Raw genomic sequence first — 72,089 nt, 5'->3', positions numbered from 1 at the left:
AGTCATTATTATCTCTCTGGAATTTCTTGGTTTTAATAGAGCAGATTTCATCTTCCCATTTTTTAAAATCTAGTTCCAGATCACTATTTAATTTTTCCAGGGCCTCAACAGAGAGATCTCGTTTCATAATCACATTTATGTCATCTATTTCTTTCTCTATTGACTTCAGTGATATGTTGTTAGATTGGATCAAAAGATCCATATAGCCCCGTGAGCAGGTGGTAGACAATTGTTCCCATTTGTCTCTAAAGGTTTCTTCCTCATTAGAGAGGGTGGGGAAAACTTGAATCCTCAAGCCTCTCGGGATAAATCCTTTGATCAGATATCTTTCGAGGAAAGCTTTGTTCCACCATATCTTAGTATTTTGTTTAAAAAGACTCTTCAGCCTAAATGTTAATTCCCTCGTATCTTTCCCTTTACTGTCTAAAAACAAATTCGAATCCTCTTTGAAAACAACGTTGAGTTGTGAGATCCAAGACTGATCTCGCATTCGAAAGTCCATGTTAGGCCCAGAGCCCACTGCTGTGAAAAGACACAGAGAAACAACAATTTAAGTACAAAGACTCACCAGGTTCAGTAAGGAGTTAGGCACCAATGACAAATGTCCGAGTGCCTCATTGTATATAAGTAATATAGCAGACTTCATTACATGATAGAAGACTTAGAGAAACAAGAAGTCATTACCCCACAGATATAATAAAAAATTAGCAAATTTTATTAGGGACATACAATACAAAATACAAACATATAAAATTCAAAGAAGGATCCAAATAAAAGAAGGAACGCAGTGTAAGGGCTTCAAGAGAAAATAGGAGTTAGGGTATGGAGCCCACCACAACAAAAGTTCTCTGGCACAAATTCGCTATCAAATATAGATCACATGTGGTATGGTCTAGATAGTATAATACATAACTATAGGTTAGTAGTAATAGCAAAGTGTACATAGGGAGGAAAGTCACTCTGAAGCCATATGTATCCAAAGTAGCTGTAGTGTAAAGAATTAATTACTGTAGTTAGTTATACATGTAGGTATAGACCAAAAGCCGAAGGTATCGTAATAGGACTAAAGTTGCCAGGAAAAAAACATCAAATATCCATTGCCTGTATAGATCAAGAAGAACCTACACAGGACATGAGAAGTAAATGAAGGGAGGCTTACCCATGAAAATGACTGTTGTAAAACGCCCCACGCTGCAGCCTGAAAAGGTTGCGCCCCGACGCGCGTTTCGCCAATCTGGCTTCCTCAGGGGGTAGTGTTTTAGATGCTGTCCATGTCATGCTTTAAATACGACTAAGTTAATTATAGAATGTAGGACACCGGTGTCTATCCTCCGGTTCCTGGTCTAACGGCGCATGCGCGGGAACCTGACTTGAGCCGCGAGATCCCTGTCCTCCGTCGTCATGCCCGTAGTGCGCCTGCGTGCCCCCAAGGACGCGTGTCCATGGAGACCAAGCAGGCACAGTGCGAGCGTAGAGACGACGGAGAACCAGGGCGAGGCTCCCAGGTTCACTCGCAACATGCGCAACCCCAGGACAGGGAGAGGTGTTTGGATCAGTATAAAACTATGTTCTATATTTGCGAGGTAGACATGATTAGAAGTATGAAGATTATATTGATATGGTGTTAATTCCCACAACGAAAAATTATGTATATATATAAAAATGAAGGAGATGAAAAGAAGTGAAGGGGAAGATGGTATCACGAAAACGTGAAAAAGCCAACATAAGTGCAAAAATATATGAACAACAATTATTATAAAAATTTAATAAAATTACATACTATGGTGCACAAATGTGTAAGAGTATGTACATACAGTACAATATAATAGTTTACAGAAAATCTTGTATTATAAAAAGTATAAAGGTGTTAATATAGTGTTATTTCCCAAAAAGGGTAAAAGAAAGAAAAATAGAATAGAAGAAGGAAAGAAAAAAGAGAAATACAAAGGAATAGAAGAAAAAAACAAAAAAAGAAGATGAAGAAGAGAAGGAAAAAAGGAGAAAAGCAGAAAGAGAAAGAGAAGATCACAACGTACAAGGGGAACGTATGTACGGAAATATATAACCGACATTAAATTGTGACAGTTTAATAAAAGTACAATTCATAATATACAATTTGTGTGAAATATATCAACAATTGAAAAATAAATAATCGGTAATAAATAAAAAAACTGGAAAATACCAGTATCATAAGAAATAACAAAAATTACTAAGTTATTATAAAACACATCAATAACAAGTGAAATAGAAAGATCATGAATAACATGAATATAAGACGCATAAACAATATATATTTATAGAAGCAGGAATCTTAGGGACATCCTCATACAGAGCCATTATGTCCCTAAAAAAGCGAACCCTTTCTCGGCCAGAGGCCCGGCTCAAGGCTGTTTCCCCTGTGGTGACTGCATAGCGTGTCCAAATGTTTTGAGGACCACAACCTTTGACTCTGTAAAGACGGACAGACGTTTTAAAATATTGCAGTACATCTCGTGTAGTACCACTCACGTGATATACTACGCCACATGCGACTGCCCCAAAGTTTATGGTAGTTCACCTCTTGAACCCCATTCAAGTTGCCTGACCGGTTCTCAGGGGACCGGAAGACTTTTCTCTCCTTTCAGGAGAGTTGTAGGCTCTATTTTTGTTTAAAGCCCCACTCCTCAGGTTCTGAGAGCCAGCGGGTGGGTATAATTATGTCCCGGCTCCAGAAAGGGCCCCAAGATTGGGCCTTCTCCTTGGCTCCTGACGCCCCTGAACTTTCCTCCGTTGATCTTTTCTTTTCTGCTCTCGGACTCATTTATGACGAGACTGACAGGACTGCCTTTGCCGAGAGTCAGCTGGTGACCTTACGTCAGGGTAAGAGACCTGTTGAGGAGTATTGCTCTGACTTTAGGAAGTGGTGCGTAGCTTCTCGGTGGAATGACCCTGCCTTAAGGTGCCAGTTTAGGTTGGGTCTGTCGAACGCCCTGAAAGACCTGCTAGTTAGCTATCCCTCTTCTGACTCCCTAGACCAGGTTATGGCTTTAGCGGTACGACTTGACCGACGTCTCAGGGAACGACAACGTGAACGTTTATGTGTTTTCTCCTCTGACTCCCCCATGATGCCTTCCGAGGTTCCGTTGCTTCGTTCTTCCACGGAAGACTCGGAGGTACCTATGCAACTCGGGGCCTCTGTGTCCCCCCAACAACGTAGAGAGTTCCGCAGGAAGAATGGTCTCTGCTTCTATTGTGGGGATGACAAGCATCAAGTGAACACCTGTCCTAGGTGTAAGAATAAGCAGCCGGAAAACTTCCGCGCCTAAGTGATCATCGGCGAGGTCACTTGGGCGCACAGGTATTTCCCGTAAATATGAAACCTAATAAGATCTTGCTTCCCTTTCAGGTCTTTTTTGGTGGTAGGTCTGCTACCGGGCAGTGCCTTCGTGGATTCAGGGTCGTCTGCTAATATCATGTCTGTGGAATTTGCTATGTCTCTAGCTATGCCTTTGATTGATTTGCCTAAACCTGTCCCGGTAGTGGGTATCGACTCCACTCCTCTTGCTAATGGTTATTTTACACAGCATACCCCTGTTTTTGAACTCCTTGTTGGCTCCATGCATTTGGAGCAGTGCTCTGTACTGTTGATGCAGGGATTATCGTCCGATTTGGTTTTAGGCCGTCCCTGGTTGCAGTTGCATAATCCCACGTTTGACTGGAATACTGGAGATCTTACCAAATGGGGTAATGAATGCTTGACGTCATGTTTTTCTGTTAATTCTTTTTCTCCCCCTGAGGAGGTGAACATGCTACGTGAGTTTGTTCAGGACTTCGCTGATGTTTTCTCTAAGGAGGCCTCCGAAGTGTTACCTCCTCATAGAGAATACGATTGCGCTATCGATTTGGTACCAGGAGCTAAGCTCCCTAAGGGTAGGATATTTAATCTCTCTTGTCCCGAACGTGAAGCCATGAGAGAGTATATCCAGGAATGCCTGGCCAAGGTTTACATTCGCCCCTCTACTTCTCCGGTAGGTGCTGGCTTATTCTTCGTAGGGAAGAAGGATGGTGGTCTTAGGCCATGCATTGACTACCGTAATTTGAATAAGGTCACTGTAAGGAACCAGTATCCCCTTCCTTTGATTCCTGATCTTTTTAATCAGGTTCAGGGGGCTCAATGGTTCTCTAAATTTGATCTACGGGGGGCGTATAACCTTATCCGCATCAAAGAGGGGGATGAGTGGAAGACTGCGTTTAACACGCCAGAAGGTCATTTCGAATACCTCGTCATGCCCTTTGGGTTGTGTAATGCTCCCGCGGTCTTCCAGAATTTCATAAATGAGATTTTAAGAGATTACCTGGGGGTATTTCTTGTAGTGTACCTTGATGACATACTTGTGTTTTCCAAGGACTGGTCCTCCCACATTGAGCATATCGGGAAGGTGCTCCAGGTCCTTCGGGAAAACAAACTGTTTGCGAAGACCGAAAAATGTGTGTTTGGGGTGCAGGAGATACCATTTTTGGGTCAAATCCTCACTCCTCATGAATTCCGCATGGACCCCACCAAGGTCCAGGCTGTGGCGGAATGGGTCCAACCTGCCTCCCTGAAGGCGTTACAGTGCTTCTTGGGGTTCGCTAATTATTACAGGAGATTTATTCCTAACTTCTCGGTCATCGCTAAGCCTCTTCCGGACCTCACTCGCAAGGGTGCTGATCTCCTCCACTGGCCTCCTGAGGCTGTCCAGGCTTTTGAGGCCCTTAAGAAGTGCTTTATCTCAGCCCCAGTGTTGGTTCAGCCCAACCAAATGGAGCCATTTATCGTGGAGGTTGACGCGTCCGAGGTGGAAGTGGGGGCTGTCTTGTCCCAGGGTACCAGGTCCCTCACCCATCTCCGTCCCTGTGCCTACTTCTCCAGGAAGTTTTCGCCCACTGAGAGTAACTATGATATTGGCAACCGCAAACTCTTAGCCATTAAATGGGCATTTGAAGAGTGGCGCCACTTCCTGGAGGGGGCTAGGCACCAGGTAACGGTCCTTACCGACCACAAGAATCTGGTTTTCCTAGAATCGGCCCGGAGGCTAAACCCGAGACAGGCTCGATGGGCGTTATTTTTTACCAGATTACATTTTTTGGTTACCTATAGGGCTGGGTCTAAAAAATATTAAGGCTGATGCACTGTCGCGTAGCTTCATGGCCAGCCCTCCTTCGGAGGAAGATCCTTCTTGTATTTTGCCTCTATGTATAATCATTTCCTCTATTGATTCTGATTTAGTCTCTGAAATTGCTGCTGATCAAGGTTCAGCTCCCGGGAACATTCCTGAGAACAAGCTGTTTGTTCCCCTGCAATTCCGGCTAAGGGTACTTAGGGAAAATCATGACTCCGCACTATCTGGTCATCCAGGCATCCTGGCTACCAAGCACCTCATTGCCAGAAACTATTGGTGGCCTGGGTTGCCTAAAGACGTTAAGGCCTACGTCGCCGCTTGTGAGGTTTGTGCTAGGTCCAAGACTCCCAGGTGCCGACCAGCGGGCTTACTACGTGCTTTGCCCATTCCCCAGAGACCTTAGACCCATATCTCCATGGATTTTATCACCGATTTGCCTCCATCTCAAGGCAAGGCAAGTCGGTGGTGTGGGTTGTAGTAGACCGCTTCAGTAAGATGTGCCACTTTGTGCCCCTCAAAAAACTACCCAATGCCAAGACGTTAGCTACCTTGTTTGTCAAACACATCCTGCGTCTCCATGGGGACCCTGTCAATATTGTTTCTGACAGAGGGGTACAATTTGTTTCTTTGTTTTGGAGAGCCTTCTGTAAAAAGTTGGAGATTGATCTGTCCTTCTCCTCTGCCTTCCATCCTGAAACTAATGGCCAAACCGAGAGGACTAATCAGTCTCTAGGACAATATTTAAGGTGTTTTATCTCTGATTGTCAATATGATTGGGTCTCATTCATTCCCCTCGCCGAATTTTCCCTTAATAACCGGGTCAGTAACTCGTCATGGGTCTCCCCCTTTTTCTGTAATTTTGGGTTTAATCCACGGTTCTCCTCCGTTTCACCTGGTAGTTCCAACAATCCCGAGGTAGAGGTCGTTCATCGGGAACTGTGCACAGGCTGGGCCCAGGTTCAGAAGAACCTAGAGGCGTCCCAGAGCATACAAAAATCTCAGGCAGAGAGAAGACGTTCTGCTAACCCCTTGTTTATGGTCGGGGATCTGGTGTGGCTATCGTCAAAGAACTTGCGCCTTAAAGTCCCGTCCAAGAAGTTTGCTCCCCGGTTTATAGGGCCGTACAAGGTCATTGAAGTCCTCAATCCTGTCTCCTTCCGACTGGAGTTGCCCCCATCTTTTCGAGTACACGACGTGTTTCATGCCTCCCTCCTTAAACACTGCTCCCCGTCCTTGGCTCCCTCGAGGAAACCTCCTGTCCCCGTTCTCACCCCTGTGGGGGTAGAATTCGAGGTGGCCAAGATTGTGGACAGCAAGATGGTCAAAGGCTCCCTCCAGTACCTGGTCCATTGGAGAGGATACGGGCCTGAGGAGAGGACTTGGGTACCGGGATGTTCTCGCTGGGGTATTGGTCAGGAGGTTCCACCTTCGTTTCCCCAATAAACCAGGTCCATCTAGAAAGGGTCCGGTGGCCCCTCATAAAAGGGGGGGGTACTGTTAAGGATCTGCCAGGCACAGCTTCTGTATCCACGCCCATAGGTAATCAGTCTGCATCTGCTTCTATGTCTGTGAGACTGACTCCATCTTCCACCACTCAGGATGGCAGGCTTAGGAGTGGGAAAGCCTATCACAGCCTGGCCAGACGGAGCTAGCTCCCGCCCTCTGTCTATTTATACCTGCCTTTCCTGTTCCTCCTTGCTTGTGATTCTTCTCTGTTGGTTTCCTGGCCCTGCTGCAGCTTCTTGAACTACTTGTTCCTGCTTCGTATTGACCCTGGCTTACTGACTACTCTTCTGCTCTGCGTTTGGTACCTCGTACACTCCTGGTTTGACTCGGCTTGTTCACTACTCTCCTGCTCTGCGTTTGGCACCTCGTACTCTCCTGGTTTGACTCGGCTCGTTTACTACTCTTGTTGCTCACTGTGTTGCCGTGGGCAACTGCCCCGTTTCCCTTTGTTCTGTGTTTCCTTGTCTGGTTGTCTGTCGTGCACTTATTGAGTGTAGGGACCGTTGCCCAGTTGTACCCCGTCGCCTAGGGCGGGTCGTTGCAAGTAGGCAGGGACTGAGTGGCGGGTAGATTAGGGCTCACTTGTCTGTTTCCCTATCCCTGTCATTACATAGAATCTGAATCTTCAAATTCTTGCTGCCAGCAACTGTGACCATTGAATTTGCTCAAAAATTCAAGCCAAATTCCCAGATCGTCTTTCAAGTATCTCGATAATCTGATATGAGCCCTAGGCGACTTCAAACCCCGCGTAGCAAAATAAAGTCTCTTAGAAAAAACGCGTCCCATTGGAATAACTCTGGTAGCAAAATTTAATAAACCAAGTAAAGATTGTAGTTCCTATAGCGTAGTTTTCTTTTTTGCTAACAGCTCAACCAAGAAAACTCTGATTTTTAACAACTTATCCACTGGTAATCTAAATTCCATATTAACCGAGTCTATAACAATACCTAAAAACTCTAAACAATAACAGGGCAAAACCGTTTTCTTTAGCAAGTAGAACTCCAAAATAACTAGCAACTTCAATAAATTTATCTAATAACTCTAAGCATGAAAACTAATCAGCGTAACCAACAAACAAGAAATCATCCAAATAATGTAATATACCTCCATTAGGCATCTGTTCCTGAACTACCCAATGCAAAAAAGTAGAAAAAGCTTCAAAATAATGACAGGATAATGAGAATCCCATCGGGAGGCATTTGTCAAAATAAAATGCATCATCAAACTGGAAACCTAAAGAGTTAAAGCCACTAGGCTTAATTGGTAATAATCTAAAAGCTGATTTTATGTCAGCCTTGGCTAATAGAGCTTTGTGGCCAAACTGTCTTAATAAAGCCACTGACTGATCAAAGGAAGCGTATGTAACTGACGCTCTTCCTTTATCTATCTCGTCATTTAAAGACGTCTTTTCCGGGTAAGAAAGGTGATGAATTAGTCTAAAAGACCCAGCCTCCTTTTTAGGAACTATACCTAAAGGTGATAACCTGAAATTACTAAATGGAGGAGTACTAAATGGGCCAGCGATCCTGCCTGACTCAAATTCTTTACACAACTTTTCCCTAACAATAGCTTTATGCATATCTACTGATTTCAAAGTTTCCACCCAGCAGCAGCCATGACCAATAAACATTGGGATTTCAAAACCTTCATTGAAACCCTTAAAAATGAGCTCAGCTTTCTCCCTGTCTGGGTAACGCTCGAGCCATGGGCGCATTCTTATTAGCATCACTGGCGTCCATGCTTTTTGATAACAACTCCTTGTACTTGGCTGTTGCTGACTTGATTGACCTGCTTTTTTGAAACATCTACACATGGGGTGAGCGCCCCCACAAAAGGAACACTCGTGTTTATACCTACAATTACTAAACCATTTGCAAGTTGCTTCATTAAAAGCGAAACATACACCTTTCCTAAGGTTACCTTGAGCAGCATTTTGCTGTTTAACCGGCGCAGCTCTTTGTGGTAACATTAGATTGAGCCAAAGACCCACATCTTTAACCCCCCAATTAATGGACGGGTAAACTGCCAACTTCTGTCTAAACATTTCATCATAGTTGTACCATGCCATACCGCCAAAATTGCGATAAGCCTCAAGAATAATGTCAATATGTTGAAATAACCGGATATTTCTCACCTAAAACTGCAGAATAAATACAAAACGCCTGCAACCAATTATTAAAAGATCTTGGCATACTACGCTTCCTATCATCCTCGTACTTTTCATCTTTCTTATCACTACGAACAATATGTTCCTTAGCTGAGGGCAATAGTGTTAAGACTTCAATAAATTCATTACGCCAAATGCGCTCTTTAATATTCTTCAACAAATGAAAACCTAAAGGTGACACTTCACACGAAATTGCCTCCTTAACACAAGTCTCTACAACTCCTGCACCTCTGTCTAATAAAGGAACAACACTAACAGACTCAGCAACCTGTGGCAAAATGACAGAAATATTAGAGTTTATCATTTGAGCTGTTCTGTTCACTCCATACTCCAGCTACTGTACTAGGAGCTGCAGCTTTAACAATAAAATCTGATAAAACCTTCATAAAATTAAAAAGATAGACATTTTGGTTAGCATTTATCTCACCACTCGCTGGGGCCATTGCAGGCTGATTCTCTCCCGACCTTGAACCGGCAGGCGGAGCTAAGCCCTGCTGGTCCTGACGAAATCCCTCTCTAGGCTGTGCAGCTCGTCCTGAGGAAGCTGTACTGCGCTGCTGCTGTGAGGCGCTTTCCCGCCCTTCTGACTCCACAGGACCCTGGAAACTCTGCCTCGTCACTGTCCCACGCCGTTCTGACGACACCGACCGCTGACGCTGTCTCCCCTCCGCTGACGCTGTCTCCCCTCCGCTGACAGGCAAAACTCTGCCCTTTGGCCGACTGAACGACCACTGCTTCTGCTCCTGCTGCCATGAGGAGGCGGTGAATAAATTACCTGGCTCCTCCTTGTCCTTTTGGTCGGCCTCCTGTCAGTCTCTGGAAGGCCCGGCTCCTCCTCCTCCGCTCCGTCACATCCTGTGGTAGTTTTCCTCCTTGTTCCGGCGGCAGCTCTGCTACATTAAGGCATCTTCTTAGCCATTCCTCACCGCCCACTGACTCCGCTCTCTGTAGTAGCTGTTGCATAAGGTCCTCCATGGCTTGTCTTGAATCCTCTTCAAACGGCCCGGAACACTGCCGAACACCAGAATTTAAACAGGAAATCTTCCCGCCGTTGCTGCTCATTATCCAATCAGTAGAAAGCGCGGGCTTCACGAGCGCAAGGTGGAAAATTCCAGAACCTGCTCGTACATTCCTGTACAGCTGACCTCAACCTGACCCATGCAGGTAAGTACCAACTGTGATAATAAAAGAGGGGTGGGGAGGAAGAAACCAAACCAGAAACCACAAACCTTTTGAATCATAAAAATTATGTGGGGCTGTGATACCATGTGTCCCCCAAGCGATTGCTATGGGGGGCCCTGGCATTAGACGTCCATGAGTGACAGCGTCAAATGCCTTTGCAAAGTTCAAAAATACTATATCTACATATATATTTACACTATATCTTCATAAAAACAAATCAGGTTGGTTTACAACTTCTGTTCTCAGTTAATCCGTGCTGTCCGTCACCTATAATACTATTTTGTCTCGTACTCCTGTATGTAGTCCCTCAATATTTCATTCTGCTAGCATATTTCCTTTCCTGTTCATCTTTCTTCTCCCGCTCATTTAAACACACCCCCAATGATTTTGATATGCTTGAAATTGTGAGAACTATAAAAAGAGTGTTAAATACTATGTTTTTTTTCTATAGAACTTTCAATAAACTAGTGCACAATTTATTCACTACTGCCCCTCCCTCTCTTAAGTCTAAATAAATGTCATTATTTTCATTTTTTCTATGATGTTTCACTCAAACATATTGGAGAAGATTTATCAAAATAGGTGCAAAGGGAAAGTGTAGTTGGTGCCTAAAGCAACCAATCAGAATAAACCTTATGTTCCTGAAAGGCCCTTTGAAAAATTAAAGCAGTAATCTAATTGGTTGCCATGAGCAACTTCTCCACTTTTTCTTTGCACCAGTTTTGATAAATCTCACCTAATGTTTTTACTGCAAATGAAAATTAGTTCCATTCATCTTAAGGGTATGTTCGCATGGCTTGTTTTCGGCCGTTTTTCGAAACGGCCGAAAAATCGGAGAAGCAGAATATATTTCATATATTTCAATGGGAATATATTTCAAAGGGAAAAACGGCGTTCTGTTACGACGGGCCGTTTTTTTACGTGGCCATTTAAAAAAAAAGAAGTGCATGTCACTTCTTGAGCATTTTTTGGAGCAGTTTTTCATTGACTATAGAAAAACAGCTTTAGAAACGCCAGTTGCTAAAAAAAAACGGCTCAAAATGAGGAGCTGTTTTCCCTTGAAAACAGCTTCGTATTTTCAGAAGTTTTTTAGTAAGCGTGTGACCATACCCCAATGGAACTTGCAGAAAGCCATGCACCTGCTGCAGAAGCAAGCCCTTTCAGATAAATTAAACAGATTTTTAGTCGCAGAAATTTCTGCATCAAAATCTGCAGCGTGTGAATCCACCCCAAGGCACAATTAGCGGATTTGTTGCTGATTTTCCATCCGGATTTGTGGGCGGAAAATCCGCAGCGGGAGACTGTTGCAGGCAAGTGTATGAGATTTAAAAAATCTTGTCCACATGCTGCTAAACTCATTCTGTTCTGGATATTCACTCCGGATTTCACCCCTTTTCAATGTAGAACGGGTGAAATCCACAGCAAAATCTGCAGCAAAATCTGCAGAAAAAAAATTTCTGTTCATGCGCATTGATGAGGTTTGACTTGTGGGGAGGGAGTAGGACCGCCTACCCTTATTCTTGGTGTCTGACTGAGACTCCTATAGCCTTCTTTCCTTGTTGTGGCAGGAGCGGGACATAGCAGGAAGGGCTATTTAGAGTTTAGTTTCAGAAAGAACTTGGCAGCAAATTCTTATGCTGCATGCTGCTAACCCTATAAAACACCTGTTCACACAAAACTGGAAAATATTTTCCTGCCATTTAAAAAACAAAACAGCAGAAGGTTCACGTGTGATCATAGTGCGAACAAATCACACTCAGTGTGAAGTCCCCCCAACAAACCACACCCCTTTTTATCTATGTAAGGGCTTATTCAGACGAACGTAAAATCCGTCCGTGCAACCTATGTTAGTCTATGGGGCCGTGCAGACAGTCAGTGATTTTTGCGCAGCGTGAGTCCACTGCGTAAAACTCACGGCATGTCCATTCTATGTGCGTATTTCGCACATCACGGACCCATTGAAGTCAATGAGTGTGTGAAAACCACGCTTGGCACACGGAAACACTTCCGTGGGATGCGCGTGATTCGCGCAACAGCAGTGAAAAGTATGAATGAAAACAGAAAAGCACCACGTGCTTTTCTGTTTACAAACATACAGAGTGTCATAATGATAGCGGCTGCGCGAAAAGCACGCAGCCGTGCACCATATGATCATGACACACGGAGCTGTTAAGTGCCTTTTGCGCACGCAAAACGCTGCGTTTTTTGCATGCGCAAAATGCACATGCTCGTGTGAATCCGGCCTAAGGCGGACTCACGCTGCGCAAAACTCACAAACTGTCTGCACTGGCCCATAGACTTGTATAGGTCCGTGCGACCCGCGTGAAAAGCACGCGCGTAGCACGGACGTATATCACGGTCATGTAAATGATGCCTAAGGGTGAGGGTATGTTCACACGCACTGTTTTCAGACGTAATTTGGTCTCCATAACGCATATAAACATCTGCCCATTGCTTTCAATCGGTTTTGCGATGTTCTGTACCCACGAGGTGTAAATATAAGCGTCGCAGTCAAAAGACGGCGCGTAAAAAGACGCCCGCGTCAAAGAAGTGCATCTCACTTCTTGGGACATTTTTAAAGCCGTTTTTCATTGACTCCATTGAAAAACAACTCCAATAACGTCTTTAAAATATGCCGCAAAAAACGCGAGTTGTTAAAAAATGTCTGAAAATCAGGAGCTGTTTTCAGGCAAAAACAGCTCTGTAATTTCAGACGTATTTTGCTACTGCATGTGAACATACCCTAAGGCCACGTGGAGCGACGCAGCCAACGACTGCGCCGCCACCATGTTCGACACGGCTGTCAAATAGCTTGTTAATGGTTGGGCATTACTGGGGATAAAACTGCCCTTTACCTGCAAAATCAGGCGGCCATAAAAGGTGTATTAAGTAATGGGCGAACAATTTTGCAGGTAAAAGTTCACCGACAACAACGCGTGGCCATTAACAGGCTATTTGACAGCTGCGCCAAACATGGTCACTACCGCTCCGTGTGGCCTTTCCCTTAACCTGCCGGGTTTTTTTTTTTGTTTTTTTTTTCATTTTATGCAACCCTAAATTCAGCAGATATCTACTCTATATAGGCAACAACAGAAGTGTATTTTGCTCTGTGGAAAGTTATTGGCTGTTGCATAATTTTTTATGCCTTAGGGTATGCTCACACGGACTATTTTCAGCCATTTTTCGGCCCGTAAACGCCCTGAAAAATAGCTAAAAATACGGAGGCTGAACGCCTCCAAACATATGCCCTTTGATTTAAAAAAAAACGCCCCGTAAAAAAGAAGTGCATGTCACTTCTTGAGCTGTTTTTGCAGCCAAAAAAAAAGGCCGTAAAAAACGCATCAAAAAACGCTTGATGCATAAAAAACGGCTGAAAATCAGAGGCCGTTTTCCCTTGAAAACAGCTCCGTATTTTACAGCTGTTTTTAGTTTGCCGTTTGAACATACCCTTGCTTCTGCACTTGAAGTCAAAACAGAAGTTGCACTCACTGAAGTGGTTGCATTGGACCTGTCTGTGACAAGAGGTCATGATGTAGATGGTACAGGGGCAGGGCCGGCCTTAGGTTGGATGGCGCTCTGTGCTGCCCTCCACAAACAAAAAATGAACCACATATATAGACACGCAGACATACTAGAACATATATACTGTGCATACATAAAGACAGATATTTAGACAAACAGGCAAATATATACACACATACATTTTGGAATACATACATACATACATACATACATACATACATACATACGTAAATATATAGACATACAGACATATACACACACACATAACACACAGACAGGAACATTTGCAATTACATAAAAGGCACGCACATATATACAAGCACAAAAACACATTTAATAAGGACCCATATATACCCATGCCACACAGGCACATATATGCCCATTACAAATAATCTAGTAGATTTCACATGCAGTCCTATGTAACACCACAGATAACATACAGTGATAACTCTCTGAGTACAGAAAATATAGCACACACACACACACACACGTATATAAAGACCAGCAGAGTATATAGTGGGCAGCATAGTATATGAGGGGCAGCATAGTATATAGGGAGAAATAGAGTATATAGCGGCAGCATAGTATATAGGGGCAGCATAGTATATAAGGGGCAGCATAGTATATAAGATGCAGTATAGTAGTTAGGGAGCTGCATAGTATATACGGGTAGCATAGTATATAAGAGGCATCATAGTATATAGGTGACAGAACAGATATCTTAACCCCTTCCCTCTTTGGCCACTTTTGACCTTCCTGACAGAGCCTCATTTTTCAAATCTGACATGTTTCACTTTATGTGGTAATAACTCCGGAATGCTTTTACCTATCCAAGCAATTCTGAGATTGTTTTCTCGTGACACATTGGACTTTATGTTACTGGCAAAATTTGCCCGATACAGTCAGTATTTAATTGTGAAAAACACCAAAATTTAGTGAAAAATTGCAAAAATTAGCATTTTTCTCAATTTAAATGTATCTGCTTGTAAGACAGGCAGTTATACCACACAAAAATGTTGCTAACTAACATCCTCCATATGTCTACTTTAGATTGGCATCGTTTTTTGAACATCATTTTATTTTTCTAGGGCGTTACAAGGCTTAGAACTTTAGCAGCAATTTCTCACATTTTCAAGAAAATTTCAAAATGCTATTTTTATAGGGGCCAGTTCAGTTGTGAAGTGGCTTTGAGGTCCAAAGATATTAGAAACCCCCAATAAGTCACCCCATTTTAAAAACTGCACCCCTCAAAGTATTCAAAACAGCATTTAGAAAGTTTCTTAACCCTTTAGACATTGCGCAGGAATTAAGGCAAATTAGAGGTGAAATTTACAAAGTTCATTATTTTTTTCCAGAAATTCATTTTTAATCAATTTTTTTTGTACCACAGAATGTTTTACCCAAGAAAAGCAACTCAATATTTATTGCCCAGGTTCTGCAGTTTTAGGAAATATCCCACATGTGGCTTTAGTGTGCTACTGGACTGAAGCACCGGCCTCAGAAGCAAAGGAGCACCTAGTGGATTTTGGGCCTCCTTTTTATTAGAATATATTTTAGGCACCATGTCAGCTTTGAACAGGTCTACTGGAACTAAAACAGTGGAAACCCCCCCAAAAGTGACCCCATTTGGGAAACTACACCCCTCGAGGAATTTATCTAGGGGTGTAGCAAGCATTTTGACCGGCCAGTTTTTTTGCAGAAATTTTTGGAACTAGGCCATGAAAATGAAAATCTACATTTTGTTTAAATAAAATGTAGGTTTAGCTAATTTTTTCTCATTTCCAAAAGAACTAAAGTAGAAAAAGCACCACAACATTTGTAGAGCAATTTCTCCCGAGTAAAACAATACCCCACATGTGGTAATAAACGGTTGTTTGGACGCACGGCAGGGCTTAGAAGGGAAAGAGCGCCATTTGGCTCTTGGAGCTCAAATTTAGCAGGAATGGTTTGCGGAGGCCATGTCACATTTGCAAAGCCCCTGAGGTGACAAAACAGTGGAAACCCCCAACAAGTGACCCCATTTTGGAAACTATACCCCTCGAGGAAATTATCTAGTGGTATAGTGAGCATTTTGACCACACAGGTTTTTTGCAGAAATTTATGCACGTAGGATGTGAAAATGAAAATCGACATTTTTTCAAATAAAATGTAGGTTTAGCTAATTTGTTTTCATTTCCACAAGGACTAAAGGAGAAAAAGCACCATAAAATTTGTAAAGAAATTTCTCCCGAGTAAAACAATACCCCACATGTGGTAATAAACGGCTGTTTGGACACATGGCAGGGCTGAGAAGGGAAAGAGCGCTATTTGGCTTTTGGAACTCAAATTTAGCAGGAATGGTTTGCGGAGGCCATGTCGCATTTGCAAAGCACCTGATGTACCAAACAAAAGTGACCCCATTTTAGAAACTACACCCCTAAAGGCATTTATCAAGGGGTGTAGTGAGAATTTAGACTCCACAGGTGTTTTTCAGAAATGAATACGCAGTGGATTGTGCAAAGTGAAAATTGCAATTTCTCCACTGATCTGCCCATTCACCACACAAGATGTTGTGCCCCTTGAGAATCTTACGTCATAAATTGTTAAGCGGGTTCTCCCGGGTATGGTAATACCTTACTTGTGGCCATAAATTGCTGTTTGGGCACGCTGTAGGGCTAAGAAGGGAAAGACCGCCATTTTGAGCATGGATTTTGCTTGGTAATAGTTCTGTTTGGGGTTTTGCTGGTATTTCCGTTTATAATGTGGTGGCATATGTAATCTGTGCGGAGTACATCAGAGTATATGTAATCTGTGCGGAGTACATCAGGGCATAATAAGAGGGTATAATAATGGGGTAAATAATACAATTATCCATAGAAGCAATCCATTATGCACAGGCCGGTGTCACACTGATAAACGGTTTTCTTTCTTATCCCCCTTCTGTAACGCTCTGCACCTTTTGGGGACTTTTTCTCCTTCGTAGTTTGGGAAATATTACTGGGAAAGTTTTGCGCTGGTATAATACGGGCGCCCTCGCTTCCAGCGGATGTGCTATGTCCATTCCCTTTCCTAGTTCCTAAATACTAGGGCCCTGAAACTGAAGGAATGTTCCCCTCCGGCCTGCACATTGAGATGTTTTTTCATCACCGCATTACTAGTGCCGTAACTTTTTTGTTTTTCAGTTGATTGAGCGGTGTGTGGGCTTGTTTTTTGCGAGATGGGCTGTAGATTTTATTGGTACCATTTTAGAACACATACGACTTTTTGATCACTTTTTATTTCATTTTTTGGTAAAGGAAATGACCAAAAACAAGCAATTCTGGAATAGTTTTTTATTGGGTTTTTTATCAGCATCCACAGTGTGCCCTAAATTCCATGTTAGCCATGATACGATTACGGCGATACCAAATTTATATAGTTTTTTTTTATGTATTGCAGCTTTTGCACAATAAAATCACTTTTTTTATAAAATCATTTGTTTTCTGTGTCGCCATATTCTAAGACCCATAACTTTATTATTTTTGTGTGCACAAAGCGGTGTCAGGGATTATTTTTTGCGGGGCGGATTGTCGTTTTTTATTAGTACTATTTTGGAGTAAATGTGACTTTTTGATCACTTTTTATAGCATTGTTTGGAAGGAGATGTGACCTAAAAACAAAGATTCTGGCGTTGTTTTTCATGGTTTTTTTTACGGCGTTCACCGTGCGGGATAAATGACATAATAGTTTTGTAGTTTGGGTCGTTACGGATGCGGCGATACCAATTATGTATAGTTTTTTTTATGTATTGCGGCTTTTGCACAATAAAATAATTTTTTTTATAAAATCATTTGTTTTCTGTGTCGCCATATTCTAAGACCCATAACTTTTTCATTTTTGCGTGCACGAAACGGTCTCAGGGATTATTTTTTGCGGGACGGATTGTCGTTTTTATTAGTACTATTTTGGAGTAAATGTGACTTTTTGATCACTTTTTATAGCATTTTTTGGAAGGAGATGTGACCTAAAAACAAAGATTCTGGCGCTGTTTTTCATGTTTTTTTTTTACCGCGTTCACCGTGCGGGATAAATTACATAATAGTTTTGTAGTTTGGGTCTTTACGGACGCGGCGATACCAATTATGTATAGTTTTTTTTATTTTTACGTTTTTTCCCATAATAAAAGACTTACTATGGGAATAAAGTCAGTTTAGCTTTATTTTTATTTGAAATGTGTGTGTTTTTATTGTTTTACCACATTTTTATTAACTTTTTTTACTTGTCCCACTAGGGGACATGAGGGCCTGATGCCCCGATCGCTACTCTAATACACTGCACTACATACGTAGTGCAGTGTATTAGCGCTGTCAGTTATTCACTGACAGCAAGCCTATGAGGACTCGCCGCAGGCGGGTCCTCATCGGCTCCCGTACAAGGCAGACTCGGACGCCATTTTCTGGCGTCCGATTGCCACAGCAACCCTGGGTTGCCGGTCGGGTGAAAACCTATCAGATGCTGCACTCTATTGAGCGCAGCATCTGAGGGGTTAATCTGCCGGATCGGAGAATAGCTCCGGTCCTGGCAGTTACAGGAGGGTGCCAGCTGTAAAATACAGCTGTCACCCCGCGGTGATGGTGCCGGCTCTGCTTCTGAGCCCGCACCATCACTGCGCCGTACATATACGGCGCTTTGCGGGAAGCACATCCCGACAGCGCCGTATATATACGGCGGATGTCGGGAAGGGGTTAATTTTATCTGTTCTACATTAATAGACTTAGGCTTGATTCACACGAACGTGGGGAAACTCGAGCGTGAAAAACGTGAAATTTTTCACGTCCGAGGTGCCCTCTTGCGGGTTCTGTTTTCACAGATCCCCATAGACTTGAGTCTATGGAGGGATCTTTGAAAACGGAAGAAAATAGGACATGTTTTATTTTTCAATGGACCCTTTACACGGTCTGTTGAAACAACGGATGTGTGAACATCCCCATTGAATTATATAGGTCTGTGTGACAGCCGTTGTTTTAATGGCCGTCATGCGGACGTAAAATATGCTTGTGTGAACCAGGCCTTGCAAAGATACATAAACACATGCAGACACATATATAGACACACACATATACTGGAATATATACACATACAAACATAGAGACTTATACGCAGGGCCGGCCTTAGGGGTGTTCGACCTGTTCCTTCTCACAGGGCGCATTACTCCAGCAGGTGGAAGGGGGCACTGCGCTGCTCCCTTTCCCTGCTTGTTTCAGAAGCGCTCGGGCCCGGCGACTCAGCAGTCGCCTTTCCGCCCGGGCGCTTCTTCACTCAGTGACGTCGCTACTGCTGTAGCAGCCATAGCGGCTGCTAGCGGCGACACCGGGCATGAGGGCGGTGGCGCCACTAGCAGCCACTGTGGCTGCTACAGCGGTAGCAACGGCACTATAGCAGACCAGGGAAGTATTTCCCTGCTCTGCTACCTACTAACGCCACTGTGGCTTCCTGAAGGAGCGTAATCCCTGTGTGGCTGGGGATTCCGCTCCTGGAGCGCTGTGCTTGTTGTCTCTGTCCATATATGGACAGTGACATCAGGGGAAACTCCTGAAGCGGAATCCCTGTCCATAGCGTTGCAGACGCTGTGATCGGGGATTCCACTCCAGGAGAAGCCAATGACGTCACTGTCTATAAATGGACAGAGAAATCAATCGGGGCGCTCCAGGATTGGAATCCCTGGTCACAGCGTAACTGGGATTCCGCTTCAGGAGTTTTCCCTGATGTCACTGTCCATATATGGACAGAGAAATCAAGCGGAGCGCTCCAGGAGTGGAATCCCCGGCCACATGGGGATTCTGCTCCTTCAGGGAGCTACAGTGGCGTTATCTACAGGAAGGGGGGGGGGGGTGCTATCTACAAGGGGGCTGTGTGGCACTACCTACAAGGGGGCTGTGTGGCACTACCGACAAGGGGGCTGTGGGCTGTGTGGCACTCCCTACCAGGGGGCTGTGTGGCACTCCCTACCAGGGGACTGTGTGGTGCTGATGGTCATTTTACTGTGAGTGGGGGGCTGATGGTCATTATACTGTGAGTGGGGGGGGGCTGATGGTCTTCAAGTGGTTTCCACCTCTGACCTCCAATTGAAATTAATAGGAGGCAGAAAATACATGAGGTGCTCGTTTGGAGTGCTTTTTTGCCTGCATCTTTTGCATTACAAAAAATGCTGTGTGAACATACCCTAGGAGTGTAGTTTAGTTTTTAGCCATTTTCTGTCTTTCTCGAAAAAAAAAATTTGGTAAGGGTGCCCTGAAAATTTTTTTTTTTTCAAGGGGTGCCTCGAGTCCGAAAAGGTTGGGAAACTCTGTACTAGGCTACAGGATCATGCCGGCCTAAGCACAAATGCCATCGTGGAGCAGCTTAGTTCGTCAGAGGAATAGGTGAGTACAATTTTTGTTTGTTTGGGGGCACTGTCGACAAGGGAGGAGTTGGGGGATTATGGAACTGTCTACAGAGATGCTGCATGGCACAATCTACAGGGGGACACTATCTACAATGGGGGGGGGGGGCTGTGTGTGGCAGCCAGGGGTGGGGGCATTATACCTTGTGGAGGCCACTAAGCGCACATTATACTGTGCACCATCACAGTTCCACTCAATGGGCTGCAGCGCGCACACGTTTGCCACCTGTCCGTAAATTCCTAAACAGTCTGTAAAAATAGGGAACATATTCTTAGTGTTTGTAAAAAAAATGTTTTATTTTTTTTAAGTTGGAGGAGCAAGCTTCAACAGATTGTTCGCACACAATACATGCTGCTAATAATTTAAAATTGGCATTCTATGCAATATACATATATGACTTAAAATCTTAATGATTTATTATGGGTATTCAATGCGTCCGTATACAAATTGTTGTTTTTCCATGACTTTTGGATAAAATGTCCTGCAGAATGAAAAAATCAGGTTGGCAACCCTGAGCCTGCGCATTGTATCCTATTAGGTGGAAACAGCCGCCTTTTATGTACTAAGTACCGCTCAAGTGTAAGGACGCAGCATAGTCACGCTGTATAATGTTTAAACTAGTGTTATGGAACGACCAAATCATCACAAATAAAATGGCGTCCAGGCCGTCTCTCGCCAAATACCTTATAGGTACAGTACCAAGCCATCATTCCTTTGTGAACCAACAGTGCAATACAAATGATAGTGCAGAATATGCAATACACAGCAGGAACATGTCTTCCCCTGGAACTCCAACCCTGGGGAAGGGACACTTTAGCAGCAAACACAATGCAATTTAAGGACAGTAATATTTACATAAGACTTCACCATATAGAGGGCAACATAAACATATTTTTGACCTCCTGAGGGATACCCAATTCCTACAGACAGTAAGACGGAAATACTGTACAGATAGACAGAACAGATAATTACGGACAGATTGGACGACTACTAAACAACACAAAGAACAGTATTATACTGACATCTAGTGTTCATCTCTAGGAACAACAATTACTGAGAGCACAAACTTCCATTTATTTAAAAAAGAAATCATCTTTAAGGTGGATCTGTTTTAGTTTACCTTATTACATAAGTCTAATTGCAAAAACAAAACAAAACATTATATTGGGAACATTTTTTCTGACCACTGTAAATGTGTGTCCTACTATATATTGTATCATTTATGTTGTATATTTGTTTTAGTGAGAAACTAGTATGATAATATTTTCTGCATACAGTAATATGGAAAAGTACTGCTTTCCTTTGTGAAATGTAGTCATGCCATCACATAACAGGGTTAAAGAGGCTCTGTCACCAGATTATAAGTGCCCTATCTACTACATAATCTGATCGGCGCTGTAATGTAGATAACAACAGTGTCTATTGAGTTGGACAAAAGTCCCTAAAACCGGTTTTAGACTGGTTCTAGCCCATGCTCCAGACATATAGGCAATCCCTTTTTTAAGTAGGCTCTGTCACCAGATTTTGCAACCCCTATCTGCTATTGCAGCAGATAGGCGCTGCAATGTAGATTACAGTAACGTTTTTATTTTTAAAAAACGAGCATTTTTGGCCAAGTTATGACCATTTTTGTATTTATGCAAATGAGGCTTGCAAAAGTACAACTGGGCGTGTTGAAAAGTAAAAGTACAACTGGGCGTGTATTATGTGCGTACATCGGGGCGTTTTTACTTCTTTTACTAGCTGGGCGTTCTGACGAGAAGTATCATCCACTTCTCTTCAGAACGCCCAGCTTCTGGCAGTGCAGACACACAGCCGTGTTCTCGAGAGATCACGCTGTGACGTCACTCACAGGTCCTGCATCGTGTCAGACGAGCGAGGACACATCGGCACCAGAGGCTACAGATGATTCTGCAGCAGCATCAGCGTTTGCAGGTAAGTCGATGTAGCTACTTACCTGCAAACGCTGATGCTGCTGCAGAATCAACTGTAGCCTCTGGTGCCGATGTGTCCTCGCTCGTCTGACACGATGCAGGACCTGTGAGTGACGTCACAGCGTGATCTCTCGAGAACACGCTGTGTGTCTGCACTGCCAGAAGCTGGGCGTTCTGAAGAGAAGTGGATGATACTTCTCGTCAGAACGCCCAGCTAGTAAAAGAAGTAAAAACGCCCCGATGTACGCACATAATACACGCCCAGTTGTACTTTTACTTTTCAACACGCCCAGTTGTACTTTTGCAAGCCTCATTTGCATAAATACAAAAATGGTCATAACTTGGCCAAAAATGCTCATTTTTTAAAAATAAAAACGATACTGTAATCTACATTGCAGCGCCTATCTGCTGCAATAGCAGATAGGGGTTGCAAAATCTGGTGACAGAGCCTCTTTAAGGGGGACTTCAGCCTTAATGTGCTAATACTGGTTGGACCAGTCCTAATAGCCAATAGAAGTGTAGAATGTTATTGCTTTCTAATAGGTTAATGTTTGAGTCCTGCTATGTTAATGAGGAAGCATACAATGGGTATAAATAATGTTATAGGGCGTCGGCTCTTCAGGGCAGGCACTTTGACAAACTATCATCTTGTCTCTGTGTTACAACTCTCCAGCGCGCTGTACAATTTGGAATCTCTGACCGACCCGGACTTCTATAGCCATTGTCTACCACCTAAAAGTAGGATACTCTAACAATCTTGGTGGAGAATGCGGGCAGGTGTGACGTCCTAAATACCATCAATAAATGGCCAGACGGCCTACACTGAGCAATACACAAGACCTCGGTAAGTAAGAACCCTTGTTTCTTACGTGTTATTGCACTGTGTCAGATGCCCGACGTAAGTACGGCGCTTGTGACTACAAACACCTGCCCACCGACTCGGTCGGAGTATTTGTGCAGATAAATAGGGATCTCCGTGATTTACCTTTTGGAGGTCCGCAACAGAGGCCTATCACTTGGTGTCAGGATTGTATGTGTAGTGTTTTGTTTAAATGTAAACAGGGTAAAGATTGGATATTGTAAACAGTATATGAGTCACCGTGTTATCCAAATAGACAGATTCATACTACAGGAAATAAACGTTACATGAGGATAAATATTCATGTTGTACCTTTACATATTGCAGTAGAAATGCCCCTTAGTTATTTAACCACAGGAAGATTTTACGCTCCCTGTCGGATAGAAGATCCAATTTGTACACGTAATATTGTTGATTTAGATGAAGGTTATTGTGAATAAACCCATGGTTGATAATTGCAACACCATTTGGTGGTGGATGGACCCACACTGCACAGAGGGTTTTAATACGGATAATAGTTTTCATCTGGATGAATCGCTGCCTGGTTGATGTATCGTGTGGTCAGAGACCAAAGAAAGGGATATCCGACTGCTAGATTGATCTGAGTAGTAAACCAGTTTCGGTTAGACGGTGTCTGTGTGACTTGAGTCTAAATAAAATTGTCTATTACTAGCCATAATGGGCCACTACTGATGAAGTAACTGCTGTTCAGGTGATTCGAAACTACCCAGGCAAATCAGCTTTGCGGAATCATACCTAAGACAGGATGTCTGGATGAAGACAGGTGGGATATATTTTGCACTGAATGTAATGGGTGGATAAAATATAATGGATGTGAAGGTGTGGTTAAAGAGGCTCTGTTACCAGATTCTAAGTGCCCTATCTCCTACATAATCTGACTGGTGCTGTAATGTAGAGAACAACAGTGGTTTTTATTTTGAAAAATGATAATTTTTGAGCAAGTTATGAGCTATTTTAGATTTATGCTAATGACTTTCTTAATAGACAACTGGGCATGTTTTTACCTTTTACCAACTGGGAGTTGTACAGAGGAGTGTATGGCGCTGACCAATCAGTGACCAATCAGTGTCATACACTTCTCACTAAAGAGACTATTCCTGAGGCGGTTGGTAACAGAAGAGCAGAAAAGTCTTATAGGCATTCCCTTTGTATGGGGGACTTTAGCCTTAATGTATTGGTCACGTAGGGTTCGTGGAGCCACTGGGCCGTACCGCCTTGGTGGTATGGCAGCCGGCCAACAGGGCGCAGATCAAAGTCTATAGTTCGTATAGGGTACCTGTGGCAGCTCGGACAGTAGCACGGCAGGCTCGGCTGGGACTAGGCAGCGGGTAGACGTCAGGCGTGGAGTAGCAGGACAGGCGTGCAATACAGCACAGCACGAAAACAACACTGCACAGCATTTGACCAGGATAGCACAGGATACACTGGAAACTGGAAAACACTGAGAGACCATTTGCTTAGACAAACTAGGATACGACAAACAACAGTCAGGCACTGCAGGAAGGAGGCTGGGCCCTTCTCATAGTCCAGGGGGCTCATGGGCTAATTTAGCATTAAAGTCCGGTGCGCACACTGCACTACAGGACTCGGCCGAGGTGAGTGGAAGTGAGCGCTGGCGTCTCCTGAGGAGGAGACTGGGGCCAGTGCTCGCCGACCCACGGCTGCGGCCGCCAGGAGGTGAGTGAACCTGACGGCCCGCAGCCATGGACATGACAGTATCCCCCTCTTACGTCCCCTCTTCTTGGGGCTAGAGCAAGAGAGAAACTTCTTCAAAAGGGTAGGAGTATTGAGGTTCTCCTTTGGCTCCCAAGATCTCTCTTCAGGGCCAAACCCCCTCCAATCCATCAAATAAAAAGTCTTTCCACTCACTTTCTTGGTGTCCAAGATCTCCTTAACCTCGAATGTGTCTGAAGGGCCGCTGGAGGCAACCGCAAGGCTAGGAGTCTTGGTAAATCGGTTCAGAACCACTGGTTTCAGGAGAGAGATATGGAAGGAGTTGGGGATCCTGAGGGTAGGAGGCAGCTGAAGCTTGTAGGCGACAGGGTTGATCTGCTGCAGGATCTCGAAGGGTCCGAGGAAACTGGGAGCAAATTTGTATGATGGCACCCTCAGTTGAATATTCCTGGAAGACAACCAGACCTTTGTGCCAGGAAGAAACTGAGGAGGTTCTCTTCTCCTTGTATCCGCTTTCCGTTTCATGCGGTCGACTGCCAGCAGGATGGAGGATCGAGTCTGCTGCCAGGTCTGCAGAAAGTCCCTAAAAGCAGTATCAGCAACTGGTACCTCAGGCGTATCAGGCATCGGGAGAGGAATTCGTGGGTGTTGGCCATAGACGATAAAGAATGGCGTATTCCTTGTGGACTCGCTCGTGTTATTATTGTAGGAGAATTCAGCCCATGGGAGCAACTTCACCCAATCATCATGCTGCTTAGAGATGAAGTGGCATAAGTAGTTCTCCAAGATCTGATTGATCCTCTCGACCTCACCATTGGACTGAGGATGATAAGCCGAGGAAAAGTCCAACTTTACACCTAAAAGTCCGCAGAGGGCTCTCCAGAACTTCGAGGTGAACTCAACCCCCCAATCAGACACAATATGCTGTGACAAGCCATGCAGGCGGAAGATGTGTTGGATGAAAAGCCCTGCCAGTTGACGAGCAGAAAGAAGACCGGTCAGAGGAAGGAAGTGGGCCATCTTCGAAAATCGATTCCCCACCATTCAGACAGTACTGCATCCCGCAGAGAGAGGCAGGTCAGTAATAAAGTCCATAGCTATATGCTGCCAGGGAGCATCGGGCACAGGCAATGGCTGGAGCAGGCCAGCAGGTCTGGAGTGAGTGACCTTGTTAGCTGCACACACAGAGCAAGAAGAAACAAAGTCCATAATGTCCTTGGGCAGCGTGGGCCACCAGAAATGACGGGCAATCAGATCCTGGGTCTTACGGGTCCCGGCGTGACCTGCCAGTCTAGAGGAGAGTCCCCAGTGGAGGATTCTCCCTCTGTAAGCCAGGCGCACAAAAGTCCTCCCTGGAGGAATGTCCCCAACTTGCAGTTGATCGACAGAGACAATGCAAGACGGATCAGTATTGTTCTGTGGAATTTCCATGGTGTCTTCTGTCTCGAAAGACCTGGACAAGGCATCGGCCCTCACATTCTTGTCGGCCGGGCGATAATGGAGCTCAAACTGGAGCCTGGTAAAGAACAGTGACCACCTGGCCTAATGAGGGGTCAGCCATTGGGCCGCCTGAAGATAGGTGAGATTCTTGTGGTCCGTAAAAATCAGGATGCGATGAGCTGCACCCTCTAGTAGATGTCTCCACTCTTCCAGAGCCAATTTGATGGCCAGTAACTCCCAATCCCCAATCGAGTAGTTGCGTTCTGCGGAAGAGAAGACCTTAGAGAAATATCCACATACCATTGACTTGCCCTTGGAACCTCTCTGGAACAGGAGTGCGCCAGCACCGAAAGAGGATGCGTCCACCTCCGACGAGAACTGTAGAGAAACATCTGGATGATGGAGGATAGAGACTGACGTGAAGGCACTCTTCAGGCTATTGAATGCGGACTCTGCCTCAGGAGTCCACACCTTGGCATTCATGCCCTTCTTAGTGAGGTTAGCGATAGCAGAAGTCAGTGAGGAAAAGTTTAGAATAAACTATCTGTAAAAATTGGCGAATAACAGAAAGCGCTGTATGGCCCTCAAGCCTTGAAGGCGTGGCCATTCCAGAACAGACTTTACCTTTTCAGGATCCATCTTGAGACCTCTATTCGAGACAATGTAGCCCAGGAGGGTAGAGCATCTTTTTCAAACGCGCACTTCTCCAACTTGGCGTACAGACGATTCTCCCTTAACCGCAGCAAAACTTTCATTCAAGACTATGACGACGTCTCAACAGATGCGGGCGGATATGCTAGACCTCCTGTCTCCATAGGACCAACTCCTCCAGGCGTTGAACATTCTTGCACGTCGGCAGGAAGCACAAGCTGATGTTCCTCCTACTACACCTCCTGGCAGTGTTGACCCACGTGTTTCTTTGCCACTTCCTGACCACTATGATGGAGAAGCAAGTACCTGTCATGGATTTCTGAATCAGTGCCAGATCCACTTCAGCCTGTATGCTAGGACATTTTCGTCTGATGGCGCTAGGGTCGATTTTATCATCTCTCTCCTCACTGGCAAGGCTCTTGCATGGGCGAACCCTATCTGGGAGAGACAAGGACCAGAGACCCATGACTTCCCAGCCTTCCTCCAGACTTTTCGCATGGTGTTTGAGGAGCCTGGACGGGTCTCATCTGCAGCGGCCTCTTTGATTAACCTACATCAAGGAGACACCTCCATGAGTGAGTACGCCATCCACTTCCGCACCCTGGCGGGAGAACTGTTATGGAACAATGAGGCTCTGATGGCTGCATTCTGGCATGGACTGGCTCCTAAAATTAAGGACTAACTTGCCGCTCGGGATCTGCTGTCTACCCTGCATGACCTCATCCTTCTGTCTGCCCGGATTGATATACGGATCCGAGAACGCCTCCAAGAGGTTAGACGGGAGGGTGTCCTTCCCAGTATGGCTCCTACTTTGCAGCAACCCCTGCTGTCCTCAGATGTCGATCCCCCTAAGGAGTCGGTGATAATTGACCAGTGTAAGTTATTCACACAGGAGAGACAATGCAGACGCACGTCTGGACTCTGTTTTTATTGCGGCCTCGGTGGCCATCTCGTGCGCCTGTGTTCTCAAAGATCCCAAAACTTAGGGTTGCTAGGAGTGACAACCTTGGGCAAAGAAGGACTCCCGTCTAAATTGTCCATACCCGTGACCATAGTCTCTGGTGAGAAAACGCATCAGGTCTCTGCGTATCTGGACTCTGGATCCGCTGCTAATTTCATTTGTAGAGACCTGGTGGACCTTCTTCAATTGCCCACTACCCATTTGGAGAGATCGTTGATGGTTGCATCGGTAAATGGACTACCTCTGCCAGACCCAGTTATAGCTGTGACCAAGCCACTGAGGCTCCAAGTAGGGGCTCTCCACTACGAACTTTCTGTCGTTCTATGTCCTATCCAAAGTCGTTAACCCCGTGCTGCTGGGCCTGCCTTTGCTCCGACTACATGCCCCAATCTTGGACTGGAACTCTGCAGAGGTTCTCCAGTGGGGCCCTGAGTGTCACAGCCGATGCCTGATCCAGATTCGTTCGGCTCAGCCTCCTCTGCCATTGGCAGGATTGCCTGGTGATTATGCTGCGTTTACGGACGTCTTCAGCAAAAGGGAGGCGGAGACACTGCCTCCACACCGGGCGTATGGCTGTCCTATCAAGCTGATTCCTGGCCCAACCCTTCCCAGTGGTAGGATCTATCCTCTCTCCTTGCCAGAGACTCTGTCCATGTCCACCTATGTTAAAGAGAACTTCATACGGAAGTCTTCCTCCCCGGCAGGAGCTGGGTTCTTATTCGTCAAAAAGAAGGATTGCTCCCTGCATCCTTGTATTGACTACCGAATCTCAACAAAATCACGGTGAAAAAAAAGTATCCGTTGTCACTGATCTCTGAATTGTTTGATCGTATACGTGGTGCCAAGACTTTTTCCAAACTAGACCTGCATGGGGCTTACAATGTAATCCGGATTCGCCGGGGTGACGAATGGAAGACTGCATTTAACACCCGTGATTAACACTATAAGTATCTAGTAATGCCCTTCGGCCTGTGTAATGCTCCTGCGATTTTCCAGGAGTTTGTGAATAACATTTTCCATGACCTCCTTTATATTTGTGTAGTAGTCTACCTTGATGACATCTTGATTTTTTCTCCAGATCCTATGACGCACCAGAGACATGTCCGTCAAGTTCTGCTACGGTTAAGGGAGAATCGTCTGTACGCCAAGTTGGAGAAGTGCGTGTTTGACAGTGATGCTCTACCCTTCCTGGGCTACATTATCTCGAATCGAGGTTTCGAGATGGATCTTGAGAAGGTAAAGTCTGTTCTGGAATGGCCACGTTCTCAAGGCTTGAGGGCCATATAGCGCTTTTCGGATTCGCTAATTTTTACAGGCAGTTTATTCCAAACTTCTCCTTACTGACTTCTCCCATCTCTTAACCTCACTAAGAAGGGTATGAATGAGAAGGTGTGGACTCCCGAGGCAGAGTCCGCATTCAATAGCCTGAAGAGTGCCTTCACGTCAGCCTCTATCCCCCATCATCCGGATGTCTCTCTGTAGTTCTCGCTGGAGGTGGACGCATCCTCTGTCGGTGCTGGTGCACTCCTGTTCCAGAGAGGTCGAAAGTGCAAGTTAAGGGTATGTGAATATTTCTCTAAGCTCTTCTCTTCCGCAGAACGCAACTAATCAATTGGGGATCGGGAGTTACTGGCCATCAAATTGGCCCTGGAAGAGTTAAGACATCTACTAGAGAGTGCAGCTCATCTGATCCTAATTGTTACAGACCAAAGGAATCTAACCTACCTCCAGACGGTCCAATGGCTGAACCTTCGTCAGGCCAGGTGGTCACTGTTCTTTACAAGGTTCCACTTTGAGCTCCATTATCGCCCGGCCGACAAGAATGTGAGGGCCGATGCCTTGTCCAAGTCTTTTGAGATGGAAGACGCCTTGGAGAGTCCACAGAATATTATTTATGCATTATCTCTGTCAATCCCCTGCTAGTTGGGGACATTCCTCCAGGGAGGACTTTTGTGCGCCTGGCTGATCGGGAAAGAATCCTCCGCTGGGGATACTCCTCTAGACTGGCAGGTCACGCGGGGGTCCGTAAGAACCGGGATCTTATTGCTCATTATTTCTGGTGGCCCACGCTGCCCAAGGACATTATGGACTACGTTTCTTCCTGTTCTGTATGTGCAGCCAACAAGGCCGCTCACTCTAGACCTGCTGGTCTGCTCCAGCCATTGCCTGTGCCAAATGCTCCCTGGCAGCATATAGCTATGGACTTATTACGGACCTGCCTCACTCTGCTGGATGCAGTGCTGTCTGGGTGGTTGTGGTTCAATTTACCTCAAAGTTCTGGAGAGCCCTCTGCAGACACCTCAGTGTGAAGTTGAACTTTTCTTCAGCCTACCATCCTCAGTCCAATGGTCAGGTCGAGAGGATCAATCAGATCTTGGAGAACTACCTACGCCACTTCATCTCCAAGCAGCATGATGACTGGGTGAAGTTGCTCCCATGGGCTGAATTCTCCTACAATAATCACACCAGCGAGTCCACAAGGAATACACCATCCTTCATTGTTTACAGCCAGCACCAACAAATTTCTCTCCCGGTGCCCGATACTTCAGAGGTTCCAGCGGCTGACTCCACTTTTAGAGACTTCCTACAGATCTGGCAGCGGACTCGATCCTCCATCCTAATGGCAGTCGAACGCATAAAACGGAAGGCTGATACAAGGAGAAGAGAACCTCCTCAGTTTCTTCCTGGCACGAGGGTCTTCCAGGAATATCCGACTAAGGGTGCCATCATGCAAATTTGCTCCCAGGTTCCTAGGACCCTTCGAGATCCTACAGCAGATCAACCCTGTCGCCTACAAGCTTCTGTGGCCTCCTTCCCTCAAGTTCCCCAACTCCTTCCATATCTCCCTCTCCTAAAGCTGGTGGTTCTGAACTGCTACACCAAGACTCCTAGCCCTGTGGTTGCCTCAAGCGGCCCTTCAGACACCTTTGAGGTTCAGGAGATCCTGGAAACCAAAAAAGTGAGAGGAAAGACCTTTTATTATGTGGATAGGAGGGGGTTTGGTCCTGAAGAAAGGACTTGGGAGCCAGAAGAGAAGCACATTGCTCCTACTCTTCTGAAGAAGTTTCTCTCTCGCTCTGGTCCCAAGAAGAGGGGGCATAAGAGGGGGGATACTGTAATGTCCGTGGCTGCGGGCTGTCAGCTCCAATCCCCTCCTGACAGCCGCAGCCATGAGTCGGCAAGTGCTAGCCCCAGCCTCCTCCTCAGGAGATGCCAGCACCCGCTTCCACTCACCTCAGACAGATCTCTTAGGGTGCACACGTACGCTCATGCCCGCTCTTAAAGGGGCAGCGCACGTACCGGACTATTGATCAACTTTGACCCGTGAGTACCCTGGACTATAAGAGGGGTCCAGCCACCTACTTCTATGCCTGAGCGCTATTGATATTTCCTAGTTTGTCTATGTGATGGCCTTCTAGTGTGTTCCTGTTTCCTGTTCCAGTTCCTGTTCCTGTTATTTGCATTCCATACCACCCTGGTCGAGCACTGTGCTGTGCCAAAGTCGTGTCGTGCTGTATTCCCTTGTCTGACCTACTTCACCTCGCCTGACGTCTACCTGCTGCCTAGTCCAAGCCGAGCCTGCACTGCTGCTATTGGGGCTGCTACAGGTACCTATATGAACTATAGACATTCACCTGCGCCCTGTTGGCAAGCTGCATTACCGCCAAGGCGGTACGGCCCAGTGGGTCCACAGACCCTTCGTGACAATCAACTTCTTGTGGCAGTTGACTGCATGGCACAGCAGCTACGGGCACTAGCTACTTCATTCTCCGCTCCTATGCAAGCTCCTCCGATCGACCCTCCTGCTACACCTCCTGGCAGCCTCAGTTCGGATCCTCGGTTCTCGCTGCCATTGCCACCTCGGTTCCATGGAGACGCAAGTACGTGCAGGGGGTTTCTAAACCAATACCATATCCACTTCACTCTTCACGCCCGAGCATTTCTTTCGGACGGTGCCAGGATCGCCTTCATTATGTCTCTACGTGCCGGCAAGGCCCTGGCGTGGGCGAATCCAATCTGGGAACGTCAGGGACCCGAGACCCGAGAATTCCAGGGTTTGTGTGGTTGTTCCGTACCGTATTCGAGGAGCCTGGACGAGTCTCATCGGCAGCCACTGCTATCTCTAACCTTCGACAGGAGGACGCCTCCGTGGACAAATACACCATCCAGTTCCGGACCCTGGCAGGAGAATTGTCCTGGAACAATGAGGCCTTGGTAGCATTCTTCTGGCATGGTCTATCGCCCGAGATCAAGGACAAACTTGCTGCTCAAGATCTACCAGCTGCCTTGGATGACTTGATTCTACTTCCTACTCGAGTGCACATAAGGCTCAGAGAGAGATCTCAAGAGATTCGACAGGAGAGATGGCATCCTAGACTGGCGCCCAACTTCCAGCAACCCCTCTTGCCTTCTTCTACTACTCCACCCGAGGTTCCGATGCAGGTGGATTGGCTTAAACTGTCCGTTCAAGAGAAACAGCGCAGGCGCACCTCTGGATTCTGTTTATATTGCGGCCTCGCTGGCCATGTCGTGTGTCTGTGCCCCCAGAAGCCAAAACATCCCGAAACACCTAGGATTGGTTGGAGAGACAACCCTGGGCGATACTGCACTTAATAGAGAACTCTCCTCCAAACTGTTCATTCTTGTGACCATCGTCGCTGGCGAGAGGCCCCATCCAGTCTCTGCCTACCTTGACTCTGGCTCTGCAGCCAATTTCATCTGCCAGGACTTTGTGGATCTTCTTCAGTTGCCCACTGTTCTGCTGGAAAGGCCGTTGATCATTGCCTCGGTAGATGGACTGCCTTTGCCTGCCCAGTTTCGTCTGTAACCAAGCCGTTAAGACTCCAAGTGGGAGTTCTTCACTTTGAACTCATCTCCCTGCTCCCAGGAGCCCAAGGCCGTTAACCCCGCGCTCCTGGGTTTGCCTTGACCCCGTCCACACGCCCCAGTCCTGGATTGGAACTCTGGAGAGGTTCTCCAGTGGGGTCGCAAGTGTCTCGACCACTGTCTGGTGCATGTCATCCGCCTCAGTCTCCTCCGCATCAGTCACTGGCAGGGTTGCCTCCTTGTTACTCTCTGTTCTCAGATGTCTTCAACAAGAAGGAAGCAGAGACATTGCCACCACATCAAGCGTATGATTGCCACCACATCAAGCGTATGATTGCCCTATCGACTTGGTTCCTGAATCGTCCCCTCCTCGCGGTAGAGTATACCCTCTCTCCTTGCCTGAGACCCAGTCTATGTCAGCCTACATTAAGGAGAATCTGGAGAGCGGCTTCATACGTAAATCCCAGAGGCGTAGCTAGGTTCCCCAGCACCAGGGGCAAAGATTCAGTTTGGCGCCCCTTCCACCTCTTTCCCGACATCTCCATTCCCCTCGCCGTGTTTGTTTTCTCTACCAAACAATGACGTGTCATTTATTTTCCACATTTATTTTTATGTAACTCGAGCATAAAAACATTTGTACATTTTACAATGTAGTTCTATACACAACACCAGAACCAAGCTCAATACATATATACAGCACCAGCACAAATACAGCTCAATTTAGTGCAACCCCTGCCATATAGGTATGTACGGCGTAAAACTACAGCTCCCAGCATGGCCCGAACATTGATAAAGATATGCTGGGAGTTGGTGTTTCACAAAAAGTAAATCATATCATAATCATACCACCCATCATCCCGCTGCAGATCATACAGTGACTACAGTACTGATTAGAGGCAGAATGAACATTTACATTAAGTGACTCACCGGTGACGTCTCAGATTCTAGTTCTTTTTCTCCATCCGGTCCAGACCTCTATGATGACTTCTCCCGGCTCAAATGTCTTCAGCTTCTCACTTTTCCAACATTTCCACACCTATAAATAAAGATAAAGTTATCATTATATCACACACTACACCCCTAAATATAATAGCGCCATGCACTGCACCTCTAATTATAATAGCACCATACACCGTGTCCCATACACACACACACGATGTGCCCCCTATAGATAGTGCCCCCCATAGAGCCTCCTGTAGATAGTGCCCCCATATAGCCTACCCCTGTATATAGTGTCCCACAAATAGCTCCCCCTATAGTGCTCTACAGATAGCCCACCCCTGTATATAGCCCCCCTGTAGATATAGCCAAGCCCTGTATATAGTGCTCCACGTATAGCTCAACCCTGTATATAGCCCCCTGTAGATATAGCCCACCCCTGTATATAGTGCTCCACAGATAGCCCACCCCTGTATATAGCCCCCCTGTAGATATAGCCCACCCCTGTATATAGTGCTCCACAGATAGCCCACCCCTGTATATAGCCCCCCTGTAGATATAGCCCACCCCTGTATATAGTGCTCCACATTTAGTCGACCCCTGTATATAGTGCTCCACATATAGTCCACCCCTGTATATAGCCCTCCTGTAGATATAGCCTACCCCTGTATATAGTGCTCCATAGATCGCCCACCCCTGTATATTTCCCCAATGTAGATATAGCCCACCCCTGTATATAGTCCCCCTGTAGATATAGCCCACCCCTGTATATAGTATCCCACAAATAGCTCCCCCTATAGTGCTCCACAGAAAGCTCACCCCTGTATATAGCCCCCCTGTAGATATAGCCCACCCCTGTATATAGTGCTCCACATATTGTCCACCCCTGTATGTAGTGCTCCACAGATAGCCCACTCCTGTATATAGCCCCCCTGTATATAGTGCTCCAAAGATCGCCCACCCCTGTATATAGCCCCCCTGTAGATATAGCCCACCCCTGTATATGGTGCTCCATAGATAGCCCACCCCAGTATACAGCCCCCCTGTAGATAGACACCCCCGTAGATAAAGCCCCCCGCATGTAGATACAGTCCCCCCGTAGATAAAGTCCCCCTTGTAGATAAAGCCCCCCCCGTGTAGATAAAGCCCCCCCTGTGTAGATAAAGCCCCCGTAGATAAAGTACCCCCCGTAGATAAAGCCCCCCCCTGTAGATACAGCCACACACTTTTTTATTACAATAAAAAAACAAAACGATTCAAACTCACCTTAATCCCGTTCCCACGCCGGCCGGCAACAATGGAGACCTGCTCTCTTCTGCGCAGGTCTCCTGGGGGTTGAACGAAGCGTCTATGAAAGGCGCTGATTGGCTGGGCAGGATGATTTTGCCTGTCATTCAGTGCCTTTCAGCGACGGAAGCTTCACTGGTACAAAAGGTACCAGTCGCTTCACTGGTACAAAAGCGCTGAATAGCCGGGCACGGAACGTACCCGGAAATTCATTGCTTCTAATTGTACCTGTGTCCTATAGACACAGGTACAATTATAGTGCAGGAGGAGGTGGCGCTGGCGCCCCCCTCTAAGTTGCGCCCGGGGCACATGCCCCGCCTGCCCCCCCTAGCTACGCCCCTGGTAAATCCTCATCCCCGGCCGGAGCCGGGTATTTCTTTGTCAAGAGGAAAGCTGGATCCCTCCGACCCTGCATTGACTACCGAGGCCTCAACCGTCACGGTAAAGAACAGGTACCCATTGCCTTTGATTTCGGAACGGTTTGATCTTATACAGGGGGTGAAAAAAAATTCTAAGCTAGACCTTCGGGGGGCTTACAATCTAATCCGGATTCGTCAGGGTGACGAGTGGAAGACTGCATTTAATACACGTGATGGACACTACGAATATCTGGTAATGCCCTTCGGCCTGTGTAACACCCCTGCGGTGTTTCAAGAATTTGTCAATTACATTTTTCGTGATCTCATCTATGCCTGTGTTGTGGTGTATGTCGATGACATTTTGATTTTTTCCCAGATCTTGTAACTCATCAGTCATGTTCGCCAGGTGTTGATTTGATTAAGGGAGAATCATCTTTAAGCTAAGCTGGAGAAGTGCGTGTTTTAAAAGAAGTCTCTACCCTTCCTGGGCTATATCATCTCCGATCGGGGTCTCAAAATGGACCCTGAGAAGGTAAAGGCTGTCCTGGAATGGCCACGCCCCCAAGGCTTAAGGGCGATGGTACGCTTCCTGGGATTCACCAACTTATACCAGCTGTTCATTCCCAACTTCTCTTCAATAACAGCTCCCATCTCCACCCTCACTAAAAAGGCCTTCACGTCAGCCTCTATTCTTCATCACCCTGATGTATCCCTACAATTTTCATTAGAGGTGGACACTTCCTCTGTTGGTGCTGGTGCACTTTTGATTCAGAGAGGTTCGAAAGGCAAGACTGTGGTATGTGGCTACTATTCTAAGCTGTTTTCTCCCGCAGAGCACAACTACTCGATTGGGGATCGGAAGTTACTGGCCATCAAGCTGGCCCTGCATGAGTGGAGACACCTACTGGAAGGCGCAGCTCCTCCTATCCTTGTCTTTATGGACCCCAAGAACCTAACTTATCTACAGACGTCTCAACGTCTGAATCCTCGTCAAGCCAGGTGGTCGTTGTTCTTTGCTCAGTTTCGGTTCGAACTCCACTAATGACCTGCCGACAAGAATGTGAGGGCCGATGCATTGTTTAGGTAGTTTGAAACAGAGGACACTGTGGAGTCTCCACAGAATATTATCGACCCTTCCTGCATCTATTCTGTTAACCCTCTGCAAGTTAGAGACATTCCTCCGGGAAGGACTTTTGTACGTCTAGCAGACAGAGGAAGAATCCTTTGCTGGGGTCACAGTTCCAAGCTGGTCACGTGGGTGCCTGTAAGACCCGAGACCTAATTGACCGTCAGTTATGGTGGCTCACGCTGCCCAAAGACGTCATGGACTTTTGTCTCCTCCTGTATGGTGTGCGCAGCAAACAAAGTTGCCCACTCCGGACCAGCCGGTCTGCTCCAACCACTGCCTGTGCCCGACCCCCCCTGGTAGCATGTTGCTATGGACTTTGTCACAGATCTGCCACTCTCTGCGGGATGCAGTGTGATCTGGGTGGTGGTGGATCGATTTTCTAAAATGGCTCATTTTGTTCCCCTGACTGGCCTGCCTTCTGCTGCTCGACTGGCCGACCTCTTCGTTCAACACATCTTCCGTCTGCACGGCTTGCCTCTGCATATTGTCTCGGATCGAGGGTTCCAATTCACCTCGAAGTTCTGGAGAGCACTCTGCGGCCTCCTTGGTGTAAAGTTGGACTTCTCCTTGGCTTATCATGCTCAGTCTAATGGACAAGTCGAAAGGGTTAACCAGATTATGGAGAACTATCTGCGGCACTTTGTCTCCAGAAGACATGATGACTGGGTGCAGCTGTTCCCATGGGCTGAGTTCTCCTATAATAACCATACTAGTGAGTCCACCACCTCCAGTCCGTTCTTCATCGTCTATGGCCAACATCCTCCAATACCTCTTCCTGTCTCTACTATGTCCCAGGTGCCTGCAGCTGACTCTAGAAGACGAGAACCTCCCCAGTTTCTTCCAGGTACGAAGGTCTGTCTTCCAGGAATATCCGGCTGAGGGTGCTGTCTTGCAAGTTTGCTCCCAGTTTCCTCGGACCCTTCGAGATTCTGCTACAAATCAATCCTGTGTCTTACAAGCTTCGGCTCCCTCCTACCCTCAAGATCCCTAACTCCTTCCATGTCTCCTTGCTGAAGCCCGTGGTCCTGAACTGCTACTCCAGGACTCCTAGTTCCACAGTGGCTCCTGGCGGTTCGTCAGGGACTTTCGAAGTGAGGGAGATCCTGGCCACCAAGAAAGTGGGAGGAAGGATGTTTTTTTTGGTGGATTGGAGGGGATTTGGTCCTGAAGAGAGGTCTTAGGATGCCCCTGTCCTCGTGAAGAGATTTTTCTCTTCCGCTCTGGCCCCAAGAAGAGGGGGCATAAGAGGGGGGATACTGTAACGTCTATGGCCGAGGGCCGTCGTTCAGGCTTACTCTTTGACAGCCCCGGCCATGGACCCCCTGTGTTCTCGGCGGCATCTCCCTCCAGGGAGACGCCGGCACTCACTTCCGGGTTCTAGGGCCAGTACACGTCCAGTTGTCATTGGTCAGTAATTAACCCAGAATGCTTCCGGACTATAAAAAGGGCTCTGCCCACTTTATCCTTGCCTGAGCGTTGTTGTCTACATAAAGTTGGTCTTGCCAACGGTCTCCCAGTGTTTTCCAGTTCCCAGTGTTACCCGTTCCTGCTGCCTGTACCCTGTATCCAGTGCTTCTGTGCCATCTACAGTGAAAGTCAAGTCGCGTCTTCCGCTGCATCTACTGTGCCATCTACAGTGATAGTCAAGTCGTGTTTTCCGCTACATCTACAGTGAAAATTAAGTTGTGTCCCCGCTGCTGTCTACATTACCTTAGATACCCGTTCTGGACTATTGACATTGTTTTGTACCTAGTTCACCAGCTGCTATCCCGCTACATGGTACGGCCCAGTGGGTCCACACCCCGCGCCGTGACACATGGCTGCACAATTGCTCTGTCCTTGATTTTAACAGCATTTATACGTTTAATCATACTTATAGTGTTAGACATATTAAAAATAGACTATAGATATAGCCATACCAGTTAACCCCTTAACGACATAAAAAGTACAGTTACATTGTTGCAGTCAATGTCTTAGGGTGTCATCTGTAAATTTGAGCTCCAAAAGCTAAATTGCACTCCTTCCTTTCTGTGACCAAACAGTAGTTTATGACCACATATGGGGTTTTACCGTACTCAGAAGAAACTGCTTTACAATGATGTTGAGGTGATTTTTCTACATTTTATGAGAAATAATTTAGATCTTCATTTTCATGGCCTAATTCAAATGATTTCAGCAAAAACCCTGTGGGGTCAAAATGCTTACTATACCCCTAGATCAGGGGTCTCAAACTCGGCTGGGTAAGTGGGCCACATATAGAAAAGATGGGAAGTTGACGGGCCGCATTACTTTCAAATTTGATACAATACAAAATTATTGTTAATCAATTAGTTATTTGAACTACTATAACACTATATTACGATGATACTACATTACTATAATAATACCGCTAGGTTTAAAATTTGAGAGAATTCTGCACGTGCTTATTTCAACAATCCAGTTTTTCATTAAGTGTCGCTAAATGCAGTCCGGCGGCTCAGTTGGCAGTCTTTGGGAGACACACATGTCAAGATTGGGCAGCCCCTTTTTAGATAGTGCCACAGAGTCCTCTGTAGATAATGCCACAGTGCCCTTTGTAGATACTGCCACAGTGCCCTCTGTAGATACTGCCACTGTGCCCTCTGAAGATAATGCCACAGTGCCCTCTGTAGATAATGCCACAGTTCCCTCTGTAGATAATGCCACAGTGTCATCTGTAGATAATGCCACACACCCCTAGATAATGCCACAGTGTCCTCTGTAGATACTGCCACACACCCACTTGTAGATAATGCCACAGTGCCCTCTGTAGATGCTGCCACAGTGCCCTCTGTAGATGCTGCCCCAGTGCCCTCTGTAGATGCTGCCACAGTGCCCTCTGTAGATGCTGCCACAGTGCCCTCCGTAGATGCTGCCACAGTGCCCTCTGTAGATGCTGCCACAGTGCCCTCTGTAGATGCTGCCACAGTGCCCTCTGTAGATGCTGCCACAGTGCCCTCCGTAGATGCGGTCACAGTGCCCTCTATAGATAGTGCCACACACTGCCCTCTGTAGATAATGCCACAGTGCCCTCTGTAGTATACTGCTTAAAGGGAATGTGTTGCCAGAAAAACATGTTTTTTTTTTAAAAATTAAACATTTAGTGTGTGGGTGATTAAACATTGTTCAAATTTTTTTTTTTTTTTTTGCACGAGTCAGGAAATATTATAAATTATTTCTAATTTATAATACTACCCATTTTTGGTCACTAGATGGAGCTGTTCCCAAAATTGCAGTATTGCAACATTGGGTTAAAAGCCCTCGCTCTAGTGAGCTCTCAGCATCCCCCCTCCTTTATCCTGGCTAGTGCCGGGATAAACGAGGGGTTTGAACGGTGTAACCTCCTACACTGTGTGTCGCCATTTTTTGAGCTAACCCACAGTGTAGTAGGTTTACATACAGTAGTAAACACACACAAACACGAACATACATTGAAATCTCTTACCTGCTCCTGCCGCCGCGGCTCCCTCCGGCCCGTCCGCTCCGTTTGCTGCCGCTGGTGCAAGTGCACAAATCCGGAAGCCGCGACCGGAAGTAGTAATATTACTGTCCGGCCGCGACTTCCGGTCCACAGGAAAATGGCGCCGGACGGCGCCAATTTCGAATAGGACTGTGTGGGAGCGGCGCATGCGCAGTTCCCACACAGACGCCGTACACTGCAGTCAATGGGACGGGAGCCGTTCGCAGTCCCTATGGGACTGTGGCTGCCGTATTCCATGTCTGTATGTGTCGTTAATCGACACACACAGAAATGGAACAAAAAATGGCTACCCCCTAGGGAAGAAAAAGTGTAAAAATAAGAAAAAGTAAAACACAAACACACAAATGAATATAAACGTTTTTAATAAAGCACTAACATCTTTAACATATAAAAAAATAATTTGTGATGACACTGTTCCTTTAACCGATGGGTTGGAGACTCGCCATAAATCATACAAGTTATATTTCTACTCCCAGATCCCACAATCTAAAAATACATTACTAAGTACCCAAGCATCTCTGCTCGACGGTCGCAAAATCTTAAAGACTATCTTGTTAGGAGCTACTATCAACGTAACAACTTGAAGTTTCCATTTGGTACTAAAGGCCCGAAGTGGGGCTGTAAGGCATGTGGACGATGTATCGCATGCCCAAATATTGAAAGGGCAACTTCCTTCACTGATTCAGTGGGTAAGAGAACTTTCACTATTACCCATTCTATCTCTTACTCAACAAAAGCAGTAGTGTACTACGCTACATGCCCTTGTCCTAAATTATACATTGGTTTCACCTCAAGAGAGTTCAAGGTTCGAGTTAGAGAATATGTAAGAGACATCTTGGGAGCAGTTGAGATAGAAACACTAGAAACTCTAAAACCTGTAGCCAGACATTTTAAGATCTATCATTCATGTGACCTGACGAAATTGAGAGTAAGGGGCATTGACTGTATCAAACCTAACATCCGAAAGGGTGAAACGTCTAAAAAACTGGCACAATGCGAATCCAAGTGGATCTGGACTATGGGGACCTTACGTCCCTTTGGGCTTAATAAAAATTTTCATTTTGCTCCATTTCTTTGACCATTGACCTCCAGTGGGTCATCTTTTTAATTATAAATATATCTTTGTATATATTGTTTTAAAATTGTAATGTTATGGGGGCTCCGCTAAAGAAGCTCATCACTAGCTATCAAAAGCACCTGCCAGCGACATAAAAGCATTCCCATGATAGGGATTTCAAAAATATATATGGGCAGGAGAAGACTCACAAAAAATTTGGCTACAAAGTCGGACCAAACACTGATCACGATGGAAGACAGCTCCGATAACTCCAAAGATGGCGGGGAGAACTCAAGAAGCCCAGCTCTGTCAGCTACAGACAAATCCCCCACATACGAGGAGACTACTCTGGACTACAACATAACAGCACGGGAGAAGCAGGAGATGATACTGACCCGGGCAAGTGGTGCACAAACAAAGAACACCTGGAGATACTCCATTGCCAACATGGCGCCGACATCGCCACGAGGTATGCCTGAAAGCGGTGACTCCATGATGCTGCAACAAGATGCAGAGAACATCTCGCTACCGGAGAGCTCGGACGGGAACCAGATCTCCCCATCATCCAGCCCAGCTAAACAGAAACAAAAGCTGGACGACCACCTCAGAGAATCCGAGGAAAGCCAAGCTCCTAAGTCTTTGACTGTTACTAATGCTTCAGACGCTTTTGAGTGTTTTCACACATCAGATAAGGCGGTATCGGAAAATATACTAAAAGGAATGCTATTCGCTCTTCGAAGCACATTACACAGTAACATATTAAATATGATGCAGCCTTTTCAAAAGTCACTCTCTGAGGTGGGGGATAAAGTCTCGCACATGGAAAATAAAATGGCGTCCTTCGCCACTGCACGCAATGAACTTGTTGACTCCCATAAATCTCTGGAGGAGATAGTTAGCAAAACTCAAGCGAAATTGATTGACTCAGAAGACAGAGATAGACGAAACAATATAAAATTTCGGGGTATCCCAGAATCAGTTAACAGTTCAAACCTAACAGCTTACATACAGCAACTCACTAAAAACATCTTACCAGATGTTACTTAATATGAACTCAGCATTGACCGGGCACATAGAGTTCCCAAACCCAAAACTCTACCGATAGTATACCCCGGGACGTACTAGCAAGATTTACCTTCTTCCAGACGAAAGAACAACTGATGTATGCCTCAAGGAAACATCAACCTCTACCTTCGCCATACTCCCATCTCAAATTGTTTCAGGACTTATCTGCTGCTACACTGCAAGCGAGAAGGAAACTGGGGCCATTAACTGAACTACTGAGGAAATAGGATATTCCATACAGATGGGACTATCCGACAAAAATTCTAATAAACCGTGAAGGTACAATTTACATGGCAAAAACAGTCACAGAAGGATACTCACTACTAAAGATGTGGAACATCCCTACAAGTTCAACGGTAAAAGCTTGCCCTAGAAGACCACCTGCAAAAATTGACGGAGAATGGAACAAGATCGGTCCAACCTGACTTTCATAAGGGTATTAATTAGATTTAGTACAATGTGATGACGCTGAAATAGGTCACTTATCACGTTTCCACTTGAAAACTTCCCCCAAAAATCGGTTCGTGAAAAGATACTTGTTCTTAGTACATTTTGTTTCTGTATTTGTATAATCCATCACAATGACTGTACTGTATCACAAGCTTGTAAAAGTATGCATTCAGGCTCCTTCCAGACCCCAGGAGGATCCAACATGCATCAGAGAGAGATTATTCTTACTATTCATCACGACCTAAGACCTATTCAAGAATTGATCTATTTTTAATAGACAAATTGCTAATAGATAGAGTAACTAAAACACAAATAGGAACTATCCACTGGACTGATCATGCTCCAATATCAATGTCGATATCTGAACAATTCTCAAAGATAAATGATTTTGTTTGGAGAGTAAACTCTTATGTAATCTCTCATGATATCCACGCTAAGACTATTGCCTCAGATATAGAGGAATACTTTGCCTTTAATGACCTCCCAGAAGTTAATCCATTTACGTTATGGAATGCCCACAAAGCGTACATAAGAGGATCCTTTATAAAAATTGGAAGCAGATTGGAAAAAGAAAGGGAATTACAAATTGACAATTCCATGAAAAAAATTCAACACTTAGAAGCACTACACAAACAGAAACACACATTCTCAGTCTTATCAGAGTTAGGGAAAGAGAGGACCCACCTACGCAATTTACTACTCCACAAATATGAACATACACTTAAAAAAAATAAGATGCAGTACAACACTCAGGATAATAAGGCAGGAGCTTTACTAGCTAAAAGACTCAAACAACAAGCACAAAAATCTAGAATCCCTAAAGTTATACACCCCATGACTGGAAAAACAATAATGTCCCCAAAAGGCATCTCCAATGCCTTCAAAGATTACTAATTTAAAGAAAAATTATATAATTTTACAGATGACAAAGAGACCATCCAACCTACACAATTACATATAGATAATTTCCTTAAACAAATAAACCTACCCAAACTCTCTGAAGACTCTTTAGACTCCCTTAACTCTCCCATATCGCTTGAGGTAATTACTAAGGCAATTAGGGCAACTCCTCTTCACAAAGCTCCAGGACCTGATGGTCTTTCAAACGACTACTATAAGAAATTCACATGTATTAACTCCTAGATTACTTACCGTATTACAAGAAGCCTCAACTACCGCCAATTTCCCAAAATAAATGCTATCTGCATTGATTATAACCATCCCAAAACCTGGGAAGCCAACAGAGCAGACTTCAAACTACAGGCCAATAGCTCTCCTAAATGGAGACGTCAAAATATATGCAAAAATATTGGCCTCCAGATTGAAACTAGTTCTCCCATCACTGATTGTAAATGATCAAGCTGGATTTATTCCAGGCAGACAAGCCCCGGATAACACACGACGCATTATATCTCTGATGCAATATTGTGAATATAACAGCATACCATTGACCTTCCTCACAATTGATGCAGAGAAGGCGTTTGACAGAATAAATTGGAACTACGCTTTTTCTGTATTAGAAAAGTTCGGAATAAAGGGCTACATTTATTCTGCAATTAAAGCCTTATATTCACAACCATCAGCTAGAGTTTACTCTAACAATACTCTGTCACAAGAATTTACAATAACAAATGGTACCAGACAGGGCTGTCCTTTATCCCGATTTTTTTAATTTTATCTATAGAACCATTAGCAGAAACCATTATCAGGATTGACTCCAAAATACAAGGCATCACTATTGACCAAAAGGAACATAAAATAACCTTGTTCGCAGATGATATTATTTTATGTAACACCTTTTCACATAGAGAAAAACACAGTCACAGTCTGTACAAACATACATGGGAATACTTACCCTACCTTTAGTGGAGTCTTGCTGCTATTGCATCTCCAAGGGATGTACGCATCTGCCCCCTCCTACAACTGAAATCGGCTAAGTTTAATCGTGAATAAGGTGCGCAAGCGCATCCAACACATTCAGATTACTATCATACAAAATCGACTAAGTCCAGCAATGACCTTGGTGCGCATGCGCGCCCGGCACACTCCCTTGCTGAATTTTTTAAGTGCCTAGACTTATTCTTACAAATGTTAAAATCGGCTAAGTATAGCCATGGTCAAAGCACGCATGCGCCTCCGATACATGCAGCTTGCCACTGAAAAAATCGGCTAAGTCCAGCCGTGACTCTGGTGCGCCTACACGCCCGGCAGTCTTTTATATTGAAATCGTCAAAGAGCCCAGACATGCGCACTCATCCCCTGCAATGCCGAAATCGGCAAAGTATAGCCATGAACTAGGTGCGCACGCGCCCCGTATATATCCAGACCACTATCATTAATAAGTCGGCTAAGTCTAGCCGAGATTGCAATGCGCATGCGCGCCTGGCAGTTTTCAATTGGCTCCATACTACACCCTCGGAATTGGCTAACTCAGACGCCAGTCATCCAGTATGGGGGTTCGGTCCGCAGATAGAATCCCTATTGGTTGCCACACAGGTGATTCCTGTGTGACGTAACTTTCAACATTTAAAAGGATTGACAATTCGTACGCGCGCTTAATAGCCCCGTTTAAATCCCCTGAGGAAGCTGTGCTAACAGCGAAACATGTCGGGGGGGGGGGGGGGGCTACATTTATCTTTTTAAAGAGCCAGGTTCAACTAGCATCCAGAGCACGCTTACGACTGTGTATCCATGTAGACTCGGCAGTCTGCAGCTGCCGGCCTGACATACACATGTAAAATTCAATTACTTCACACTCTGTCTAGCAACAGTGCAGATAGAGTCTCAGAGCGTGTGCTAAATCGACAGCGGCTATAAAAATTTTAACGTTCATGCTGACTGTATGTGTCCCCTTGGACATCTTTAATGGAAAATAATAAAAGTTAAATTTTAACATTTTCAGTTAGTAGTTGGGAAATTGGTTCTCAGTGTGCCTCTTGCACATTTGTTTTTCTCTGTATTCAATATACCTGCCAACTACTAGGGTCTCTCCAGTATCTACCTTTTCACATAGTTCACTAAGTAGAATCTTTGAGGTGCTACACACTTTTAGCTCTGTCTCCTACTACAAGATTAACCAAACTAAATCTCAAATACTTCCGATACATATCGCGCTACCAACTCTCTATGATTTGCAGGCCAGGCATGATCTTGATTGGCAAACCTTAGTACTCAACTATTTGGGAATTAAACTCACATATCCTACTAAGAAACTATATCAACAGAATTTTCCACAACTTTTAATGAAGTTGACAAGGGATATGCAGTGTTATGCTAAATTTATTCTATCCTGGTTTGGAAGAATTGCCACCTTTTAAAATGTTTTTACTACCACAGCTACTGTATCTTTTCAGAACGATTACAATACCAATACCTAGCTCATTCTTTAATGTACTTAACAACCACCTACAAAAATTCATTTGGAATTGGAAGAAATTGCGTACAGCATATAAAATAATGACTCTGAATAGGAAAGCAGGGGGCCTGGGACTCCCTAACTTGAGGGATTACTATTCAGCGTGTATATTAGACCAACTTACTCATTGGTGGTGCGATAATTCCGACAAAAGCTGGGTGGAATTAGGAGAGAAGTATAAGTGGATATAGTTCTTTGAGGGCTAGATTGATATCCTCGCTGTGGAAGATACCTGTTAGAAAGACATACTTGACATCTATACAAACATTGGATAGAGTGTGGCAAATGTATATTAAGACTTCGGGAAATAACATGGCTTGTCCATATGATCAAATCTCCTTGGGCTACTTAGAAGATAATATCTTAGGACTAGATCTAAATAACTGGAAACTAAGCAACATAAAATCTATCGCTGACATAGTAGCTCAGGACGGAATGGCCCACTTTTCACACCTTAGTGAGAAATACCAATTACCCCAAAGCCAATATGTCAAGTTCTTACAAATCCAAAAGTTCCTACAAGGGAAAAGATCAACGATTAGTAACCAGAGCTCAGAACTAGTATCTATGTTCAACAAAATTAGAATAGTAAAGGGAGGAATATCCCTTTTTTATAACAATATTGGAAACAAAGGACTTGAAGGTTACTGTGACCGAAATTGAATGGAAATTAGCTCTTCGCACTATATATAAGATTTTTAGATGTGTCTCGCACCAAGAAGCGGCTTTCAAAACTTACTTAAGATGGTACTATACGCCCACGAGACTTAATAGAATATTCCCTTCATGTTCAAATGCATGCTGGAGACTTTGTGGACACAAAGGCTCTTTATATCACATTCTGTGGGAATGTAAGAAAATCCAACCTCTCTGGATAGCAACAAAAAGGATAATTTCTATCTTTATGGGAAAAGAAGTACAAATTAGGCCACGAATGGCTCTACTTTTCTTAGATCTTCATACCTTCAACTCCTCTTCCAGGTATATTGTAGCACATCTTCTGATGTCAACCAAACTCATAATCACCAGGTATTGGAAACAGCCGACAAAGCGCCATATACGAGAGGTTATAGCCCAAATTAACACTACATGTATTTATGAAAAAATGTTTGCCAATCAGAATCACAAATATGAACAATTTATTCAAAGATGGGGAATCTGGATCGACAGTTCATATTACACTTCCTGAATGCATGCTTAATCAACATTATAGAACTTGTTAATGCAGTCGAGTTTACTATGGATTAGTTACTTATTACTGTTATATCAGATAGGTCATTTTAAGGTGCAAGCACGGCATAATATAATGTAACAAAGTGGGTCTGAAAGACTGGTATGAGGAAAGAACTAGAATATACAGAACGCAGTTTGAATAGAGTAATTACAGAAGAATATGCAAATAACTAGCACTTGAGAAGGAACAATGATATATATTAGCTCAATGTATGATTGAAATACAATGACATTTTCTTACTAAATGATCTGTAAACTGTTTTCTATACTGAAGAAATGTTTCAATGCTCTGTTTTGCATTCTTTATGATCTGCGTATTAAATGTAAAAAAAAATGTGATTTAAAAAAAAAATTGTTATGTTATTAATTGGGCCTCCATTTTTCAGTTCCATCATAGATTGCAGTGATGTCATTATATGTGGACAAAACGGAAGTATGAATGTCTAAATGAAGAGAATTGATGAATATAATGAAGAATATTTCGTATAGCAGCGTATTCATATATCTTTTTTATGTGTTCATATATTTATATATTCACTCACTCCTATATACGTTTATTTATCACCATATATATATATATATATATATATATATATATATATACACAATTGTTACATATATGTATATATATATATATTTTTTTTAATATACATTGTTTTATTTTTATTCTCATAATTTATTCGTCACATGTACACATATCTTTTTATCTTTGTATATATATTGTGGTTACTATGATATGTTTATCACCTTTCGAACATATATAGACATATATATTGCATATATTTTTCATTTTTTATTTATTTCAGTGTTACATACATATTAACTAACAACTTTATATATTTGTCCGACATTCATTGTTTTGCACATTCAGCCCTGTACACACATTTTTTCGGTGTGTGCATGCGTTATGCACGCATGGATATATGCATTAAACCGCAGATGTTTATTGAATTATTCCCTGCACAAGTATATAAATCTTTTCACGTTTGATTTATTTATATGAACTTTGTCTTTTTTAATTAATTTTGTTCACATTTTTCACATTACATACACAATTGTACATAACACATGTTCTTTTGCACATGGTCGACACAATACATCACATTGAGTTTAATTATGTGCTCCCTTTTTTAAGTATCACTGATCTATCCCATCACCATACTATTATTATATATATATATATTCATTATTTTTTGTACTATCCTTTGTTTTGTATATATTTGTAATTGTAATTACATCACTGCTCCTAAATGGTCATCTCTTCACTACATTCTTGTCAAATTCCTCCCTATGTGACATTCAATCAGGCATATCTTTATTTGTACATACCTTGTATATTCATGCATGTTGAGCCATGCGCTCACACCAGGGGGAGTGGCTGAGCTATCTTGCGGTCCACGTGACTTTGCGACGTCAGACGCCGCCGACACCAGCCCACCTCGATGACATGGGACCGGAAGTGTGCCGTCAGCCATCTCTACACGTGGCGTATGATGCCAATACAGGCAAACACATGGCCTGGATAGTACCGCCCTAATTCTGCCTGATTGGCTGAATCGAATTTAAATGGAGAGACGCCACCCCTGGACGAAGGCATTTCGCCGAAACGCGCGTCGGGTCTGACGTCTCTCTCCTTGCAGAGCGAGCCACATGGGTATGTTGTTTCCCTAGATGTATTTTGTTTATGCAGGTCCATTTATATGTTCCTGCACATAACATTGATTATTCTACCAAGTGATCAGTCGCACACTTGTATTTTTGGTAATTGTGCTGTTATCACATTCAGGGATCTGTGTGGATTATAGGTCACATGCATCTTGTATTGTGTATCTACCTCCTCTTTGCATACCTCATGTGCATGTTTTGTAACACTGTTCATATATGCTCCCTGCATTGAGGGACGTCTTGTTCATGCTTTTCATGACTCATCTTTTAATCATTGTGTATTTTGAATAAAGTTTGTATTTTTCTAAAAAATTACTGCGTGTTAATTGTACCCCACACTCTGTAGGTTTCATGCACAGTGCCCTCTAGATGCTGCCACAGTGCCCTCTGTAGATGCTGCCACAGTGCCCTCTGTAGATGCTGCCACAGTGCCTTCCGTAGATGCGGTCACAGTGCCCTCTGTAGATAGTGCTACACACTGCCGTCTGTAGATAATGCCACAGTCCCCTCTGTAGTATACTGCTTAGCCTATTGGGTTGGAGACTCGCCATAAATCATACAAGTTATATTTATGGATCAATCGACGAAATGCTGATGTATTCCTATGTAGTTCTAGAGGCGGGAATGTCTATCCATGGTATCAGAAAGAGGGAGGTTAAAGTTACCACCTAGAAATAAAGTGGGAGACGGCAATCGGGAGATCTTAGCCAAAACTCTTTCCAAAAACGGGATTTGCATCGTATTTGGGGCATATACATTACATAAAGTGATCGGGACGCCCTTCAAGGTCCCTGCGAGGATGACATACCTACCCTGTGGATCAGCAATCGACCTAGTGATTTGTTACGGACAATCCCGTGATATTAAAATTGCAACTCCTGCCTTTTTCCTATTTTGAGTAGCTGTGTAAACAACAGGGAAATGAGGTAGAGCAAATTTGAGGGACCCTGATTTGTCATGGTGCGTCTCTTGGAGGAAGGCAATATCCGCCTTCAGATGCCTCAGTTCCCTGAGCGCAAGACGCCTCTTAACATTGGAATTTAGTCCCTTAACGTTCAAGGATATTATATGCGCCATGACAAATCTGCAAGCAGTGGATCAGACAACAATAGAAGGCGCCGACGGCAAACCAACCTGTACCTAGAGGGGAAAGCTGCGAAGATGCATTGGACTACCAGAGTTGGAATCCCATTCCACAGACCAGATCTCCTAATGAAAAGAAAAAGTTGGAGGAAAGAGGGGGAGGGACGGGGGAGACATAGACATACGAACAAAAACATTAAAGAAATTATATTCCACATGAAGACTAGCAACATAGAGATTCTTGTAATCAAGCAACAATGAGCACACTAGATGCAGCATATGCACTAGAAAGGTATAGCGTCACCATAAGGGAGAAGAACCACTGGAAGCCAAATCTGTCAGCGACACAGTCACCGATCTCTGTAAAGGGGGTGTATAGATTATATACAATCTTCAATAATAGACCTCCCCTTCAGCCTATATAGAAAAAATTTCTGAAAATACATTTAAAAAAAAGGACATTCAATGCGGTCTAAGCAATTATCAATGCTAGAAAGATTAGTAGCCCATAGGAACAAAGTCCTTATTGCTAAGATGGCGGTTTGTTCGCCCGATCAAATGTGGGACCCCGTAAGGTGGTAGGTTTCTTCTTTGGGGGACACTTTTTGCCAGACAGGAGAGGGTGGGGGTGATGGTGGAGTAAGTTCCAAGTTGGGGAGTTTCGGGACCGGAATGTCCAGTATATCACAGAAGGTACGGGCGTCTGATGATGTTCTAAGGACAGCAGAACGGCCGTCTTGTCTGGCTGTAAGACTGAACGGGAATCCCTAGCGAAATAGGATATTGTTGTCTCGCAGGGTAAAAAGTAAGGGGCGTAATTGTCTACTCTTATGTAAGGTGATCCAGGACATATCAGGTAACAGTTGGATGGTGGATTCTTTATATTGAATAGATCTGTGAGTTCTGGCCTTAGCCATAATAGTTTCTTTAAGTTCATAGTCAGTGACGCAGCAGATGATATCCCGTGGTAGGGGATAGGCGCCTTTAGGTCTCAGAGCTCTGTGAGCTCTATCCAACTTTATAGTATGTTCAGCAGAAACATCCATAACAATGTTAAAAATGGTCACTAGAACTTCTTTCAGATTTTCATCATGTGCAGGACTCTAATATTATCGGCCCCTATTTTCCAGGTATTCTAAATGTTTGTGGTAGTCAGAGATAGCATTATGCTGGGCCAAAACCGTGGATTGCAGCCGGGAGACATATTGGCCAGTGGAGTCATGATCATCCTCTAAAGATTCCACTGTATGTGAGATTTTCTGGATGTCTTGTCGCACAGCGGCTATGGCTGCATTACAAGTGTCTTTCACCTCAGTTATGAGGGATTTAAAGTCATCCCTGGTAGGGAGTTGTTTTAGGTATGATTGCCAATCATGTCGTTTAGGAGTGGGACTCTCAGTCTGACGAAAAAAGCAACGGCTGGGAGTCTTGAGCATGTCTGCTGGGACGTGGAGATCTAGAGGTCAAGGCAGCCTCCAGCTCAGGTTCCCGCCATGGCCTCCCCAATTTTCTGGAGCGTTTAGAAGAAAGGATGTCACCTTTCTGGAGTCGTGTAGGTTTAGGTGAGAGCGGAAGGTCCACAAGAGTAGACGGTAAGTCACTGACCTGTGAGTCCCATTGTGGAGAAGGGAGTGGTACTTGAAAATCGAGCATCTCCGATTCCGGTCCCTCAGGGATCCAATGGGAGGCCTTGTAAGAAGATAACGGCAGACCATCATTACCTTGGTCCATGCGGACCAACTCGGGAGACTGCTCCAGAGGCATTGCAGTAGCAGATTCCACCGATAATGACTGTGTGGTCCCTGAAGGGCGATCTCCATTCTCAGACTCCGACGGGCACTAGGAGGATTGTGACGCAATGTCTTGGGGAGGCGCGGGTAATGGCGCGTGTCCTCCCGCCAAGTCTGAACGCAAGAAGGCGTCTAAAGTTCCAGCAGCCGGTGCTCCAGAGGATGCCAGTTTGTTGTCTGGCTTCTTGGCTGAGCGTCTCACCATCGTGAGCATGAGTTCGGAGGCTAAGGGTATGTGCACACGAGAACTGTCTTTTACGTCTGAAAAGACAGACTATTTTCAGGAGAAAACAGCTGCGTCGTTTCAGACGTAAAAGCTCCTCCTCGCATTTTGTGAGGCATCTTTGACGCCCGGAATATTGAGCTGCTCTTCATTGACTTCAATGAAGAACGGCTCAAATTACATTGCAAAGAAGTGTCCTGCACTTCTTTGGCGAGGCAGTCAATTTACACGTCGTCGCTTGACAGCTGTCAAACGACGACACGTAAATGACAGGTCGTCGGCACAGTACGTGGGTAAACCCATTCAAATGAATGGGCAGATGTTTGCCGACGTATTGGGGCCGTATTTTCAGACGTAAAACGAGGCATAATACGCCTCGTTTACGTCTGAAAATAGTTCGTGTGAACCCAGCCTAAAGAGAGTATGAACCGCTGATTTTAGGCTGAAGGGTGGAGGAGCTCTGAACCGTGCATCCTACTCCATCGGCTTCCGGGAACGCCCCCAAAATGTTTTCTTTTAATACTTTGTAGATGATCCTTTGCAGGCAATGACTGCCTGAAGTCTGGGCCCTATGGACATTACCAAATGCTTGGTTTCCTCCTTTGTGATGCTTTGCCAGGCCTTTACTGTAGCTGTCTTCAGTTGTTGCTTGTTTGTGGGTCTTTCTGCTTTAAGTTTTGTCTTAGCAAGTGAAATGCATGCTCGATCGGGTTGGGATCTGGTGATTGACTTGGACTTTGAAGAATTTTCCACTTGTTTGCCCTAAAAAACTCCTTGGTTGCTTTCACAGTACGATTTGGGTCATTGTCCATCTGTACTGTGAAGCGATGTCCAATTAACCTTGCTGCATGTGGTTGAATCTGAGCAGAAAGCATATCCCTGAACGCTTCAGAATTCAACCCGTTGCTTCAGTCTTCAGTCACATCATCAATAAACACGAGTGACCCAGTGCCTTTGGCATCCATGCATGCCCATGCCATCACACTACCTCCACCGTGTTTTACAGAGGATGTGGTGTGTTTTGGATCATGAGCCGTTCCAAGCCTTCTCCATACTTTCTTCCTCCCAGCATTCTGGTACAAGTTGATCTTAGTTTCATCTGTCCAAAGAATGCTGTTCCAGAACTGGGCTGGCTTCTTTAGATGTTGTTTGGCAGAGTCTAATCTGGCCTTTCTATTTTTGAGGCTGATTAATGGTTTGCACCTCTGTATTTGCTCTCATGAAGTGTTCTCTTTATGGTAGACTTAAATACTGATACACCTACTTCCAGGAGAGTGTTCTTCACTTGGGTAGATGTTGTGAATGTGTTTTTTCTCTCCATCGAATGGATTCTGTGATCATCCGCTGTTGTCTTCCATGGACGTCCAGGCACTTTGGAGTTCATGAGATCACCAGTGCGCTCTTTGTTTTCAAGAATGTACCAAACTGTTGATTTGGCCACTCCTAACATTGGTGCTATCTCTCTGATGGATTTCTTCATTTTTTTCAGCCTAACGATGGTCTGCTTCACTTGCATTGAGAGCTCCTTTGACCTCATGTTGTGGGTTCATAGCAGCAGCTTCCAAATGCAAATGCCACACCTGGAATAAACTCCAGACCTTTTACCTGTTTAATTGATGATGGATTAACGAGGGAATAGTCCATTAAAAATCTTATAAGATAATTGTACAAGTACCTTTGGTCCTATGAAAAAGTGGCAGCTACATATTGAGCTGTAATTCCTAAACCCTTCCTCAATTTAGGATGTGAATACCCTCAAGCTAAAGCTTAGAGTCTGCACTTTGAGCCCATATTGATTATATAACTGTATATTCAATATGTTTTGGTAAACAGCTAAAATGCCAAAACTTGTGTCACTGTCTAAGTAATTCTGGACCTAACTGTATATGATAAATCTAATGATATAATATAACTATATTTTATTCTAACTTGCAAACATATACAGCAGGGTATTATGATGTTGATTTTTAGTAAGTTGCACAGATGTGGCTTTATTTAACGCAAATGAGAATATCATCCTCTGAATTCCTCTCTAGGGAATGTTGGATGTTTGATTTGGTTGCTATGACACCAATATAAGATGCTCCAAGGAATAGGGTGTACTAAGGCATAATTATCTGAAAGGTGACATTGTTATTGAGCTGGGGTATCTTGTTGTAAATGTCTCTTTGAGTAAACTATGTCAGTGTCTTATTACAAATGAAACCCAAAATAGATTAAAAAGTTCTTTGTTACAAAAAGGCTTTTACCCATTGAAAATATTTGGAGGGCCCTCCCCCCAATTTTTTTTAAAATAAAATAATGCAATTGTTCCTACAGGCTTACAGTGCTGCTTTAGGCCCCCTGCACACGGCCGTAGCCATAATCACGGCCCGTGATTACGGCACGGACGGCCGCAGACTGTCATCCGCATTTCGGGCCATGCTCCTATTATAAAATATAGGAGCACGGTCCGTAAATTAAAAAAATAGGACATGTCCTATTTTTTGCAGATCATTTCTACGGCCCGGACACCTTCCCGTAAATATATACGGGAAGGTGTCCGTGGGCCATAGAAATGAATGGATCAGTATTTTGATCAGTATTTTGATCTGCAATTATGGATCCATAACTGCGGATAAAAAATACAGTTGTGTGCATGAGGCCTCAGACTGGATTCCCAGGGGTGTTGCTAGGGTGTTAAAAGTTCAGGGGCACAAGCCCTAAGACATGCGTTTATCCCCCGCCCAACCAAATGTTATATATATATGTATATATATATTGGAAACAACATCTCTATAAGATTGCAGCCCCTATAGCTACACCACCGGATATAATTGGATATATTGTCTCAGCAGACAGTATTATACATGATAGGCTTAGATACATGGCCTCAGCAGTCAGTATTATATATGTTAGGCTTAGATACAGGGTCCCAGCAGTAAGTATCCTTGTACTTACGCTCAGGGGCAAATTTGGTATTACTGGGGCCCCAAACAAAGCTTTGTCTTGGGGCTGCAATTAAAGACATCTGTAGAGAGTGCCCCACAGTGCTCCCTGTATATAGTGTCACAACCCCCTGTATGGTGCCACACATAGTCCCCCTGTAGGTAGTGCCATACACCCCCTTTTGTAGATAGTGCCACATACCCCCTTGTAGACAGTGCCATACAGCCCCCTGTAGATAGTGCCCCATACCCCACTTGTAGATAGTGCCACATCCCCCTTGTAGATCATGCCACATCCCCCTTGTAGATCGTGCCACACACCCCTGTAGACAGTGTCACACAGCCTACTCAGTCCTGCATCTTACGAGATGCCGAGACTGAGGATCCTTGTCCGGCGCGATCCAGTGACGTCATTGTGCCGGTATGCGCATGGATTCTGTCCCGTCTTATAGGTTGCAGGCCTAATGTGGCTTGCAGCCTAGTGAATGGCACAGCAGGAAGTGGATAGTTTGCTGCTCTGCCATAGAATTCCATTGTATCTGCGTCCCGAGGATGCAGATACAATTGAATGTGGCAGTCGCTCGGGGATCCGGGGCAGCGGGCCAAAAATCTGGGGCTTATGTCTCGGATGCACGAACCGGGCACCTAGTGATGCCACTGATATATATATGTATACATATATGCACACACACATACATGTATATATATACACGTACATCAATATGCATACAGCTGTACAATTTATTTTTATATATATATATATATATATATATTTTTTTTTTCAAATGAACTATATGACCTGACTGACTGACAATCAGGTCACTCACAGGGTAAGCGGGGCACACACTATTGTACTTAATTGTATCTGCATCCTTAGGATGGATATACAATTGAAAGCGCTGGCGTGGCAAGGGAACCATCAGTTCCCTGCCTCGCTATTCAGCGCTTTTCTTGTGATGCAGGTGGGACTATAATGCCATCACGCTGCCTGCGTCATTCTACTGGATCAGGACTGGTCAGGAAAGACTAAGCCTGCATCACTAGATTAGGCGATGGCACAGTAACGTAACCTGGTTACTAGCGATCATTTACCTAGTTTATAACTTTGTAACTCCTAGCGCAGGGACTACTTTGTATCTGAAATAGTCCCCGCACTAGGTTAATTTAGTGGCGCATGCACCCGAGATGTGCTAAAAATCCGGCGCATCTCGTGTAATCCTACGCCTCTTACATGCCTTAGTAAACTAAGCAGTGACAGCACTAAGCTGTCATTAATGAGTTTACATCACGTGGTGCCCAGTTACTTTAGTTTATTGGCCTACTTATAAAAGTAGGCCAGTGACGTTGGGATAACCTGGAACGACGTGATGTATACCAACTAATGACATCTTAGATCTGTCTGGCTTAGTTTACTGTCACAGAGGACACTGAGGCTCCAGCGCTGGACCCAGGAAAGGTAAGTATAATAATTTTATTGCTTTTTTATGTGTTACTAATGTTTTGTTTATTTGTGTTTGAATTTTTTACAGGTTCGGTTGTAGGACTAATTCAGATCCGAAGACTACTTCGATTAAAGCGTTTTTTTAAAAAATAAAATGGTTAACGCGGGTTGTGTTTTTTTTTTATTTCAATCAAATATTTTTTCTGTGTATCTGTGTTTTTTTTTAAACTTATTACCACTGCCTTAGCAATGGTCGCTGTCTGATTGACAATATCCATTACTAAGGGGGGCTTAGTGTTAGCCGGTGGAAAGGCTAACACTAACCCCCCATTATTACCCCGGTACCTATCACCACCCAGGGTATCGGGAAGAGCCAGGTACGATCCAGTACCCGACGATCCAGTACCTGACCATCTGTAGTGTCAGTCAGGCACTGGGCTGGTCGCTGGCTGGTATTATTAGACAGGGAAGGCCCAAATACCGTGGTCCTTCCTATCCTGGTAATGCTAGCCTGCTGCTGCTATGTTGTTTCTGGCTGGCTATGAAAAATGGTGGGGACCTCACGTCGTTTAAAAAAAAAAAAAAAAAAAAAAAAAAAAAGATTACTGAAAAAATCCCCGACATGGGGTCCCAGCCAGATAAAACACAGCAGCAGCAGCCTAGCATTACCAGGATTGGAAGGACCACGGTGCTTGGCCCTTCCGAGCCTAATAATGCCGCCCCAGTGCCGGCCATCACTTCAGATGATGGCTAATCCATCCTGAGGGATCCCATCAAAAAAACTCATACCACATGGTATACGTTATTTTAACATGGGAGTCTCTAGGTCACAGATGCCACTGTATGGCATCCGTCACAGGTATACGTTAAACGTATACCTCTGGAAGCTCCTGACATCATTGTCCATATCCGGTCCTGGGAAAGCTCCTGGCGACACTGTCCATATAGCGAATAGTGGCTCTTCTCCAGGACCCCGGCTCTGGGGAAGCCCCTGACATCACTGTCCATATATGGAGAGTGATGTCAGGAGCAGAGCAGGAGTCCCAGGCAGAGTGCTAATAGCGCTCTGCTCGGGACTCCGGCTCTGGGGTTGCCCCTGACCTTACCGTTCATAAATGGACAGTGATGCCAGGAGCACAGCTAAAGTTCCAGGCAGAGTGCTAACAGTGGCTCTGCTTCCGGACTCTGGCGAAGCCCCTGACATCACTCTCCATATATGGAGAGTGATGTCAGGAGCAGAGCAGGAGTCCCAGGCAGAGTGCTAATAGCGCTCTACCCGGGACTCCGGCTCTGGGGTTGCCCCTGACCTTACCGTTCATAAATGGACAGTGATGCCAGGAGCACAGCTAAAGTTCCAGGCAGAGTGCTAACAGTGGCTCTGCTTCGGGACTCGGGCTCTGTGGAAACCACTGACATCACTGTCCAAATATGGACAGTGATCTCAGGGGCTACCCAGAGTCCCGGAGCAGAGCCTATACTAGCACTTAGCTTTGGGACTCCGGCTCTGGGAGAACCTCTGACATCACTGGGGTTGCCTCTGATATCACTATCCATATATGAACAGTGATGTTAGAGGCTTCCACAGAGCCAGAGTACTGGAGCAGAGACTCTACTAGCACTCTGCCCGGGACTTCAGCTCCGGACATCACTATCCATATATGGACAGTCATGTCAGGAGCAGTGCTGTGAATGTGGCCTAGAGTGAGGAGGAATGGAAGCGCGCACGTCAATGTAGGGCCTCCCCCTCTGTTCTTCAGAGAATCCGTAGCCAGCATCTGATGTTGCTGACTACGGATTCCAACTAACAAGCGAAGACTGCAGAAGTAGAAAAAAATGAGGAGCAGCAAGAGAAGGTATATGTAATATATTGAAAAGTTTTTTTATTATGTTAAAAGGAACAGGTGTAAAAAATTTTTTTTTATCTGTACAGGTGCACTTTAACCCCAGGATCACACACACAGTTTTGGAGCAGTTTTTGGTTTAGTTTTATAGCCAAATACAGATGTGGACACAAAAGAAAAGAGATGCAACATTCTTTCCTTTATACCTTTCCTTACTTATGGATCCACTTCTGGATTTGGCTAAATAAAATTGAGCCAAAACTGCATCAAAACTGCATGTGTATATTGTAAAGTTTATTTAACTTTTCTGATTTGCAGCCATATAAACCCACTCATATATTCATGGAAAACCACTTTATATATGTATAAAAATGTACATACTGTTAAGACCACTGTTATGGGGATACTTTTTTTTTTTTAATAATTTTTATTTGATTATTCCATTCTGCAATATTTTCCTATTTTTTATTCCAATAACATGGTTCAATCATAAACAGAAAAAAACAAGAAGGAATACAATACCCAAATCTATTGCAAAAATATGTATACCTCCCTTTTGAGAGATAGTATGATCTTTCATAAAGCAGAACTCTAAAAACTGCCTTTTGCCATTCGATCACTACTGGTGGATTTTTTACAAATCACTTTCTCAAAATCTGTAATCTTTCCAAAAATAACAACTGAATCACAAGATCACAGTCATTCCTCTGCTTCAGCCCCGGTACTTGTGAAGGATCTCGCAAAAACATAAAATCTTTGGAATTCCCCAAAAGTATCTGATCCACAATTTGCAGACATCCTATATAACCTGATTGGCTGAAACTATATTCGAAAAGGGGAGAAACATTGATTTAGACCAATTGATGTAGATACCCGAGAGAATCCCGAACTCGTAATAAATGCGGACGACCGATTCCACATCCAACGACTGCCTAAGATACATGAGCATTCGTCTGCGAACAAGGAAATGTTGCCCGAACAAAAAAGCCCTGATGCCTGGATCTGCCCTTATCTTCAATGACAGACATGCAATAACAATTGAAAACAAAAAGGGGATAAAGGACATCCCTGTCGGGTACCTCTGGCTAAAACAAAAAATTGTGAAATTATCTTAGTCACCATGCACACAAACGTAAATAGTGCCACACCCCCCTGTAGATAGCGCCACACAGTGCCCTTGTAGATAGTGCCACACAACCCTCTGCAGATTGTGCCACAGACTACCTCCCCTTGTAGATAGTGCCACAGTGCCCCCTATAGATATTGTCAAACACCCGTGTAGATAGTGCCATACAGTTCCCGCTGTAGATAGTGCCACACAGTGCCCCCTGTAGATAGTGCCATATAGTGCCCCATGTAGATAGTGCCACATACTCCCTGAAGATAGTGCTACATAGTGCCCTCTGTAGGTTGTGCCACACAGTGCCCCCTGTAGATAGTACCACACAGTGCCCCCTGTAGATAGTGACACACACTCTCCTGTAGATAGTGCCATACAGTGCCCCTCTAGATAGTGCCACACATCGCTCTGTAGATTGTGCCACACACAACCTCGCCTTGCAGATAGTGCCACAGTGCCCCCAGTAGATAGTGCCACCCTTATATAGTGCCACACCCCCCTTGTAGATAGTGCACCCATTAGGAAATAGTGCCCCCCAAAAAATAAAACAAACTTTTTGTAATGTTAGGATAGGGAGACAGACAGGTGAGCCCTAATCTACCCGCCACTCAGTCCCTGCCTACTTGCACAGCCCATCCTAGGCAACGGCGTAAAACTTGGCGACGGTCTCTACGCTCAATATGTGCCCGACAGACAAACAAGACAAGGGAAAACAAAAGCAAGGGATGTGGGGCAGTCTCCGTGAGCAACAGGGTAGTGGACGAGCCGAGTTAAACCAGGAGTGTACGAGGTAACAAATGCAGAGCAGGAGAATAGTCAGTCAAGCCAGGGTCAATATGAAGCAGAGGTCAATGGTAACAGCAGGAACAGCAAAGCCAGGAAACAAGAGAGAGAATCACAGGCAAAGGACAAGCAGCAAATGAAGGTATAAGTAGACCAAGGGTGGGAGCTAGAACCGTCTGGCCAGGCTGCGATAGGCTCTCCCACTCCTCAGCCTACCAGCCTGAGTGGTAGCAGATCGTGTCACTCTAGCAGACCTAGGAACAGATGCAGGCTGATTAACCACAGGCGTCGACACAGAAGCTGTGTCAGGCATATCCTTCACAGTATCCCCCCCCCTTTTATGAGGGGCCACTAGACCCTTCCTAGGTGGACCTGGCTTGTTGGGGAACCGAAGATGGAACTTCCTGAGCAATAACCCGGCATGAACATCCCGGGCGGGTACCCAAGTCCTCTCCTCAGGCCCGTATCCTCTCCAATGGACCAGGTACTGGAGGGAGCCTTGGACCATCCTGCTGTCCACAATCTTGGCCACCTCGAATTCTACCCCTTCAGGGGTAAGAACAGGGACCGGAGGTTTCCTCGAGGTAGCCAAGGACGGGGAGCAGCGTTTCAGGAGGGAGGAATGGAACACGTTGTGTATTTGAAAAGACAGGGGTAACTCCAGCCGGAAGGAGACAGGGTTAAGGACCTCAATGACCTTGTATGGCCCTATATACCGGGAAGCAAATTTTTGGGACGGAACTTTAAGGGGCAAATTTTTTGAGGACAGCCACACTAGATCCCCGACCACAAACAAGGGGTTAGCAGAACGTCTTTTATCTGCCTGAGTCTTTTGTATGCTCTGGGACGCCTCAAGGTTCTTCTGAACATGGGCCCAGACTGTGCACAGTTCCCGATAAACGACATATACCTCGGGATTGTTGGAACCACCAGGTGAAACGGAGGAGAACCGTGGATTAAATCCAAAATTACAGAAAAAGGGGGATACCGCCGACGAGTTACTGACCCGGTTATTGAGGGAAAATTCGGCGAGGGGAATGAAGGAGACCCAATCATCTTGGCAGTCAGAGATAAAACACCTTAAATATTGTTCTAGAGACTGATTAGTCCTCTCAGTTTGGCCATTAGTTTCAGGATGGAAGGCCGAGGAGAAGGACAGATCAATCTCCAACTTCTTACAGAAAGCCCTCCAAAACAATGAAACAAACTGTACCCCTCTGTCAGAAACAATATTGACAGGAACCCCATGGAGACGCAGGATGTGTTTGACAAACAAGGTAGTTAATGTCTTGGCATTGGGTAGTTTCTTGAGGGGCACAAAGTGGCACATCTTACTGAAGCGGTCTACTACAACCCACACCACCGTCTTGCCTTGAGATAGAGGCAGATCGGTGATAAAATCTATGGAGATATGGATCCAAGGTCTCTGGGGAATGGGCAAAGAACATAGTAAGCCCGCTGGTCGGGACCTGGGAGTCTTGGACCTAGCACAAATTTCACAAGCGGCGATGTAGGCCTTAACGTCTTTAGGCAACCCAGGCCACCAACAGGTTCTAGAAATTAGGTGCTTGGTGTAAAGGATCTGCCAGACACAGCTTCTGTGTCGACGCCCATGGTTAATCAGTCTGCATCTGCTCCTAGGTCTGATAGAGAGACTCGATCTTCTACCACTCAGGCTGGTAGGCTGAGGAGTGGGAGAACCTATCACAGCCTGGCCAGACGATTCTAGTTCCACCCTAAGGTCTATGTATACCTTCATTTGCTTCTTGTCTTTGCCTGTGATTCTCTCTTGTTTCCTGTCTCTGCTGTTCCAGCTATTACTATTGACCTCAGCTTCATATTGCCCCTCACTTGACTGACTATTCTCCTGCTCTGCGTTTGGTACCTCGTACACTCCTGGTTTGACTCGGCTCATTCACTACTCTTGTTGCTCACTGTGTTGCCGTGGGCAACCACCCCTTTTCCCTTAGCTTCTGTGTTCCCTTGTCTGTCTGTCTGTCGGGCACATATTGCGCGTAGGAACCGTCACCCAGTTGTACGCCGTCGCCTAGGACGGGTCGTGCAAGTAGGCAGGGACTGAGTGGCGGGTAGATTAGGGCTGACCTGTCTGTCTCCCTACCCCGTCATTACATAATCACAGGCCCATATACCTTTTCTACCCTGGTTCCTACTACTATGGACCCCCTTGAGACCCTGGCTCAGCAAATGCAGGGTCTCTCCCTACAGGTCCAAGCCCTGGCTCAGAGGTGCGACCAGCGTTATGCTAACCAGCTAGTGCCCTCCACCTCACCTCTTGAACCCCATCTCAAGTTGCCTGACCGGTTCTCAGGGGACCGGAAGAGTTTTTTCTACTTTCGGGAGAGTTGTAGACTCTATTTCAATCTAAGACCCCACTCCTCAGGTTCTGAGAGAGAGCCAGCGAGTGGGTATAATTGTCTCCCGGCTCCAGGACGGCCCCCAAGAATGGGCCTTCTCCTTGGCTCCTGACGCCCCTGAACTTGCTTCTGTTGACCTCTTTTATTCCGCTCTCGAGCTCATCTATGACGAGACTGACAAGGCTGCCTTTGCCGAGAGTCAGCTGGTGACCTTACGTCAGGGTAAGAGACCCGTTGAAGAGTACTGTTCTGACTTTAGGAAGTGGTGTGTAGCTTCTCGCTGGAATGACCCTGCCTTGAGATGCCAGTTTAGATTGGGTCTGTTGAACGCCCTGAAAGACCTGTTTGTTAGCTATCCCTCTTCTGACTCTCTAGATCAGGTTATGGCTTTAGCGGTACGTCTTGACCGACGTCTCAGGGAACGACGACTTGAACGTTTTTGTGCCTTCTCCTCTGGCTCCCCCATGATGGCTCCTGAGGTTCCGTTGCTTCGTTCTTCCACGGAAAACTCGGATGAACCAATGCAACTCGGGGCCTCCGTGTCTCCCCAACAACGTAGAGAGCTCCGCAGGAAGAATGGTCTCTGCTTCTACTGTGGGGATGACAAGCATCAAGTGAACAACTGTCCTAGGCGTAAGAATAAGCAGCCGGAAAACTTTCGCGCCTAAGTGACCATCGGGGAGGTTTGGTTGGGCGCACAGGTATTTCCCGTAAATATGAAACCTAATAAGATCTTGCTTCCCTTTCAGGTCTCTTTTGAGGGTAGGTCTGCCGCCGGCAGTGCCTTCGTGGATTCAGGGTCTTCTGCTAATATTATGTCTGTGGAATTTGCTATGTCTCTAGCTATACCATTGATTGATTTGCCTAAACTTGTCCTGGTATTGGGTATCGACTCCACTCCACTAGCTAATGGTTATTTTACGCAGCATACCCCTGTTTTTTAACTCATTGTGGGCTCCATTCATTCGGAGCAGTGTTTGGTGTTGGTTATGCAGGGATTATCGTCCGATTTGGTCCGTGGTATTGGAGATCACTGTTAAAGCACACTACCTGTGTGGCCGCTTGTCCGGTAATACGGCTGATCAGTCACCCCTTCCTGTAGTGTTGTCCTCACGTAGCAGTTACAACTCTGCTATGTTGAGCTTATACGCAGAGGACTAGTTGTTATTACGTTACACTGTAGTCACATCTAAGGAAGGCTTTTCTACTGCCGCTTGCGGTCGCACTTTAAAGGGAACCTGTCACCAGCATTTTAGCTATAAAGCCAGCAATACCTGGTGAAAGTGGGTGAAAAATCATTGTCATCTAATCTATAAATATGTTCTAAGTAAGCTCTGTACCTTTAGTATTCCATTTTTCAGTGGTCCCACGCCGTATGCAAATGAGCAGAAAAGAGTCAAATCTTCATCTGAAAAGAGTCAGATTTTCATTCCTCCAGCGTCTCAGAGTGGACTCCACCTCCTTCTTTTTGATTGACAGCTCCTTAGCCAGTCAGGGCCGGACAGGTGCCGGCGGTGGCCGGGGTTAAGAAGCTGAGTCCCAGAGGGAAAACTAATTACCATAAAAGGCGGGAAAAGTTTAAACGACTACATTTACTGACAGAGGAGGACTTCAGGAAAGAAGAGAACAGGAACGAACTCTGGACAGCTGCGGCCATTGAGGGGTCAGGCGAGTTTGACAGGTAAGATGTTGATGACAGGATCCCTTTAACAGTTGATCGTGGCTCACTTATCAGCCCTCATAAATTGTTACCAACCCTGGCAGCTAAGTTTGTTTGTAACTAAACGAGCTTTGTTGCAGTTATATAACTACCTGACAGGCAGAATACTTGCCGTCACTTTGATTTAATATCGCTGTCCAGACATACCAGCTCTGCGGCTACTCGTCCATGACTGTGGCTTGTCACGTACTCCCTTTCCCTGTGGAGTTGCCAATAAACAGCAGTTACAACTCTGCTGTGTCATGCCTGCTCACACAGGATTGCATGCATATGTTACACGTTGTATCACATTGAGGCAGAGGTTTCCCACCGCTGGGCTTTATTTACAGCCCGTTGGGGGAACCTTTAGTTTCAAGTGTTTTCTGTCTGTTTCCTCACCTACACTGAGGGAGACAGTCATTTATAATTCTTTAACTCTATAGTCTCTGGACCACGGTGGGGACTATTACAGTTTCTCCACAATAACACAACAGTGGAGGCCAGATACATTCATCTTCAATAATCCGGAGCATTTTCAATCCAGACATAATTTGTCATAGTTTGCCAATTCAGGGGACTTTTGCGCAACGTCATTTTCATCTAACATTGTTTTTAATATCAATTCAATAATAAAGTATTTTTTACATTTGATAAAACACACTACTTTTCCTACTCCCCTTTCCTTTATTCATATACCCCTGTTTTTGAACTCATTGTTGGCTCCATTCATTTGGAGAAATGTTCTGTACTGGTGATGCAGGGATTATCGTCTGATTTGGTTTTAGGCCTTCCCTGGCCTTCCCTCGTTTAACTGGAGTACTGGGGATCTTACTAAATGGGGTAATGAATGCTTGACGACCTGTTTTTCTGTTAATTTTATTTCTCTCCCTGAGGAGGTGAACACTCTACGTGAGTTTATTCAGGACTTCGCTGATGTTTTTTCTAAAAAGGCCTCCGAAGTGTTACCTCCTCATAGAGAATATGATTGCGCTATCGATTTGGTACCAGGAGCTAAGCTCCCTAAGGGTAGGATATTTAATCTTTCTTGTCCCGAACGTGAGGCCATGAGAGAATATATCCAGGAAAGCCTGGCCAAGGGTTACATTCGCCCCTCTACTTCTCCGGTAGGTGCTGGCTTATTCTTCGTAGGGAAGAAGGATGGTGGTCTTAGGCCGTGCATCGATTACCGAAACTTGAATAAAGTCACTGTAAGGAACCAGTATCCCCTTCCTCTGATTCCTGATCTCTTCAATCAGGTTCAGGGGCCCAATGGTTCTCTAAGTTTGATCTTCGGGGGGTTTATAACCTTATCCGAGTTAGAGAAGGGGATGAGTGGAAGACTGCGTTTAACATACCCGAAGGTCATTTCGAATACCTCGTCATGCCCTTTGGGTTGTGTAATGCTCACGCGGTCTTCCAGAATATCATAAATGGGATTTTAAGAGACTACCTGGGGGTATTTCTTGTAGTGTACCTTGATGATATACTTGTGTTTTCCAAGGACTGGTCCTCCCACATTGAGCATGTCAGGAAGGTGCTCTAGGCCCTTCGGGAAAACAAACTCTTTGCTAAAACCGAAAAATGTGTGTTTGGGGTGCAGGAGATACAATTTTGGGTCAAATCCTCACTCCTAACGAATTCCGCATGGACCCTGACAAGGTACAGGTTGTGGCTGAATGGGTCCGACCTGCCTCCCTGAAGGTTTTACAGTGCTTCCTGGGGTTTGCTAATTATTATAGGAGATTTATTGCTAACTTCTCGGTCATCGCTAAGCCTCTTACGGACCTTACTCGCAAAGGTGCCGATCTCCTCCACTGGCCTCCAGAGGCTGTCCAGGCTTTTGAAGTCCTTAAGAGGTGCTTTATCTCTGCCCCAGTGCTGATTCAGCCTAACCAGATGGAGGTTGACGCCTCCGAGGTGGGAGTGAGTGGGTGCTGTCTTGTCCCAGGGTACTAGGTCTCAGACCGTTCGACAGACCCAATCTAAACTAAAGGCAGGGTCATTCCACCGAGAAGCTACACACCACTTCCTAAAGTCAGAACAGTACTCCTCAACGGGTCTCTTACCCTGACGTAAGGTCACCAGCTGACTCTCGGCAAAGGCAGTCTTGTCAGTCTCGTCATAGATGAGTCCGAGAGCCGAAAAAAAAAGGTCAACAGAAGAGAGTTCAGGGGCGTCAGGGGCCAAGGAGAAGACCCATTCCTGGGGGCCATCCTGGAGCCGGGACATAATTATACCCACTCGCTGGCTCTCAGAACCTGAGGAGGGGGGCCTTAAACGGAAATAGAGCCTACAACTTTCCCGAAAGGAGAAAAAAGTCTTCCGGTCCCCCAACAACCGGTCAGGCAACTTGAGGTGGGGTTCAAGAGGTGAGGTGGAGGGCACTACCAGGGTAGCTTCATGCTGGTTGCACCTCTGAACCAGGTCTTGGACCTGTAGGGAGAGACCCTGCATTTGCTGAGCCAGGGCCTCAAGGGGGTCCATAGTATGTCAGGGACCAGGGTAGAAAAGTTATATGGGCCTGTGATTATGTAATGTCAGGATAGGGAGACAGACAGGTGAGCCCTAATCTTACTCTGCACTATCTGGTCATCCAGGCATCCTGGGTACCAAGTGTAATGACGGGGTAGGGAGACAGACAGGTGAGCCCTAATCTACCCGCCACTAAGTCTCTGCCTACTTGCACAGCCCGTCCTAGGCGACGGCGTTCAACTGGGCGACGGTCCCTACGCCCAATATGTGCGTGACAGACAAACAAGACAAGGGAACACAAAAGCAAGGGATGTGTGGCAGTTTCCCACAGTGACTCCGTGAGCAACAGAGTAGTGGACGAGCCGAGTCAAACCAGGAGTGTACGAGGTAACAAATGCAGAGCAGGAGAATAGTCAGTCAAGCCAGGGTCAATATGAAGCAGAGGTCAATGGTAACAGCAGGAACAGCAGAGTCAGGAAACAAGAGAGAGAATCACAGGCAAAGGACAAGCAGCAAATGAAGGTATAAGTAGACCAAGGGCGGGAGCTAGAACCATCTGGCCAGGCTGCAATAGGCTCTCCTACTCCTCAGCCTACCAGCCTGAGTGGTAGCAGATTGAGTCACTCTAGCAGACCTAGGAACAGATGCAGGCTGATTAACCACGGGCGTCGACACAGAAGCTGTGTCAGGCAAATCCTTCACACTTTTGCTCCCCTATCTCCATTGCCATGATGAATGGAGCTGCAAAGCAGGACTCTTGAGCCACGATGAGCCTGCAGCCTATGAGACGCATTGACGTCATCACGCTGACCTGCGGAGGGATCCTGTCCCAGCGTCTTATAGGCTGCCGGCCTAACATCACCTGTAGCCTAGTGAGTGGTGGAGCATGTCCCTGATAGCTCCCTGCTCCGCCATAGTATTCAATTGTATCTACGTCCTGAACACGCAGATGCAATTAAATGTGGCAGTCATCCGGGGCAATGGGCCAAAAATCTGGAGCTTTTGCCCTGGATGCCAGTTTCATAAACATAGGTCTCACAGGACAGTTTGTTAAGGGGCTAGGTGTCCATTGGTCTGGATAACCACCTCCCGAGTATTTAATAGAAACTCTGCATATAGATTAATACACAAGAACAAAGGAGTCATACACTATTGCCAATATTTCAAAAGCGTAGAAAAATTTCCAATTTTATTAAATAACAACACATATTAAAATAGAGAGTTTGAATTGGATAACTGTATATGGGCTATATACAGAAAAGTAAAACACATAAGTAGCAACAAAAACTCATGTACAGAGGGCTAACAAGCCATATCCGGAGTAGTTACATTAGCAAAATATTACATGAACAGTTGGGTATAAAAAAACAATATGTAAAGCAAAATGATTTCCAAAACAAAGGAGAAACATGCATGCAAGAATAAGTTTATGGAGGTGGAAGAAATTGTGTAACTGCTATATGCAACTCAATGAGCCACATTATCTAGCATATGGTAAACGTACTCACGCTTCAAAAGAGAAGAGATAGTCTCCCCAAATCATGTTACTTCCTTCTATTTACACTACTGTTTTTGGGGAGACTATCCCTTCTCTTTTGAAGCGTGAGTACGTATTATCCTCCATTTGATTGTATGGCAGTATACGAAGATCTTTTCCCTGGTATCGTCCACTTTGATGACACCATATCCCATGGTGTGATACAACCATATTATGGTGCCACGTTGCTGGACCTCTCTGGTTTTTGCAGCCCCGACATCAGGCTGACTGAGCACAGAGTTTAAATGCCGCTCCCACCTCCCTCGTTGCTTCTCAGTCTTTTTGAATTGTTCCTTGCTTAGGTAGCCGATACTTCTATCTCAGGGCGTCCTGGCATACTTGTGAAGACATGCTCTTCCAGGGTCTCTCCTCTGTACACAATTTTTCCATGCTTGGGGCTAATGTCACTATAACCCAATCCAGCTCCATTTTATTTTCGTTAAATTTAGTTAATATCTCCTCAGACTACTCACATTCTACGTGTTCTTCCCATGTTAGTGGCTGCGCAATCCCTCCGATTCGACCCTGCACGAAATGTAACAGGTGGAAAGGGGATTTAGGATGGTTACTGTCCCGCAGAGGAAATTGAACAGCAAGAACTTCAGACGACACAGGTATAAGATGCTGAACAGAACCTTACTCCAACAGAGGCACAATCTTCATGGTTACAATATTTGGTACATAAGCTTGACAGTTTCACTAATAAATAGGCTCTATACGTATCGGTTTCTGATGTAACTGGTGAGAATGGGACACTGTGTTGGCTAATGGCTCAGTCTCAAGTTAATCTTATGAAGTGCTGAGCTGGCGATTCGCCATTCAGCCTAGCAATAAAAAGAGTCTTTTTGGTGGACCAGTCACATGGTAGCTTGCACCCTACCCGGCAATCTCAACTGGCAGCTCTCGCCCTGCCCGGCTATGCAATCTAGAAAGAAATATGTAGGGCTGCACTCCAGAGTAGGATGTGGTGGTGCTGTAAAGGTTCGGGTTTGGAAACCCACACTATAAGTCCATAGAAAAACCTTGAGCACTCTAAGAACGCACTGAAAATGGATTATTTAAAATGCTTTATTCCAAATACTGGATTTTTTAGGTAAGCGACTTTAAACGGATGTTTCGGCCTATCCAAGCCTTTATCACAATTGCTGTGTATAAATGAAATAGATGAAATTGATAAGTATAATAGCGTCTGCCAGACGCTCCAAGGAGGATGTGGGCATTATGCTGCATGGGGCAGCTATGGGGCATTATGCTGTATGGGGGAATTTGTTTGGGCATTATACTATATGGAGGCATCTGTGTGGGCATTATACTGCATGGGAGATTATGTGTGGGCATTATACTGTCTGGGAGCATGTGTGTTGGCTTTATACAGTATGGGTGCATCTATGGGGCATAATACTATGTGGGTGCAGCTATTTGGCATTACACTGTGTGGGAGGCACTATGGGAGCATGATACTATGTGTATGGGCGGGGATTGGTTGGGATTATAGGCGTGGCTTAAGAAAAAAAATGTCTGCGACACGCTACGTGCGCGCATTGGTTGTCCCTCCTTCTGATGCCTGAAAGTTGGGAGGTATTGTCAAGGTGTTGTCAAGACGAGTGTCCTCTCAGTTGCTTTACATATGATCTCAGGGTAAATAGTCATATTCAGCCCTGACATCCTATTTTCAAAGGAGTAGTCCCATCTTTGAAATTTTTGGCCCATTGACAGTCTTATGGATGCAGGTACCACCTATCTCCTGAGCGGGGGTCAATCCTACATGTCCCATCTGGTGAGAAGTTTGCTGACTGCTGCATCCCGGTGGAAAATCAGTGAAGAGATGGACATTAATTCAGGGAACAGTAAAACTCGCTGAGCTGTGCTGTTTCTGTAACTTCCATAGAAGTGAATGGGAGTTTCCGGAAAGAGTAATTATGAATAATTACATACTGGAATACTGAGGTACTATAAGTTACAGCATAACCTAGTAATGAGTAAATATGCAGTGGAGAACTGAAGCACTATAATTCACAGAATAACCTAGAAATAAATAAATATACAGTGTAGCAATGAGTAACTACAAGTCCCAGCTTAACCAATAAATAAATACACAGTGGAGAAGAACAGCAGGGCTCACCTATCATAGGGCTGACGCATGGTCACACAGGCATTCTGTGCAGGAGGGCAGAATTCAGAATTCATCAGTAGCTTGGTAACGCTAGGGACGGATTTCAGGTTGCTGCATACGACCATCTCTTGCCTCTGCTGGCATAGCACACTACTCCGTTGTGCTGACGATGCAAGATGCAGAGCAGGAGCAAACACAGACAGTACTACATAGTTACATGGGTTAAAAATAGACACAGGTCCATCAGGTTCAACCTTTCTCAATAAATTACCCGTCATTTATTGCTTGATTAATTATAACCCTCAATGCCATTCGTAAATAAATAAGCATCTAGCCTTTTTTTAAATGCTGACATAGTATCTGCCATCACTACCTCTTGGGGAAGGGCATTCCATAGCTTGACCACTCTAACTGTAAAGAACCCTTTTCTATGTTGATGTCTGAAACATCTTTCTTCCACACGCAATGGGTGTCCCCTTATCCTTTGTAGAATCCTTGGAAGGAACAGATCATGTGCTTGTTCTCTGTATTAACCACACATATACTTGAACATATTAATAAGATCACCTCGAAGACGTCTTTTTTCCAAGCTGAACAAGCCCAATTTTTCTAGCCTTTCACTGTAAGCGACACCTTCCATCCCCTTTAATAATTTAGTTGCCCGCCTTTGAACCCTATCCAGTTCTCCTATGTCCTTTTTACAATGTGGAGCCCAAAACTGAAATCCATATTCTAGATGTGGCCTTAAAGGGATTTATAGAGTGGTAATATTATATTTGAATCACAGGTTTTTAATCTCTCTTTTTATACACGCTAAAATCCCATTTTGCAGCTACTGCCTGACATTGAGTGCTGTTGCTTAGCTTATTTATTACCAGAATACCCAGGTCCTTCTCTTGTTCCGTTATCCCCAGCTTTATTCCATTTAATGTATATGAATGATGGTATTATTGCATCCTAAGTGCATTACTTTACATTTATCAACATTAAATTTCATCTGCCATGTTTTTGCTCATGCTGCCAGCTAATCTAGGTCTTTCTGTAATATTTTAAAGTCAAGATGAGTTTTAAGTATCCTACAAAGTTTTGTATCGTCAGCAAAAACAAACACCTTGCTATCCCATCCACAAGGTCATTAATAAAGAGATTAAAAAGAATTGCGCCAAACCAATCCTTGTGGTACCCCACTGCTGACTTCAACCCATTTTGAGTTCCATTTATAACAACTCTTTGTTTTCTGTCCCTTCACCAATTCTTTACCCACTTGCATACGTAGTCCCCATGTCTGTAGCTTCAGAACAGGACTATTGTGTGAAACACTATCAAATGCTTTTGCAAAATCCAAATGTATCACATCTGCCACATGACCAACATCCAGATTTGCACTTACCTCCTAATAGAAACTGAGCATTTTAGTTAGGCATGACCTGTTTTTCATGAATCCATGCTGGTTATCAGTTATTAGGCTTTTCTCTGCTATATACTTTTGTAGTTCATCTCTTAGAATACCCTCAAATAATTTACATACCACAGATGTCAAACTTAGTTACTCGGTTCCACATTTTTACCCTTCTTAAATATTGGTACAACATCAGCCGTCCTCCAAACCTGTGGTACTGATCCTGTTACAAGAGAGACTAAGATAAGATACATTGGTCTGTCCAATACTGAGCTTAATTCCCTTAACCCCTACGTGTAACATGACGCAACTGTACATCCTGATGGCCAGTGTCTTATCCCACAAATTGTCAAAAATTCTGCAAAAATCCTGTGGGGTCAATACGCTAACTATACCTCTTGAAAAAATCCTTAAGGGGTGTAGTTTTCAAAATGGGGTCACTTTTGGGGGATTTCCACTGTTTTGGTCCCTCCAGGGCATTGCAAACGTGACATGGCACCGAAAACCAATCCTGCAAAATCTGCGCCACAAAATCCAAATGGTGCTCCTTTCCTTTTGAGCCCTGTTGTGGATCTAAACAGCAGTTTATTACCACATATGTGGTATTGCCGTAATCAAGAGAAATTGCTTTACAAACTTTGGGGTACTTTTTCTCCTTTATTCCTTGTAAAAATTAAGTAGATTTTCATTTTCACAGACTAATTCAAATAAATTTAGCAAAAAAACCTAAGGGGTCAAAATGCTAACTAGATAAATTCCTTGAGGGGTTTAGTTTCCAAAATGGCATCACTTTTGGGAGGTTTCCACTGTTTTGGCACCACAAGACCTCTTCAAACCTGGCTGAATTTTGGCAAAAAAAATGAAATTCTAAAATTTCACCTCTACATTACTTTAACTCCTGT

Source organism: Rhinoderma darwinii, chromosome 6 (genome assembly GCF_050947455.1).
Source record: "Rhinoderma darwinii isolate aRhiDar2 chromosome 6, aRhiDar2.hap1, whole genome shotgun sequence".
In the NCBI taxonomy this organism is placed as follows: domain Eukaryota; kingdom Metazoa; phylum Chordata; class Amphibia; order Anura; family Rhinodermatidae; genus Rhinoderma; species Rhinoderma darwinii.
The sequence above is the reverse complement of the archived record's forward strand: the minus strand, read 5'-3'. Positions refer to the sequence as shown.